The following is a 71,194-nucleotide window of genomic DNA, read 5'->3' on the forward strand; positions in this document are numbered from 1 at the left end:
TGAGAGACTCGTGCAGGTTCATTTGAGCAAGAGATGTGCAACTGCCCTTAAGAAATAATTGTTAAGAGGAAGAAAGAAGGGAATGGGAAGACTTAAAGAACCTGAAGTAATTTAAGATGCTAAAATTAATGACTATTAGCTTCTGCTTTGGTGCTCATCCTAGCACCCTGAAGAACAATCAAGTATCTCAATTTTCTACTCAACTAGTACACTCTCTCCATGCAAATAATGGAAAACTATTGATGCAGGAGCAGCACAAGATGCCCCTTCCATCCACCTCCTTTGGAGAAGAAGACAGGAATGTGTGGGTTCTTCCAAGCTGGGAATGGACCAGATAATTCCATTGCTGAGCTCAACTCTGTGGGATGCTGCAGCAGGATTGGGGTTTCAGGTACTGGGGTCCACGTTGTGCTGTCCACTGCCCCCAGTATCAAGGTTTTGGAGTAAGGAATAGGATATTGAAAGAGATTCTCTGTCTTTGGCACAGGGATAAGAACTATGTTTTATTAAGTAATGGTAGTACAGTACAAAAATATGATTGTATACAACCTTTGAAAAATATGGCACCACTGAAAGCAGCCTTTTCTCCTTTCATATGTTCCTTTCTTTTCATAAATATACATTGTAAATGCTTCTAACTGTTTTTCTACCAGCACTGGGAAATGAAGTCTTTAAATCACAGTCAAGATAAAGGGCAGCCAACAGCGTAATTTGAATTATCTTTGCTTTGCAAAATGAAAGATCTTCAGAAGAATAAGAAAAAGCTTCCAGACAAGTCTGAGGAAAACAAAGCCCAAAAAAAATTTCCTGTTTGGAGCATATAAGATTACTCAGCATTTGAAATTATTTGATAGTTTTAGAAGCAAAGTCTCCTAGGCCTGACAAGCAAAGTCTTCTAGACAGGAGAATTAGGGCACCACCAGAGCCATGGAGGGAATGACCTGAGTGTTCCCAGGCAGCTGGTGCTTGGCCAAGGCCAAGGCTGAGCTCTGCAGATTGCAGCAGCCCACGTGCTCGCTGCTCTCTCCTGGACCCTCTTCAGCACCTCTCTGGCTTCCATGGCACTGGGATCCCAGATGGATCAAGTATTAAAGTGGGAGGAACTCTTCTACCTGATCAATGTAGTAAGTTGGTGGGTTTTTACTCCGGACAAGTATATTTATGTGTAAGGAAAAAGAATTCCTTCTCACAAAGCATTACGTCTCCAGCAACATCTGGAAATAATATTTGGGATAAAGCTCTCTTTTTCCGAAGAAGCCAACTGAATTAGGACCCAATTTTCTCTCTTTACTGCCAGACAACTGCTGTTTTATTCAGAGGTTTTATTTCTGAGACTCATTCTTAAGGAAAGATAACAATTATGGAGTTAAATTCCATCAATATGCTGGGAAGTTCCCCTGCAATATCAAACCCTGTGTGTTCTTACTAATGAGCATAATTGCTGGCACCATTAAAGCAGACTACTTTAAAGACAAGATAAGTTATCAAAACGAGTTCTTTTGCAATACAGAGACTAAACACAACCTGGCACAGATGGAGGAAAACCTTTGACTTTGAAAACTACCCAGACCTGCCAGGGATCATAGGACAGTCTAAAGTCTTGTCTAGGTGGTGAAACTCTCTGGCAGGACATCCCTGGGCCAGTTATCTCAGCACTGTCACACCTTCACCAAGATTCCCATGTGTTTCCTGGTGAGGTTTGACCTGCTCACTGTCACCTGGTGGCCCAAATGGAAACTGGCTGCTTGAGGAAGAGAAAAAACACTGCTTATGGTGAGCATCAGATGTGCCCAGAGCTTGGCAAAGCTGAACTGGAAGCCAAGGCAGGCTGGTAAGAGTATGATTCTTATTTCAGTCCCTAAACTTCCACGGGCTCCACTAGCAGCTGAAGTATGGGCAAGAAACAGCATCTATCTGATTATTTTTAGTCCCTACATGCCTTATTCTGTACCAGGAAGTGGCACTGGAGCTCCAGGGAAGCAGTAGCTGTCACATAACTGCATCTGCACCCAGGAGGTCCAGGATGAACGCAGGATTCTCCCTTGTACAGCTGGAGCAGAATGAAGTGGGGTGGAAATGTCTTCCTCCTCCTTGCTCTGCTCCTGCCCTCGGTGTTTGGGTTTGATGTAGGACCAAAGCTCAGCTAGGTGGGAAGATGGGGCATGGGATTTGTTCGCCTACAGGCAGCTCCTTTAGGAAGGAGCCCTGCTGTGCCCTGGAGAGCCAGCCCAGGTAGCCTGGGTGGACAGAAGGTGTGTGAGCCATGGCCAGATTGCCCCACTCCTAAGTGCAAGGTCCAGGCAGTGAGGAAGCAGGACATTTTTACCCAAATGACAGCAATTTGAGGCCATTCACCTGCATGAGGAAGGAGCTGTGGTATGTGGGTTGCCAAGCCTCTGCTGTGCTGCCTGGCAGGGAAGGAAATTCCCTGGATTTGCCTTTCATCTCAGACAAGGACACGGCAGGCGTTTGAAGCAATCACAAACCGCAGCTGGCACAGCCGGCCCTGCGCACGCGGGGAGAGTTCAATAATTCAGCAAAAAACCCAGAGCCAGCAGCAGACTTGGGCTCCAGCCAAGGCTCGGGACATTGCCCCAGCATCAAACAACGCCTCTGCTTGAGATCTCCCTGCCTGGGAAAGCACCGTCTGCCAGGGGAAGGAGAAATCCTCAGCCCACAGGATTTCTGTGCTCCAGTGCCAGGAAAGGGCTGATGTGCTGGTGGCTCATGCTCGCACTGTGTGACCTGGTGACCTGTCCTGTCTCAGCAGTACAAAGGGACTCAGAAAACTGGGTGGCCTTTGCCAAAACATTTGCCCTAGTCCACACAGCAACTGCTGTGGTTTTTATCTTTTTTCTCCCTTTTTTCCTCTTTCTATTTTTGTCCTTTCTTTCTCTTTCTTTTCTTCCTTCTTTCCTTCCTTCCTTCCTTTTTTTTCTTTTTAATTTTTTCCTCTTAAACTAAAGTGGTTTTAGTGCTGGTGAAAGGTGCTGAATGGCAGCCTTGGAGATGGATGTCCCTCTACTCAGCCCCAGCAAGCCTTGGTGTTTTCTCTGGTGTTTCTCCTCCTGGCATCATCCCTGTGCAGGACAGATCCCAGGTTCCCTTGTCCTCTCACCTGCTTCTTTCTGTGCTGGTTGGGACACTCATGGCTAAGCATGACTTCAACCTCCCATCCCAGGCTCGGGTGCTGCTGACCTGGGCCAGGCTGGACCTGGCAGTGCCCCAGGGCACTTTGCTGTGAGCTATTCCAGCCTCTGCTCCCACAACAAGCAGCAGATCCCCAACCCAGCTCAGCCCTGCTCCCATCCTGAGCCAGGAGAGGGAGGAGAGTGGATGTACCCCGTGGGTGCCACTTTTCTCTCTGCCTTCTTTTGGTGCCTAACCCAGAGCTGACCCCAAGTGCTTCAGTGCAGACTGATTGTCTCTTCCTTGGTGCTCTCTTTCACCTCACTCCCTAAAGTGCAAACGAACACAACAGAGTCACCCTGGGTGCTGCAGCCAGCTCACACCCAGGGGCCCAGAGGGACAAGTGGGACATCAAGCCCTTGGCTTGCCCACAGGCCCCAAGCCAGGCTTTCAAGTAACGCCCTAGAGGTGCTTGGCACATTTCTCCCCACCCCAAACACCAATGCCAACCTGTGCTACCTCTTGGGCAAAGAGAAAGCCCTTTGCCCACCCCTTCCCACCTCCCTCCCCCCTCTCCCCATCCCCACCAAGCTGTGCCAGCCTCCCCCCTCTCTCTGCCAGGCAGCAGAGAGGGGCAAAGCAGCCTGCTCCATCTTCCCATCCGTGTTCAAGGTAAATGCAGCACCAAAATAGATACAAAAATAGAATTTTGGGTCCATTGGCCCAGCTTCACTATTAATATAACTGCTATGAAATGTCAGAAAATAAAAGCTGCTCTCTCTGTACACACCTGCCCCCCACCCCCCTCACTGACAGTATTGCCACACGCCCGGTCCTGTCAAAACAAGGCATCAAGATGCCTGTTTTCTCTATATTTTAAATACAATTGCTTCCATCCCCCCATTGTAAACAAACATGGCAGAAAGGGGTTTGGAAAAAAAAAAAGAACAAACAAATAAACAAAAAACTATTTTAAAAATCCTTCATCGTTTCTAGTGTTCTGAATAATATTTCTGCCTCCTGGGACTTGAATCCTGCCAGGCTGTTTAAAAGGACAGAAGGTACCTGTGATTTCTGATGAAGGCCCTGATGTCCTTCTTGGGTTTCCTTTGGATGCTCTCTGGTGGGGATGAGAGAGATAATGTATTTGCTTTCCTCTATGCAAAAGTCACAAAGTGTTTGATCGGCAAACCCGTGACTAAAAAAAGTAAATATATAAAATAAACAGCAATCCACAGCCTCTTTCTTAAGTTTCCCCATCTATCCAGTTTTCAAAGTGCAAAACCTAGAGAAGCACAGAATGATTTTCTTGAGGTGTTTTTCCCCTTTTTTTAGGGCTTCTTCCCCCCACGTGCTTGACTGGAATGGCCTTTCTATAGCAAAAGTCAGATAAAGCATAATTGCAGTAGTTTCTGCACAAGGAATCATGAATCATTCCAGTGACTTGAGAATCTAAGCTGTTAATAGGCTAAAAAAGGATTTTTGTTTGTCTTTTTTTTTGTTTTGTTTTCTTTTTGCATTATAATTAAGCATGAATATATATTACTATATTACACTGCTTGGATTGCTGGAGCAATCCACACCTTCCTATGCTGTAAAACTAACTCCCACCCTGCACTCCCTAGATCAAGAGCTTCTTTTCTCCTCCCTGTGCCAGATACCCTCAATTCACATGATTAAAAGTCCCTCCCAGCCCCCCTCCCATTTTTTTTTTTTTTAGTAGATATTGCCGCATTCTTAAATTCATGCATTGCTGCATTGCTATTGCACATATATAAAGGATTGCTCACTCCCTCCCAGCTGCTCCCCTCCCCTCACTGGTTGTGCACGTCCTCCCTGCGGACTATCTTGTAGATGATCCAGTAGAAGATGTTGAAGATGAGGAAGGCCATGGGGAAGCCGATGCGGGAGATCTTGTCGATTTTCTTGGCTCTCTGGATGAAGAGCTTCCTCATCTCCTCGGGCGAGCGGGACGGCGGCGGCACCGGGTTGGCCGTGTTGTTGTTGTTGGCTCCCTTGACAGAGATGCCATCCTTGGCTTGCAGGCAAGCTGGCCCCATCCCGTAGGCGGTGAAGTTGAACCTGCCTTCACCAGCTTCGTCCTCCTGGAACAGATTGAGCATGGGACTCTACTTAAAATGAGATATAGACAGTGCACCCTCGCTATAAGGCTCTCCGCTGACACCACGTCCTGCTCTGCACGGGAAAGATGCTCCCACTGAGCCCCGGCACCCTTGGGCAAACCCCTGCTCTTGGGAGATCAGCCTTATAGAGGGGTGCCAGCTGTGTGATGCACAGATGCAAATCAGGGGATCCAGGCACCCCGTGGAGAACAGGACTGACTTCCACCCCGTGGAGGTCTTTGACCTATTGGAGGGTTTGTGGCACTGCTTTCATTTTTCCAATTGCATCCCCTGTTTTGCTTCTGCCTCTCCCTACCCCCTCCCACCTCCTATCAGCACCTTCTTTGCTTTGCCTGTGCAGTTTCAGCTTGCCCAGAAGGAGTGGGCTCCATGTAACTCACGTAGCCAAAGCTGCAGCGGCTTCCTACAGAGTTACATGGATGTGCAGGAGCCAGGAGCTGTCCAGGAAAAGAGCTCTGCAGGCAGCGTGCAACCAGCCCTCACTCGCCTGCCCACAGCGCCCCACAGCCATCTCCAGGAGCCAGCTTTTAGGTGAGGAACTGAAGTGCCCTTCTGTGGGTCAATGGTAAGACATGGCTGCTTGTGGTAATGCCAATTATTGAGAAAAAGTATAATTGCACTAAAGGCAAACGGTGTTGCTATTTGGGTTTTTTTGGTGAAAGCTTTGCTGGGATCCCAGAATGATTTAACCCTATTTTGTTGAGCACAGGGATGTAATGACAGGGAAAACTAAGTTTGGTCCAAGTGATTCAAGCAGTGATTTGCAGAGGCAGAGTCAGAATCCGAAGTCTCTTGACTTCAGGTCACCAAGGCTAATTGTAGAGCAGTGGTACTAATTAATCATTAACAGAGGCTGACCCATGCTGTGTCCCCCAACACTGCCCTTGCAGCCCCCTCCCTTGTAGCTGCCTGCCCACTGTGCCCTGGTGCCCCTTGCCCTGTCCTTTGAAGAGTGTCTTTTCTGGATGGCCCCTGCATCCCATGGGCAGCTGCATGGGATGAGGAGCAGGACACAGAGGATACTGCCATAGCTGAGCAAAACAAAACTACCCAAATGAAATCAACATCTGTTTTTTTGCCATAATCAGAGCTTATGGACCTTCTCATCATGTCTGTAATGCAGGGGTTCAGGTAAAACTGCCTCTGCTCTTTTCCCATTGCACCAAAAAACACTGGCCCATGTCTGGCTTAACCTAAACCACTCAATCCTTAATTTACTGAATTTTTTTATCTTTTCATTCCTGAAGGGCCACTGGCTGTGACTTTGTTTTGGCCACTGTGGCTTTCTTTTGGTGAGTGGTGTACTGGGGTTAGAGAAGACAATAGTGCCTTTTTCAAGGTGCCAATGCAAAGGAGAAAGGCAAAGATCACCAGCCACACTCGGAAATGTTTCCAAATGCACTCCATGTGGGTCTGATGATGGTGTCATGTTAACCAGACTGGCCCATACCACTGCAACATCTCACTTTTTTTTTTGCCTGGCGTGTCATGCCTAAACCAGTCGGAGCTACCCAGACAAGTCAGGACATCAGGACAGAGCAATTAGTGCCTTTGGCAGCTGCATTAGCTCATTTACATATTAGCAGTCAGCTTAGTTTTCTGATGAGCCTTGTTCATTTAGCTTTTGCAAGTGTTTTTGTTTATGCTTTGCTCCAATTAAATAGCTGTGAGATTGAGCAGGGACTGTGCTAACAGCCTTGTGTTGAGTGCAACAGCTCTCCAAATATCTCTTAAACTTGTCTATGCATTAGTAGCTTTCTTTTCCTTCTTACTGTTTTATCAACAGACTGATCTGCATACAACAGCACAGATCCAGAGACAGGATGCCTGAATACAGATGAAGAGATAAATGCACTATGGAGGCATCCATGTGAGTGGGTTTAGCTCTGCCTCTGTTCAGCTGCATCTTCTGAACCAAAGCTTTGTTGATTTTGGGATGGCAGAGCCCTGTTCTGGTTAAGCAAAATCAGTGGGTGCTGAGGGTCTCATCTGTTATTTCTTTTCTCTTGCATTTGTCCAACACTTTTCATCCCTGGTCCTGAGTGGGTTGAGGACAAATGAACAATTATCTTCTGTTTTGCAGATAGGACGACTGAAGCAGAGCGAGACAAATCTAGAAAAATGCACGTATTCCTGCTCCTCAGCCCCCACTTCCTCCTGGAATGGTAGTAGTTCTGCAAGCATACACTGTGAACTGCTGCAGGACAGGTTGGACCCTGGGAAAGACTTTTAATGGCTGGGACAGTGAAACAATGGAATGGGAGAAGGTTTCTGGATGGGATGGATCATGGAAAGTAGACAAATAGCTATAAGGAGTACTTAAGGCAGACCTTGGTAGTCACCTATGGGCTTGCTTGAGATTTGCATCAGCAAAATGGTCTGTTTTTTCTCTCCTAGAAAATGTACTGGATTTTAATGCTGTCCTGAGGGCAGCCTCTCAGGCCTGGTGCTGAAATTTTGCTAACCCCTTTCCTTATTCTACCAGTTATATAGGGACAATTCTTAAGTGCCTTTGGCCTTGTGATCACAGCCACCTTTATGTTTCTTTCTAATGTGAGGTGAAGTATTTGCTGTTGGAGCCCAGGCTGGGGAGCTGTCGGAGCTGCGTGCATGCTCAGATTGGGATTGGGATCAGCCACGGCAGGTAAGCATGGAGCAGGCTAAGGCTCAGAGTAAAGCTCTTTCCTTCCAGGAGGAATTTGCAGTCAGTCTGGGAAGCAGATGCTTTTGAACATGGAGATGGCAGAGACAAAAGAGGTGTCACTTACCTCTGGGCTACTGCAGGCTGTTGTGTTGGGGATGCTGCTCTCTGACAGACACCCCTCACACCTCCCTGCCTGCCTCCCCCAGCCCTGGCTGCAGCTTCTGGGGAGGAGAACTCACCCCAGAACACTGCTGTGTGACACTTGTCCTGTTGAGAACAACCCTTCTGGCTGAGCTAGCAAAACCCAGCTTGCTGGCCTCCTGGGGTCAGCAGGCTGTTAGAACAGGCACAATCCATTGAGGCAGCTCTGCTTTTTGGTGTGTGAGCCTCCTTAACATCTGACTAGACACTGGGGACCTCCCTGGGGGCTCGTGGCTTGGCTCAGTTGACCATGGTGTTCTGCTGGGACAGATTTCACTGTGTCCTTCATGCTTTATGTATTACCTTGTGATGCCTCCTCTTCCTTCTGAACCTGAGCAGCTCTTTGTGCTGCCGGGACACGAAGTTGACGGCGGCGTATTCCAGAAGGGCAGAGAACACAAACAGCAAGCACACAGCCATCCAGATGTCTATGGCCTTCACATAGGACACCTAGGAGTCAGAAAAAGAGACAGAAATGGGGTGGCTTCCTTACCCAAATGCATTTTTATTTGGTGTTTTACATGGCTAACATCTGTTCTTGGATACCAGAATCTCACTCATTTAACGTGAATGTGTAATCACGTCACTGAAACTCCTCACAGTCACTTAAGTAGCAATAATTCCACAGATTTTAATTTATTCAGGCCTTGATTGTGATTGTTTATATGCAAGGAAAACAGTAATCCACCATACCAGAAGCCCTTCATAAAGGTAAATTCACTACTGTTATAAAAGTAGGACGGTCAAGTGACTAAAAAGATAAAATGTAGAGTGCACATCCATGTGTGGTTGTTGCAGGGGTTTGTAAAGTGCACAGCTCCTGGTTACTGGGATTTATGGTGAGTGCTGAATCTTAGGGGAGGTTTTGCTGCAAGTCATAGAGAATTAAAAATTTTTCAGGATGGGGCTGGAATTTGCTCTGTTTGTCCTTACACAGGAATTGTGCAAAGGCAGCAGCAGGATCTGTGTAGGGATTTCCTTAGGTGCTGTCCCCAAAAGGGGCATGAATTCCCTGGCGTTCCAAGGGCGTTCCCTACCTTGGGCAGTGATGCTCGGGAGCCAGAGCTCTGCGTGGTCATGGTGAGCACGGTGGTGATCCCCAGGCCCACGCGAGCAGGTGCAGCATCCATGTTGATCCAGAAGGAGATCCAGGACAGAATGACAATGAGAAGGCTGGGGATGTACATCTGGATCAAGTAATATCCCATCTGCCTCTCCAGGTGGAAACGAGCTTCTATACAGGTGAACTTGCCTGAGGAGAATGGGAGATACAGGGGAGGTTATTGGGAAGGCACAGTGAGCCTCCTGCTCTCAGCCACTATCTGGGGATTTTCCTTTTCCTTGTGTTGCCTTAGCCAGGGTCTTGTTCGGGGAGGAAATGAACAGCTGTTGCCCAAGGAATGGGCAAAGGGATAGGACAAAGGGGAATGGCTTCAAACTGAAAGAGAGAAGGTTTAGATTAGATATTAGGATGAAATCCTTCCCTGTGAGGGTGGGGAGGCCCTGGCAGAAGTTGCTCAGAGAAGCTGTGGCTGCCCCATCTCTGGAAATGTTCAAGGCCTTGTTGGACAGGGCTTGGAGTCACCTGGGATAGTGAAAAGTGTCCCCATGGCAGGGGGTTGGAGCAATATGGTCTTTAAGGTCCCTTCCAAGCCAAACCATTCTAGGATTCTATGAACATTAACATAGCAATGAAAGCCCTTTGGCAGTATGTCCTATGTCACTTAAATGTCAAAGACAAAAGAAGGTTCTAGGAGGGAAGATCCCAACCAAACACCCTGGAATTGATGCAATTGTTACCAGGGACAAGAGAGTTTTGCACATTTATGTTCATTAGCTTTTCATTTGCTGTATGTGTTTCCACATGTCTATTATCTCTGGAAGTGTAGGACAAGGTCAGAGTGCCATCAGACAGAGCAAGAGTCTCTGGCAAATGCACAGTCCTGAATTCCTGTCCACTGAACCCCTCAGTTATGGTTAACAGCACTGACCTGTGTTGTAGTGCTTCGTGCAGTATCTCAAGTCTTTTTCTTCTTTGAGGATAAACTGAGGCAGTGTCAGCCCATCAGCAACTTGCACTGCTCCTTTTTCTTGCCACTCAAATATGAGATCATTCATTGTGTAGCCAACTGTTGAGAGGAAGGGACAAATGCCACATGAATCACATTAAATACTGATCTGGAAAGGGGCAGTGTTGCAGAAGAGAGCTTGGAAGCAGGGGGGCATCCTGGCCTTCCTTGACAGTGCTGTCATGAATGGGATTTGGGTTGAGGCAAAACTGCTTGTCCATGTGGGAAGAACCAGAGCAACCACCTCCACTGGAGCTGCAATGGATTTTCTGCAATAAATAACATTTTTTTCTTGAATTTGGCTTGGTGAACTGTTTTCTACTGTTTCCAAGTTGACTGCTTTCTCTGGAAGGAGCTCATCATCTTTCCCTCCTTTGGGATAAGCAACATGTACAAGTGGCAGATGTTCATCCAGAGAGAAAAAATCCCACTTGCAGCTGAAAGCACTTTCACCTCTCCTGCAAAGTGAAAGGCCAGTGTAGACACAAGCAAGCCAGGGCTCCTCACATGGGATCTTTTGAGGTTTGGCTTCTCTAGCAAGTGTCACATGGGCTGAATGAATGGAAAATCCTAAGCAGGAGGTTCTCCAGTGAAGGCTGGGCTGGGGAGGGGCTGCAGCTGGGAAAGGAGAGGGCAGGGAGAGCAGCAGGGGAAGGAGGTTGTCTCCTCTCTGAAATGTGCACAGGACTCACAGCTTTCCAGCTGCATGATGCACGTCTGGACGTCCATGGGGAAGTTCTTCAGGTCCATGGGGCAGGCCAGAGTCAGCGTGATCCTGAGGAGATAGGAGAGCACAGGGCATGGCAAACAGTGGCTCTGCTGAGGGCTGGGGGGAAATGACTGATCATCCATCTCTTCCCTGCCTGTGCTCTCACTCTGGTACTGGACAGCATCAGAAATGCTGAACATTTGGGTCTGTGACCCCATTCCCAGCAGAGCCTGCTGCTCGTTTCATTGCAGAGCTCCCTCACAAACAGCTCTGCTGCCTTTCCTGTCCTGCCTCAGGCTGGGTTAGCAAAAAGTCCAAGCCCACTCTCTGGAACCACCAGAGGCATTTCTAGAGACTGGCACTGTTTGTAAATCTCTGAACAGAACATTTGTGTGTGATAAAAAAATACCAAAAAGAAGTTTAATCAGGATCATATGGTTGTGTGTGGGGAAAGAAATACTTCAGTGGGATTTTCTGCAGGGAAAATGCCTTGCACTAAGCCAATATGAACTCCTGTATCTTCCTGAATTCCTGCAGAGCCCTTGAGACCTCTATATCTGTCTCCATTTTCCACTAGGTGCAGGCTGCATTTTCTGTGTTATATTGCTGTGCTGCTCTGCACCATGATCTATGCTTTAAATGTTTGGTTGGTTCAACAAGCTGATACTAAATGATTTGCTCCAGATAGTTAGACTTGAGTTATTTGGTTTGATAATGTTGAAAATGCTGTTCCCTGAAGTGTTTAGGTTTTTCAGCTTTTTGCCTTGATGTAGAAATAGCAGAATTACCCAGGGGACAGAAATTGAATTTTTCTATCATCAGACCTACAAGAAACTTATCAGGATGGAAAGATACTTTAATTTAAAATCTTATGTTGTTAGAAATTCTCAGCTTGAGTTTGGAGGCATGTTGGGACAGAAGATGTGACAAAGTCCACCTTCTTGTAAATGCCTTGCCTGGAGTTTGATTATTGCTAGTAGTAGCAAAGAACCAGTTAGAAAATGGCACAGCACCTCATAGAGATTTTTCTTTTTAAAGGGAAAGACTATTTCTCCTTCTAGAAACTCTTTGAATTTACAGTGTGCTCTTGTTTCTTTTTAATTTTCACAGGAAAATGTACTTATAAAGAAACCTATATTTTTATCTAGGGATGAGTGAGATAGGAAAGTTGTTCTTTTAAACAAGAACTGAAATAATTTCAGGTTTTTGCCTTGAAAATGGTGATTTTTTTTCCATGTTCCCTGCTGAGTCATTGCTCTGTTTGGCAGAGCAGCCCCAGGGCTGGGGCATCCTGTGCCCCTCTGTGCCCCTGCAGACCCCCTGGCACAGGACTCTGTGCCATGCTCGCTGCCAAGCTGCTGCTGTTGCTTTTGCTACCTGCACATGAAGAACTGTGAGGTTTCCCCATTCAGCCAACTCACGTGGCAATTCTGTTGTTGTTTTGGCCATCAGGGATCTGGTCTTTGGGCTGGAAGCACCTTGGTGCTTGATGGAGGCCATCAACAGCATTAAGCTGTTTATTTCCCATTTTACAGCTCCACACTGCTTTTCCTTCCCATTGCTGCCACTGGGAGCTGCAGTATGAGATGGGGTGTGTAGGCAAATTTACATTATACATGAGGTGGAAGAGTCTTCAGTATAGAGTTAAACCTTCCCAGTCTAAGCCTGTGAATTTTGAACTTAATTTCATTGGTTTAAAATAAAGTGTGAATGGGATTGGAAGTGAAGGTGAGGGCTAAGGTTGATTTCCTGTGGGAAATTCAGTGAAATTAGTTCAATTTTGCTGATGGATTCTTGGATCTAGCAATAAAAAGATAACTGGGAACAACTAGGCTGAGACAAAGCCATGGGGCTCTACTTAGCATTTTCCATGATTTTTACTTTTTTTTTTTTTTGGTCAGGAAATGCTGCAGCTTTGAAAACAGAGTGTTCATGAGCTTCTACTGGTTTTCACACAGCACAGCTGGTTTTAGGCTTGCACCAACATAAGATATCTGAAGTAATTTTACATTAGGGATGTTAAGGAATCTACTCCAAGCAGAAGTCCTTGAACTGAAAGAGGTGAAGATGAGTTAAATTCTATCCCAGACCAATCCTCTGTCTCAATATGCTTTAGCAGAAGTCCCTTCTAACCACATTGCTTCATCACTGCTAATTGAATGATCTCACACCTTAAAAACCCCTTAAATGTCCAAAGGCTTGCATGACCTTGGTGGAGTCGCCTCACCTGATGCTGTAGAGGACGTTGCCGTTCCGGGAGATCCTCAGCAGCTTGTTGTCCGTGGTGATCTCGTGGAAATGGGCCCCTTTCTCGTTAGCAAAGAACAGGTCAGGCTTCCAGATGGAGTCCAGCATGGAGGGGTCCAGGTCCAGGGAGTCGTCGGGGTACTCGTTGTAGGCCAGCCGGGGGTCGTTCCACTGCTGCCGCAGGAAGATGTTCACCCTGTAATCCTGCACACAGACACACAGCAGAGCTCAGAGCAGCCTCAAGGTGCTGGCAGATGGGGAGCACACTCTAAAATCATCCTAAAACGAGCTAGACTATGTCCAGGCCTTTGTTTCCCAAGCTATGCCAAGTGGTTTTGGTATTATTCCTCAAGGAACAGTAATTAATTTTTAGCTTTGTAGCTTACAGCTATGGAATAGCATGAGCAGCTGCCTGTCCCTGCATCCCTCTGTTACAGCAATTGTCAGCTGTGTGGGAAGGGCCAGGACCTCTCTGTCTGGACCCTGGGGCTGCAGAGAATAGGAGCAGTTGTGGAGAGCAGAATGGTCACTGTCAGCAGGAGGATGTTCCAGGGGAGTAAGTGGGGAAAGAAACTGAAACCAGCTTCCTTTCAGTGCTGAACTGTCCCATATTGTGGCTATTTGTCGTTCCCCCAGCACTGGAAAAGGAAAAGGCACAGGGAGACAATTTGTCCATGAAAGAGAAATTCCCTGTGTGTCTGCTAATGCAAGGATAACTCAGATGAGCTGATGGGAGCAGCTGCCCTTGGTTAGAGTTTCTGAGCAGGAGAGGGATATGCATGAAGTCTGCTCTCCTAATCCTGAGTGCTCTGGTTTCCCCTCTCTAATGTCAAACTGCCATAAAGGCAACAGATTTTATAGGGTGACCATCTTCCTGAATTGAAGGTAGTCCCTCAGCATTATGCAAAATTATATTTGCTTCATAACCACAAGTCTTACAGCTCCCCTAAGTTCCCCAGATCAAGGCTGGCTGCTGAGGCTGAGTTCAGACACAACTGGAAAATCAGGGGCAGTTTCTCTTCTCCCTGTCTGGCCAACAGCTTCCCATGCTCCTTTTCTTCTGATTTTCACATAAGAAAGTGAGCCAATAAATTGAAATGGGGAGAGGATGTGCCAGCTACCAGGAGAGGGATGAAAGCTCCACAAGCATAAATTAATTGTCATTTTCTAAGTATAGAGGCAGACTGTGTCTGAAGAGCAGCACATAATAAACCAATTCCACTGCCCAGGCCCAAATGAATAGTCCTTCTCATGATTAAGGGTTTATTTGCTGCCTTTCTAATATAAATGTACTTTGAAGACTTTTATTAGGACACAGTTAATGGAGGGTGTCTGATGTGCTTACAGGTGTCTGATACCTGCTGCAGGCACCTGGTGAGAGGCTCCCCTCACTCTGCCACCAGCTCTGTTCTTTCCATCTGGAGAACACAGAGCTCTGCAGCTGAAGGAGAGTTGCCTGTATAGGAGAGACTTTCTGATGCTGCTGCCTCAAGAGCTCACTTGCCTGTGAACCAACAGCCTCTTGTCAACAAGGACACAACTCTCGTGGTGTCCAGTGGCACTGGAGGGTTGGGAGAGGATGTTGCAGTAAGGTAGAAAAATCATAAAGAAAGGCTTCATAAAATCAAGCCTGCTCTCCTGGAATCAGTGGCTGGCCTTGTCAAAGCCAGCACTTTGCAAGTTCTCATGTGAAAGCAATCCTGGTGGGAGCAGTTTGTTAACATAATCTATTCCTGGGTAAAAACAACTTGCACCTTTATAAACTGTTTGTACACCTTTAGACAGAAAAATGAAAACTGTCTCTCACAAAAAACTGTCCCTGCATGTAGACACTAAGAGTTTGAGTGACCAGTCAATACAGGATTACAACTTGTTACTAATGAATAAGAGTAATTGGCAAGAAAATTACTGACCAATTGGAGTCCCACACAAGGTCTGTAAAACTGGAGTTATTTGAGTAAAGAATAGCCTTTTTCCACATGATGAAAATGGAGTCCCATGTGGTATATTCCCATAAGAGGATTGTGTTGGGTGCTCTGTGTTTTGGACGAGGCACTTCTAGCCAAGCACATGGCCTGGAGTCTGTTTCAGGCCACTTGGTGCCATCTGCACCCTCAGAGCACAGGAGCTGCTAATGACATTAATGATTGTGACAACAGCAAATGAACCACGGACTTGACGCTAAAAGGAGCAGACCTCTGAACACAAAAAAGAGCTGCAACACTCTTTCCTTCTGCTGATATTTCAAGTGTCACCTTCACGAGTCCTAGTGCATCCCTCTGACTTAATTATTCATCTCTGTCGACCCTGGATAATGTGTCTGGAGGAAATGTGAATGGCTGGGGACAGCTGGGGACCAGGGTCTCAGCACAGGGCCAGCCCATCACACGAGCCTGGAAAAGGAAAGGAACCATGAATTCCCACTGTCCACAGCAGGCAGCAGCTCCCAGAGCTGCCTGTATATTTTCAATTCTCCCTTTTCTGTGCATCAAGATCTGCAGCCATTACAGTCAGGGGAAATCAATGTCACTGACCTAATAGGTAGAAAGCAAAAGGTTGTTTTGCTTATTCAGCTACAAAAAAGCTGGATGCTAGCAGGTCAGCTCCAGTTTGGGACTTCTGTCATGTACAACACAAATTAAACTCATGTTTGGAAGAAACTTCAGTGGTAGCTGCCCAGAAGTGTGCTCAGCCTGATGGAGCAGTAGAAGGGGGGAGGGAATGGAGCCAAATTCCCTCCAACGGCCTGAGTTACTGTGGGTAAGCTTTCTTGATGGAGTAAATTCACTGCTTCAGCTCCAAAACTCGCTAAAAGAATAGGAAAGGGCGAGACAGAAAGGGCTGAATGGTTTAGGCTGCCACCACAGCAACAGACCCTAAGCAGAATGATATCCATAGTCTTTGTAACCACGAGGAGGCATCTTAATTAAACACTTGTGGGCCAAATGAAAATTAACTCTCACAGTGGGTGGCTGTGAGAAGGCCCCTCCTAACTCACCTCCAGAGTGACAGCGTCCTGTCCTCATGTCCTGCTGAGAACAGTCCAGGGGCACATTGGGAACGTGTGGTGGGAGAAACTGCGCCACCTCCACCCCAGGGATGTGCAGCAGTGTGGGGAGTAACTCTGGTTTGTTTTACTGTGTTCCTCCTTTAGAGACAAGTGTTTGCTGTGGGTATTTTTTGTTTTGGAATACAGAAAACAAGGCTTTTATGTTGCGATATAAAAGGGGCAAGGACGAAGAAATACGAAACATGCACTGAATGCAATTCTCTGGCTTTGCCATTTCAGGGCATTAATATTTTACCTCTGTGTGTGCATTTATGCAGATCTTCCTACTGAGGGAGTTTACTGCACAGTCCTGGCCTGCTCACTGAGAACGTGGTTTTCTCCCTTTGCCCTTATGTCATTGCACTGCAGTGTTGAAGGCTCTGAGCAGCCTTTTAGGTTCCTTGTGTCGAGCCTCATTTGAACATCCATGTAAAACCAAGCACTGTGACTGCAAACTGGACATGGCACTGCCTGAGGAGCCAGCGGGAGGCATGGAGAGCAGTCAGGGTATGTCTGTGCTGTGACACAGGCTCAGAGAAGGGTTACAGTGCTCTGTACCAGCTGAGCATCCCCTGTGCTGGAAGCTTTGTCTGTCCTCAGCATTGCAGTCAGGCTGAGGGGTGATGAGCCAAGCGACACTCATTCCTTGGCTACCTGGAGATCTGCAGCATTTCTCCTGGATGCTGTATAGAAGATCTTAATTAGCATCCCCAAGAAGTTCACAGTTATTCCTAAATGATGGACAGCATTGGCCAATTTCTGATGTGAACTTTCAAGCAAAGAAAGATGTTTGACTGGAGCTGCAAACTTGGCAAAAAAAAAAAAAAAAAAAGTAAAAATCTCTTTCTCCATATCCTCCTTATCCCTCACATTGCTCATTTGTGTGCCCATCACATCCAGGCATTGATTATCTTGTGCAGCCTGCTCCTCTGGCTGGCTTGGGAGAGGGGAGCAGCAGCTCTGTGCAGTGAAGGCATTCAGGAGCTTTGCAATTTCGCACAAAGGCATTTTACTCCCAAGAGGGAAATGACACAGGGCAGGAAGAGAATAACTGGAGTGATCAAAGTAGTTCAATTTGATAATGCTGAAATGAAATTCTGCTTAGTGACCTCGCAAGGAGACGAGGAAACAGAAGATCATTTGAGACCTTCCCTTGCCAGGATCCCAGAGCCTTGACATCTCTGCTGAAAGCACAGGAGGCTGGAGGCAGTGCTGAGCAGAAGGGATGGAGCCCCTAAGGACACTCCTTAGGTTTTCCCTCCTGACTCAGGGGCCCTGTCAGAGCAGCCTCTGCACTTTTGGGGAGAGATTTCCCCTTTGATAAATTGATATTTTGCTGGTGGAAAAAACAGGGTAGAGACTGATCTCCTTCAGAAGGGGATCCTGGGACCCCACCAGAGCATGAGGGGCTTTGTTGGCATCGAGTTAGTTCTCCAGAATGGGAATGAACAAACACTTTGAAGGCAAACTGCTTCGTTAAGGAGCACTACAATAGACAGCAAAAACACCAAGGAGCAGCCCTAGGTAGGTTTAATAGCCAAGTAGCCAATTTGAAGCCTGTGTGAAGCCACACCTGGGCTAGGGGAGGAGGAGTCTGTATCAGGGAAGGGCAGGGACCCGGTGAGGGGTCGGAGCAGTACCCTGGTGCTTAGTAAGTGCGGGGATTTTTATGCTGGAACCCGTACAAGGAAGGTTTTTCTGTATCTTCCTCCAAAAAGTGGGGATTATATATATATATATATATCTCTGAGCCAGTGGAGCTGCTGGGGTATGAGCTGCAGCCAGCACCCAGAATTGCTAATGTAGGTATTTAGTACTGAGGTCTTGTTTTTCAGCCTGAGGGGGTTTTGTGTCCTTGTATTTCAGTTGCACATTCCTATTTCATGGCTTCTTTTTGTTTTTTCTTTTCCCCCTCCTTTCTCCATTAGTGTAAAGATAAACTCCAGTCATGGACAGCTGGAACACTGCAGGTCTAACACTGAGATGGCAGCAGACTGTGAGTAGCTGTGAAAACCTTTTCATTTTGTGTTTTGTGGCTTGTTAGGTGCTTATCATCTCTGTGGGACTGATGGCTGGGTTTAAGAATGACTGACTGCAGGGAATTTTGCTCAAAACCTAACTTCTGCTATGGGCTTTGTGCATTGAAACTCATATCTTTTACTGATTTTGGAGTGAGTGGGACCAGTATTAAATGTGGGACCCAAGTTCTTCATCAGAATCTCTGCTGTCCTGGGGTTTGTGAGTCTTGGTTGAATTTCTTTGTCTGATTTGCAGGATGCTTTGTTTTCTTGTTGGGAATCTTATGTGCAGATGTCTCTGAACAAGCATTTAACATTTGGACAGTTGCAGCCCTCCAGCTTCTCCTGTCCCCAGGAGACGCTGGGAGCTCAGTTGTGGCTGTGCTGCAGCTGGCTGGAAGGTCACATTTGCTTTGCTCTTTTCAGATGAGATAACTATGGCATGAAAGCAGCAAAAATGAATTTGCATATTTACACTAAGGGAGGCTGTGCTGTCTCTTCTGTGATTTTTCTTTCTTGTTCAGTTTCTTTGCTGTGTGTGGGTCCTTTTTAAAAGAAGAGTCTAGAAAAGCTCTTCCTGAGTCCAGCTGCTAGCATTGCTAGGTGATGTTGTAAAAATGTATAAAAAGCCATTGGAAGGCCACAAAACTGCAGCTTCCACTGGAAGAGTGAGCAAGGGCATCACTTAATTTCAAGTTTGCTGTTATAGCAGGGAATTTGTTAATGAAATGCTCAGATAATCCTATCAGTTGCTCATGCCTCAAAGAAAAGCCAAAGCTGGTGCAGTTTATTCATTTAAAACCCAAGACCTGTTCCCAAGGTGCTTCAGTTCTGTTTGTTTGGAATGAGGAATTTCTACATTTGCTATAGGTTTCATAGTCTGGTATGGCTGGGGAGTTTTTTATGCTTTTGAACAGCAAAAAGGGATTTAAGAGCTTGTGTTTGTCATTATAATAATTGCAGAGAGTGGCTGCACCTTGCCCTTGTCCTTGGGAATCCCCTGCTGTTGGATGCCCTGTTGCAGTGATGCTTTGGGACAGGAGGTTCTGGCTCTTGGGGTTGGTCCTCTCCCTCCCTTTGGAGCACAACCAGGGATGTGTTCCCAGTCTCAGCCTCCCTTGTCCTCAGAGCCCCAGGCAAGTGGGGCTGGATACAAGCTCTGAGCTGCAATCCAACATAAATGTCCCATCAATTATGTGCACCACTGGAGGCTTTTAGGTTGGGTCTCCAGCTCTGCAGGATGCTTAAAGGCGTTACTCCACTTCCCTTGCTCTAAATCAGCTCTGCCTTAGAAATTCAATTTGGTGGATGACTTTGCCTTTAATTTTTGTTAAAGTCCCCCTAACCTTGCAGCAGTTTTCAAATCTCCATTTCTTGCCTTGTTCAGTTTGCACCTTTGTGGGGCAGGTAGCAGCTTTCTGCCCACTCTGGGCAGTTTGTGCCTTCTCTTGGCTGCAACTCATTTTCTTTCCTTCTGAGGTTTATAGACCCAGCTGTCTACATCAAATACCAGGGTTTTTTTCTATTTTTCTGCATTTTTCCTCTTCCTCTACCCTCCATGAGGCCTCAAGCCATAAGTGTGCACTCTATAATTTCTCTACTCCTCTGCATGGTGAGCTCATGGTTTCCACTGATTTGTGATACTCAGGCAGTGTAAACTTAGAAGGGAGCAGTGGTATTTTCTGTAGGAAGTATCAGCCCACTATGGAGATATTTTAAAGCATTCTCTAAGTGCATGTGGGGTACCCATAAAACCCTGTGACTTCTCCTGCAGGTAATAGTGTAATAGTAATGAAATAGAAGGTGGTGTAGTACTCAGACCTGAACCTGACCAGGCTTAGAGTGCCTAATGATGGGGGTTTAAAACATAATTTTCTGTCTCCTTTTGGCCAGTGAAGCAGCTGGGGGAGTTTTGCCATCATCAGTCCCAGGGGTCAGTGATAGGCTATGGCTTTCTTTCTGGTAAAACACTGATTTGCCCCTCTCCATTTTCAAGCTGCCACCCCTTCCTCTGATGTTTGACCACTTGTTTGAACTCAGAATGGTCAGGTCTGTCTCAAAAACCCTTCAAGACAGGACAGTCTGTTCTTCTCAGATATGTTGGGGAGCTGACACTGCCTGTTTGTCCTGCTGCATCCTCAAACAGCAGGGAGGGACTGGCTGCTCTGCAGAGCAAATCCCAGGCTCCAAATCCCCAGGACCTCTCCAGCTTGCTGAGATCTCCTTTTCAGCTGTTCCAGTACCTGTGTTTCTTGTGTTGCTGTTGATGTTTACAAGCAGAGCTGCTGCTCCCACACGAGAACGTTAGCTCAGGCTGTGCTGCTGTGTCAGCCTGACATCTGGGCTGCCTTGTCAGAGCTGCCTTGGATATTTCCAGACAAAGCAATGTGCCCACGGGGTGTTCTCGGGCTCCCGTGGGGATTTTTTTTCCATGGAAGATTGCCTATGAAATGAGTGGCATCTGGAGATGATAGCAAGTCCCTGCAGCGTGTCTTGGAGGTGAACTGCATCTCTGTTGTGCTAGTCTGTGCTAATTTCATGGAGCATCCTGCTCACAGGGATCATGTGGCATCTTTGGCTGCTCCAGTGCATCTCTCAGTGTGGGACAGATGCACTGAAAAACGCTTCAGTGGAATGTGCTCTGTGCATTGCACAGATCCTTTGTGGGCTTGTCCTGCTCCCTTGCACTCTGGGTTGGTGTGCAGGAACAGCAATTATTGCCTGTAAGGCCAAAGGAGGTAACCAGTAAGCAGTAAATTAGGAACAGATGTGCATTTCAGTGGCAGTTCTTCCTCTTTTCATTTCTATACAAATGAATCCACGCTACACTCCCCACCTGTGAGCTCTGACAAATTCTGCAGGCCAGGTAGGAAATCTGTTTCCTTGTGCTTGGACAGAGTAACAGCTTTTGTTTTCTCCTCCACTACCAGAACTGAACTGTCCCAACCCAAATATTTCCAGCAGAGTGATGTAGTGTCAGAAGACTTATAACCTGAGCGATGGCTGCCCTCTGACAGTCTGTGCATGCCAAGTAATTTGTTCAAGTCAAGGGGTGTGATCTCTATGCAAAGCCTAAAACTTCCTGCCTGAATGCACAGAATGCCTGAAGCTGGAGCTTGGCATTCTTCATTCAGCATTTTTCTAGAAAAAGAATTACTAGAGGGTAATTAAACACCGTATTTCTGGATTATCTTTAATTAGCACAGCAGTAAGGCACAGTACCTCCAGAGTTTTCCTTTGCTGTTCACTGGTTATGTCACAACCAATCTTTAATAGTTTTCAGATGGAGCAATTATCTCCTGTTCTAGTGATCCTCTGCTCCTAGTGCCTTGCCAATTAGATACAGCCTTTAGCCATGCTCACTAATTTTGTATGAAGTGAGCCTTAACTCAGAAATATTGGTTTTGATTTTCTACTAAAGATCATTGTCTACCAGAAATGTCTCCAAGAAAACAATCATTGTAATCTTTAATAGTTCTTTTAGTCTTTGGGAATCTGAAATCCTGGTGCAAGCTGAATTTGAGTTCAGCTGATTTCCCTTCTCTTTGAATCCAGATTAATTTTGGATTTATGCCCGCTTAAACACAAAGTATCTGTAACTGTGGCTGAGCTTGCAGCCTCAGGCAAATCTTCAGAAAAAAGATTATTTGTTTTCCTTCCTGACCCTTGTCCTTTGCTCATGGAGTGTTTTTATAAAATGCAGATGGAGACTCTGTGATCTTCAACTACATTAAATAAGTCTCGTTGACCATTAATTTACTCAACTTTGAGCAAGCTCGGGAGCACTGAGTGTTTTCCCCTGGTCCCTCTGAGGAGGAGGGTGATGCTGCATTTTCTGGGAGTGCAGTGAGGCAGAGGCAGTAGCTGAGCAGCTGTGCTGTGATTTTTACTTACCATCGTTGTTTCTGCAATTGAACCAAAGCTGTTGATGAAAATGTTGCAGCTGACGTTCACTGGAGGGCCTGCATGACAAACACAGATTGAACAGCAGCTCAGTGTGTGCTTGTGGAACAAAGGATTTCCACTCTGGAGTTAAAACCTGCTGTGGGAATGGGGTGACCCAGCCAGGTCCAGTCTGGGTGCCAGTTTGACAGCAGACAGTACTCATGCTCTGCCTCTGTTCTCCTCTTTGCCAGTGTTTACAGATCTCTGCTCAAATGAACAGGAATGGATCAGAACCAGACAGGACAGTTTCTAGGTGTCTTGACCTGGCTATATGAGTTGTAATTTCACCTTGAATGTGATATCAAAGTATCCCAGAAACAACTGACTTTTATTTAGAGCTGTTCTTATGAAATAGTCGCTGTTCCTGAGCTAGGATGATGTGCTCCCCTCAAAGCCAGTGCAGCAGGGTGAGCTGTAGCAGCAAACACCCCACATGATGATGGTGGTGTTGGGTTGACACTGCCTGCTTGACCTTCTGCATCCTCAAACAGCAGGGAGGGACTGGCTGCTCAGCAGGGTAAATCCCAGGTAGCACATCCCAAAGACCCTTCTAGTGTCCTGAAATCTCCTTTTCAGCTGTTCCAGTACCTTTTTCTTGTGTTGGTGTTTCCAAGCAGAGCTGCCTGTAAACCCCAACGCCAGGTGGTGATCCTGATCCAGGGCTCGCAGCTGGGTAGGAGAATTCAGGGCTCTGCCAGCAGGAATTCTCTGGCTGTCCTGTTTGGGCAGAAGGTGATCCTGGTCTCTGGGCCATGCCTCTCCTGAGCTTGATTTGCTTTCAGACCAAGGCTTTGCTTACCCTGCTCATACTGGAGAAGTTAAGGGGTCACCAAAGGAAAGGAGTGTGAGTAAAGGGATGGCAAGATTGTGGTTTGAGGTCGTGGGGGTCAGTCTGTTTGTGTGGTACTGATGCCCAAAGGTGTGACTGGAAGTGTTTCATAACATTGCCTGGAAAATCTGAGGTGGAAGTGCTGCATTTCCACTGAGGGAGATGCCAAGAGCTGCAGTTCAACACAAAGCAAAATGCTGGGGAATATTTTGGAGCCAGGGCATACCTGGTGCCTGGCAAACCTGTGGCTTGCTCACACATAATGAGATGATTTTATTTTTTTTTTTGTTAAAGGTTGAAGCAAAAGGGGCCTCTGCTCTGGGGGCTGCCAAAGGCTGCTGTGGGCACTGCCCAGGATGTGGTGGGGAAAGGCAGAGAGCAGAGACAGCCCCAGGGACCAAGATCCCCTTTTACACCGGAGTTAATCCCATATCATCCCTGCCACAGATGCTTCTGGGAAGATAAGATCTGTGACAGTAGAGAGTGTGGATTTTCAGATTATTCCCCCATTTTTTATGGAATCAGGGATGGTGTCTGAATTTCAAACACTGCCTGGTGGCTCAGCCTGCCGGGGGAGTGATGTTCCTGTTAAGGTCACATCTGCAGTCTGGCAATTGCTGCAGCATGAAATTCTGGGAGGAGGAATGGCTTTAACGAGAGCCTGGTGCCTCTAATCAGTGCAAACTTCCTCCTGTGTGGAAATTAATGGATTTTCCTGATTGCTGAGGAACATTTGGAGCTTTGTTTTCTCCTCCTCATTTCTTTCCTCCTCTCCTGCTTTGGCCTCCTCTGGAAGTTTGTGCCTGTCCCCTGCAGTGATGCTCTCTGCTGGGGTTTTCTTGGTGTGAGTCCCAGGCAATCTGAGCAGGCTGTGCCCAACCAGCCCCCAGACAAGCACTGCCAGCTCAGCAGCATCTCACACTGCTCAGCCTGTGCAGCTTTCTCCAGACTGTTAAACACTGGCATGGCTTGAGCAATCAGACACAAAAATTAAATGTTTTTTTTCTCCCCCTGCCTTCACCAACCCCTCTTTTCCAGAAATTTATCCATAAGCTGAAAGCACACAATTATCAGGCTTTAGTGTTGGTTTCATCCCATCTGGTGAGCTCAGGGGCGTTGTTTTGCTGTTCTTGATCCATTAATAAACCACATAAAAGGTCCTTGAACAGGTGATTCCCCTCCCAAAGGGCACAGTACAAGGAAAACACTGAGCTGATCCCCTGGATGACTGCACATGCTCATGACTCTGGCAGGTGTGGGATGTTTTGTTCCCCCTGCTCCTGATCCAGTGCTGACATGAAGCTGAGTGTGGGGTGGGTTTGGCCCTGTGCTTGTCAAGGCTTTTTGGGGCAGCCCAGCTCTTGTTGAGGCACTGAGCTCTTCTCAGGGTGTCCAAGGTGAGCCATGAGCTCCCTGCAGGATTTGGTGATTTCTTGGTATTTTTTACCTTGTAAGAGGCTCTAGAAAATTCCCTGCCTGCCGCTGAACTATTCCTCCTCCATGCAGGGATGCAGCTGTGGAGGAATGGAGCTTTCCAGCAGCAGGGATGAGGGCACAGCCTGGGTGAGAGGTCCCCTGCCAGGCTCCTCTGTCCCTGCTGGAGCTCCTGACTCCATCCTCCAACTGAAAACCCAAATACTACTTATTTGTTCTCAGAATGTGAATCCACAGCTAAGTCCAGACTTTACAGCATTTACAGAAAAGCTGCAATCTTCTCTTTGTTAATCTTCCCCTCCCCAAAAATCAATCTGATATGGATCTTCAGCATTATTTTCATTTAGATCTAAGCAATTAAAATGTCCTTATGAGTTACTGCAGTTAATTTAAATGATGTGCTTTGAGAGCTACAACCCCAAGCTCTGTAAAACACCTTCTATGCCTCCCATATAAATTGGAGCCTGATTTATGTGTGGGAGGCTAAGCCAGCAAAACTGCCCTGAGGGGAAGGTGTAGTTCATTGAAATAAAACTGAAATTAAATTATCTCAAATAAAAATGCAATACAGCTGCCTTCAGCAGGAAGTGAATGTATACATTTCATTAAATATTAAAGTTTAATTTGTGTGTGTGCATAATTTAGAGGTAGGCAGGTTTACAGGGCGGTATTTTAGCTCCTTGTCATTTGGATAAGAACAGCAGTGTCCTCTGTTGCCTGGTTGGTTACTGGAACACAGGGTTCCCACCTTTCTTTGGGCTTAAAAGCCCAGCACAGATTTTATTGTTCAAAGCTGGGTGCCAGGTGCTGTCACCAGTGATTAATGGGTCCTGGGAATCCTGTCAGCCCTGCCAGTGGCTCCAGGGGAGAGGGAACTGGTTGCAGTAAACAAAAGAAGTAAACAAAATGAGCTTTTGGGATGGCTGGGCAGTGGCTGAGAGGAGCAGGTCCTGCTTTATCTCTGCCTGTGATCTGGGGCCAAAGAGCCCCTGGGAAAGTGAGCTCAGTTAAAACCAAAAAATCATAGAATGGTTTGAATTGGAAGAGCCCTTGAAGCCTCCAGTCCATCCTCTCTGCCATGTGCAGGGGACATCTTCCATTAGACCAGGTTGAAAAAGCCATCCAGACACCCCACACTTGCTAGAAGAGGGGTTTTGAGGAGAAAAGAAGTTTTGTTGCCTCTGCCAGGGCCTGATTCAGTGCTGCTTGGCTGCCATGGAATATGGGATAGACTGGAAATGTGGGTGGGGAGCACAGAGCAGTACTGGGCTCAAGAGCCCCTTTACTGTGGGGACAGGGATGGGTCTTTGGGCTGCCCTGGCATCTTGTGGGGTTTCTCTGGAGCTGATGGGAGAGGCTGCAGTGGCTGTAAGGGGGGAGCATTGCCTGCCGTTGGTGGGTGCTGTGGGCAGTGACTCCAGGGGAAAGCAAGGCTGGGGATTTTATCTTTACCTCTGAAGAAGTTCAGCTCCCTGCCAGTCACTGCTTGGTTTGATAGGATCCTTGATCGCTATATTGAGATTGATATATTGAGATTCCCTGATCCAAGCAGGGATTGGGGGGCCCTAAGTTTACAATATGTGAAGTTCTTACAAGGTTGTTTCTACTCTGAGCAGACATTTGTTGATGTCTTTCCAGAAATCTATAGGGATCCATGTACCAAATAGCCTTATAATACATACTTGGTAAGAACATAAATATTCATATTTCATACAGCATTAGGAAGATATTAATGAGGACTGGATGCAGTTTTCAGTCCCAAAATGAGAAAAAGCTGGGGTTTTTGCATACCTTTAAAATTTGGTCTGATCCTGGCATCGTATCCTGAAGTTCTCCCCATCAGCTTGTCCAAGAAGTCAGAAGGAGACATGGGTTTGGGGGCAGATCGAGCTGCTGCTTCAGCTTCCTTGGAGGCTGCCAGGCTGTGCAAGTAGAAATAAAGAGGAGGTTTCACTGTGTATCCCATGCTGGGGAGGGCTTGGGGTCCAGAAACAGAGCAGTCAGCATCTTATTCCTGCTGAGGCAGGATGGGTACCCATGTGAATTCCTAATGAGGCTGGTCTCAGCTAATTTGTTTGCCCAGCCCAAACATCTCCAAATACAGAATCCCAGCTGCCACCAAAGTAGAAGAGAGATGATGAGCAGTGAAAATCCTTTTGTGAGTTTAGGTACAGCTCCTTGGTGTGCCACTAAATTACAAATGTGAACTCTGGCGCTGAGCTCCACAGGTAAAATACACTCTGAGATTAGCCTTGGGCAGCAATTACTGCTTAATTACAGGGCAAATAGCAAGGAGCATATTCAGTACTCTGACAGTATGGTTTTCCAGAAGGCAAGTAGGATCAGAGAAATCTGGAGTTTGAGGCTTAAATGAGCATCACGTGGTGCTCGAGCTCGTGCAGAGCCTGTGGGGCTGGGGGGGAGAGAGGTGGTTCTGCTGATCAGCCCAGGCTTTGCTACTGGTACCTGCAATGCAGGGTCTGAGTTCAACACAGAACTGGAGGGTCTGGATGGTGATCCTGAAATTTTACTCATGTTGGGTTGAAGATGAAAGGAAATGGAATCTTTCTGGGAGCTGTGTGGACTCTGGGGCAGATAAATTTGTGATTTCACTCTTTCTGTAGAACATGAAAACCAGTGGCTGGCAATGTGCCTTCTGACTCCATGGGAGTCTGCAAGATCTGCAAGGTGATGATCTGGGCTTAGGAAATCTGTTGTTGCCATCTACAGAGGAGCAAGTAACGCTTGGTATTAGGTGCTCATTCTCACTTTGCAGGAAGGTTTGACTTCCTAGACAGGAGCAGACACCATTCAGTACCCTCCCTCTGGTTTTATGGTTTCTGCTTGAACACCAGTCTCTCCCCAGGCTGAACGTGTTGAGTAAAACTGCCTAGATGATCCAAAAAAAATCCCACAAATCACCTATGCAGTGTGGTTAGGATGAGCCTCTGGGTTCAGGTGCCTGGTGCTGAGTAAAGCCTGCAGGCAGCATTGCAATGCAAATGTACAGTGAGCCGAAGGAAGCTGCTCAGGAGGAAGTGAGTGCTTCACACTCTGCAAAACTGAATTTTTTTAGGTATGAAGGCTCTGGGAATGCTGAGGAGCCCCTGACAGAGCAGCTGGAAGGTCTAAGGGAGTTTACAGCAGGCACGAGTTCTTTGGCCACACATGTCCTCACAAGTGACACCAGGGTCCTCTCCTTGGGAAGTTTTTCAGCACTCAGACCTGCAGGAATAGTGCAAAGTACTGACACAAGATATTTTGGGAAGAATTTGGGACTATAACTATGCATGGTATTAATGTGATGCTGCTCCCAAAGATGGGCTATTCCAATCCAAATTTGAGCTGAAACCCCAAAGAGAGGCGTTATCTTGACAAAGCCTTGATAAGAGCATTTTGAACCATTTGATTCCTCAGAACTTTAAAAACTCAGATGGGATTCAACAGTGCTTGGGTGCCTAATTTCAAAATCAGGAATTTGGTAACTGCATTGCATTGACTTTCTTTTCTGGTGTCAGCAGCAATGGTTTGCCAAGCCTTGGTTTTCAGCCCTGCAAACTCACAGCTGCAGTCTGGCTCCTTTTGCAAGCTGCAACAGAGTTCTCTGATTGCTGGATTTTTTAACTGTTAAAACCAGTTTAATTTGCAGAGTGAAGATTAATTCCAGATCACTTCCAGTGAGAGCCTAAAACTGGGATTTTATTCACTCCTTTGTGTAGTCCCAATCCACTCCCCCACTGGACCATTCCTGAACAGGCTGCTGCACCTCCTTCTCTCTGACAAGGTGTGCATCTTGCTCTTGCTACAACCGTGTCCCCTTCTTGTCTCGTCCCCATCTCTGCCCCAAGAAAATACTGCAAAGCAGCGCCAATGTGTTTCAGGGGTAAATGGGGTTGTGGAATGGGTGATGGTTTTTAATTTAATTTGTTTTTAGAAGGAAAGCAACAGGGTGCAATTGATTTGCAAACGCAGAAGAAAGCTGGGAGTGGGAGGACAATCAATACTGGGCTTGACTGCTGCATTCCAATGGAGTGTCTGCATGGCAATGAGTCCAGAGAAAAGATTTCAATTAAGCAGCAAATGACTTGGTAACCAAAGACTTCTGCCACTTCAGCAAGATGCCAGACAGTGCAATACACTGATTTCTTCTCATTAACTGTAGACTGGATGAAGTATATGGAAATGGAAAATGTGTGTGGGAGGGGAGAGGCAATACAAACCTAATAAGCATCTAATAATCTTTAAGTGGAAAAAGATAATTAGAAACTGCAATTCCCCTGGCATTTGTTTTAAAAAATGAGGTGGAAAAAAAGAAAAGAAATCAGTGCTCATCTTTCCCCTAAATTCAGTGTGAAAGCCTCTACTCAATATATTCACCCCACTTCCAATGAGTGAATCTGTATTTCTTGGGTGCCATTTTCTGATCCTTTCTGCATCAAAGCAGCAAATAAATTAATTTCATGGGCTCACTTCCCACATGGAAATAAATATTTGGATAACTGAAGCTCAGAAAGCTCTGGGAGAGGACCATCCTCTCACAGCCCCAACTGCCTTCTGCAGCTTCCTGCCCATCCCTGTGACCAGTCCCTGGGAGCACCTCTGGGGATGTGCTGAAACTGTCACACGAGGCTTCAGTGGCTTGATGCATGTTTTAAAATCTGTCTGGCTGCTCTCATCTTTCCCTGGGAATGATGAGCTCTGAGTTCCCTCCAGTTTGTTTGGTTACTAGATGCTTTCCTGAAGTTAGACTCCCCCTGGATTTACAAGAAAGAAGTGCATAGGGAGCAGCCTTTCTAGAAGCAGGCAGCTGAGTCTACTCTCTATCTTAGAAATAATGGCAGAAAACACCACTGGGAGCTACAGAGAGGTTGGATTCTGTTTAACAGAATCTGTTAGACAGAATCCATCCGCCTGGGGTGGATCAGCCTCTCTGTACCTCCCAAAATCTTCTGGTTGTGACAGCTGAGCTTTGCAATGGCAGCTTAGCTCAGACAGCACCCAAAAATTCTGCCTGCTTCCTCTGTCTTCCAGGTCTGTCTGGACTAGTGCTTTATGTGCTGTCTTGGGAGCTTTCTGTGGTTTTCCTCCATCCCTCAGTCCTTCCAGAGCACCCTTGAAAGTCCCACAGGACTTTTTGTCTCCTGGCTTACAGAGACAAAGAGAGGGGAATTGCAGAGTGATTCCAAAACTATTGGCACTGGAGAGAATTGGAAATTTAGTGGGGGTTGTTGTGTTGCTCAGAGAGAAGATTTATTCTGTGAATAAACAAAGGGAGGCAAAGGCTGTAACAAACCCACCGAGGATGGAGTTTGCAGTGGTCTAAGAGTTGTCTGAGCTGAGCATTTTAATAGCAGTCAGACAGAGGCTTATCTTATTTATGCTGCTGTAATCCCTAGTGGATCTGGCTGAGAAAGTGCCATCAGGCAATCATCACAGCAGCTACAATGGGAAGGATCTCTTCAAAGGGTCGATGAACTAGCATAATCTTTTGTGATATTAATGCTGGTGTGTAAGCAGACACCAGCAAGCCCCCGGGAGGTCCAGCCACGAGCAGGATCTGAGTGGTGGAGATGAGCAGCCCAGAATTGCATCCCTTAAAACACAGCTTTGCAGGACACTATTGCTGTTTTTTCCCAGCCTATACAGGCACTGTTTACTCTGTCTGCATCATTTTGTTTCAGCTGAACAGATGATATATTCTTATAAACAATTATTGGGTTTAGAAAGTGGCTGTTCTGCAGTCTGGATGTGTCTGTTCACTTGATTCCTGGCTCTCCAGTTGGCTGTTTCCTTCTCTTCCTCCTTCCATTTGCATGATCCTTTAGCAATATTTTTGTACTTTTTTTTTTTTTTTGGCTGTGGCCATGGTTGTCCATCTAATTAAGTCCAACATCACAAAATGCCCTGTTCTGGCTGAATGCTGATACTGAGAAATACATTTTTCTTTTTTTTTTTTTTCTTTTCAAAGAGGAGTAATGAAGGAATTTAATTAGCACAGGGCCTCTATTCCCTTGTCAAATAATTTAATTGTTAATCATTAATTCTGAGTGTAAAAAAATCATGTCTGGCAGCAGAAACAAACTGTTGCCAAATAAGTGTTTGCAAAGGAAATATCTCTCTGCAAAGTGTGGAAGGCTCAGGTCCCTGTGAAGGTAAAGTGCTGCCACATGAGTGGCTCCAGAGAAGGCTGGGGAGATACAGGAGATGCTTCACCCCTATCCTGGTTCTGTGCTGCTCAGCAAAGGTTTCTGAAGTGGTTGGTTTGGGGTCTTTATTATTTTTGAAACACAGCAAGCCAGAAGCCTTGGCAGGGATGTGTTGGGAATAGCGTTCAGGTGAGCTGCCTCACATGTTTGTCCTTCAGATGTGATGTGTTCTTTAAGAAATATCCCAGGGGAGGGAAATACCCACCAGGTCTGAGGTAGGCTGAGGTGTGCAGAATGACTGCTTCCCCCATTGCCTCCAAAGCCAGGCTGGGGCAGTGCTGGGGGATGTGGGAGAATTCATCAGCTTTGTCTTATTGACTTCAGTGGGCTCTGAGAGGGGCAGCTGCACATCAGAGAGCTGGGCACAGAAAGGCACTGTGGTGTCCATGATTAACAGTGCAGCCTCTTCTTCCTCCTCCTGAACCCTCTCCCTGGGCACAGAGCAGACCCTGGAGCTCAGCAGAGCCCAGCCTGGACTCAGAGGATGCTGGGGCTGCCTGTCTCTCTCTTCTCTGCAGCAGGAAGGACAGATTGTCCTGAAAAGAAAGAGGGGCAGCCCTAAACTCTGCACCCAGACATTTATTTCTGACTGCACACCAACATGTTATCTAGAGGGGAATGCTGCCAGACCCTTGCTGGGAAGGCTTGGCAGAGACTGCAAGCAGACTTTTTATTTTAATGATTAGATTTACTATCAAAATTAATAGCACAATCAGTATTGATATGCAATTCAATTAAATAGGATGAAACTCATTGCCTGCCTGTTTTTCTCCATCACCTTGTCTGAATTTCTGGCCTGCAGCATAAGAGGTGGAAAGGAGATGGAATAGTGGAGGTGAGTGGGAGAAGAGAGCCCCAGTACTGAATTTTTGGCTTATCCTGGTGCTGAGTAGAAGGAGCTGTGAGTGTTACAATGTGCTGGTTGCACAGTGGTGATCTCAATCCCTTGGTCGTGCTCAGCTGCTGGTGTTTTAGAGCCCCTGGTGCGTGGGGTGTTCTCAGGGGGCAATTTTAAAATTAATTCTCACAGGTGGGAAGGGAATTTGGACGTTGTTGTTTTCTTAATTCAGTTGAGTGTTCATGCAGGAGAGTCAGGAGCAGGCCTGAATACAGGAACAGGATGGGAAAGTGGACGTGTACAGTGAGACTGGAGAAATATGGAAATTGAGAACCTGGGGAGAGATTTCACTCTGAGAAAGCTCATTGCCCATTCTAATATTTGTCTCCATTAGTGGCAGGAGGATGAGGACAGGAAAGAAAGAGTAGGCTTGTTAAATGTTTCTGTCCTGGATGGCTGTGCTCTGCTGCTGAGAGCTCTTTAAACCAGTTCTAGCTCTTGCACCAGAAGTAACTGCATTGCAGTAGTCACAGGATGTAATCAGTTAAAGTTTTAACCCAGAGGATCCCAAAACACTCTCAAAGGTCCTTCACCACCCCTGTTGTCACTGATCCCTGTGGCTGTACCTGAGGAGAGGAGCTGGGAGGCACTTTTATATGAACCTCAGGAAATTAACCCTCTGTGGTCATTCCCATCCAGGGAAAGCTGTAACAACTTCACTGGAGTGAGATAAATCTCTTCAGACTGCAGCATTCTGGTGTCTGTGCTCCACTGCCACGTTCCTGCAGCCCATGGCTCCTATGCCATATGGCAAAACACTCTGTCCAGAACTATAAACCATCCCAATTACACTGATTAACTCTATGGAAAGACACCAGCACTTGGAACATTTGCTGACGCTGCCTGGACAGAGCAGTAAGAAAATAATAAATGACTAGACAATTGGCTGGGGGGAGGAGAAATCTGCATGTTGTATATAGTTGGGAATAGCACAGGGAGACCAATAAATTGTATGGGAATAATGCTCCGTTTGTGCTGGGTCTGCTCCTCACAAGGATTGTTGTTGTGTGGTTACTCTTGCTTATTGCATACTAAAAAGTGTTTGTTAAATTAATTTTTGAGCCACAGGCATTATTTCTAGTGACTTTCTCAACTATTCCCTCTTCTAGAAGCATCTATAGCTCTTGGAGCCCATGCAGTGACTTTCTGGGGATGTATGATCCTAAGCCTCTGAGGCAGGTCTGAAAACAGTTCAAACAGCAGAGAAGCACAAGTCAAAGCTCAGGTTTTAAGCACTTGTGAGATAAATCCAGCAAATTGACTCTCACCTGTGCCTATACTGAGAGGCTTACAAAAAAACCCAAAGTTATAATTGCTTTTTGTTTTTTGTGGAAAAACAAAGGGAAAAACATCCTTGCAAAGACAAAAGCATGTGTCTGTAGCTTCACACACACACACACACTGCATATTCCTTTTAAAGTCAGGAGGGCTAAGTCAGATATTCAAAGTTGTGCATAAACAGCCCTCCTGAAGGCAGTAAATAAAGGGGGAAAATGTCTTAACAAGATGAAACTTCATCATCTAGGTAAGAATATTCTCTTTGCTGATGTGCTTCTGATTTGGTGTTTGGATGGAGAGCTGCAATGGGAACCTCAATTGACGTCAGAGGGTTTTAGATCACAGACCAGACAAGTGTCAGAGAATTCCGAGAAGTCGTGGGTGCTCTTCTATCTATAGCTCTGCAGTCACTCCCATCAGTTCAAATAGCTCCCTACAGCAGCTTTTTAAAAATTAGTTTTACTTTAAGGATTTATGCTGCTTGTGAAGGTGGGGTAAGGATATTGTAACTTTTTTTGCTAAATCAGAAGTGGTATGAATAGAATTCTTTTTAGGGATATGACATGTAGTTCAGAGGGGATTTTATCTTCTGAATGTGAACTTTTTGCTACAGATCCTTTGAAGAGGTCTCCTGAGCTAACCTGTGTAACCTACCTACAAAACTGTGGGTCCTGTGGTAAAACTGGGGCTCTCTGATGAAATTTGTGCTGTGTAAAGTGAGTTGTGTGATGAGAGCACTCACGTTGATATATTCTGATGGAATTGATCGTTGTAATTGCAACACAAATACCCTGCTGGGCTTGAGTGTTCCCTCTGTGCCATTTGTGATTCCTAGTGTAATTCATGAGTTTATTCATGAGTAACAATAAAGTGTAACTTCTGGACAGAATGGCTAAGCCCTGGGTCCCCTGCCCAGGAGGGATTTTCTCCTCCTCACTCTGACTTTGTTTTGTCAGGGAACTGAAGAAACCAAACTCAATTTTTTCAGCCCTGGTGCAGGAGAGCAAGTTGTGCTTGTTGCTTTGTCAGCCACACTGCTGGGAGAGGATTTCAAAGTCCACAGCTCTGTGTCAGGGTGTGATGGATGGGCTGGAAGCTGGACAATGCTTACAGTTCCCAGGCCCATGGGGTGGCAGGAGAGGTGGGATACACGCATTTTGGGTTGTATATGAGATCTTGGGAGAGCTGGTGCAGGAAAGAATTCTGTGTTGTTGTGTGGGTGTGCCAGCAGTTATTTGCCCTGGTCAGCATTGCTTCCAGAGGGTGAAAGCACTGGGAGGAAACAGACAGGATTGTAGACATACCCCTCAGAAAGTCACTTCTTGAAGACAGGCTGGGGACAAAATTCTTGAAAGGTTCCCTCACCCAGCAAGCCAGAGGTTCTCCACTCCTCACTGAGGTAATAATACACGTTTGAACATTTCCTGCTGTAATGGGGGACTGAACCAACATTGCACAGGCACTGTTGGCACCAACAGGGACATTTGGAGCTAAGGCTTTTTTAAAGGGTGCTGATAACAGCTGGCCCTTGCAAGCTTTCAGGTTTTGTAACTCCCCCATAAGAGAGAGGAGGAGGGGTCTCTGCTCGAGGCTTCATACAATGCATCTTTTTACGGGCATCAGCCCAAACAAAAGAATAAACCCAACAAAATTGGAAGAAATCAAGTAAAGGTGAGAAAACCATGATTTTGTTTGGATTTCCTGCAGGATTCCTGGCTCAGCTGAGTTTTGCTGCTGAGCCTGACTGATCCAGCCCTGATCCCCCTTGCGCTGCTGTTTAATTGATTTGTGTTTGCTCCGGCCCTGCCGGGGCTGGGCACGGGATTTGCATTCTGGGCGAGTGGTGGCAGGCAGGGCTGGGGAGCTGCTGGCGGCAGCTCTGCTCTGAAGGCAGCCCGAGGTGATTGATGGCACTGCAAGCCCTGCTGTTCCAGCCATGCGACACTCCTGGGCTGGCAGCCCCCTGGTGCTCTGTTCCCTCCTCACCCACCCACAGCGAGGCACTGATAAACACAAGAGGCTTCCCTGGCTGGCTGCTAAGGCACTTGGGTGTTTTGTCCTTTTTTTTCCCCCCTTTATTTTATTTCTAGCAGTCTGTGAGCCTCAATGGAAGAGTGAAGAGGGAGAAATCAAAAGGAAAGCAGGGGCGCTAAAGTATTTCCTTATGTTTTGCCCTCCCTCTCAAAATCTAAATTTTGTGATGCTTGGTAAATGAAGATTTCTGCTGCTCTTTTTGCTGGCACTTATACCCAGCAGAGATCTATTTGCAGAATGCCAATGTTGCCCATGCACCAGCCAGATGTGGTGCAGTCCCCAAATCAGCAGCTCACCGTGGTGCTCTGTATGGATGAACTAATTGTCTGCGCAATGGGCAAAGCTCAGCCCCTGTGAACAATGGGTGCATCTGCCTCCATCTATTTCTGTTCTCTGCAGGCCCCCTCTGGGCTTTGGCCTTGCTGAGGGGAGGACAAATATTGTATTTCTGGATTTTTTCAGTTTTTGTGCATTAGTCCCTTGAAGCATCAGAGAGATTTAAGAGCAGCTTGGAGGTGTGTATGGGATCGATAGCGCCAGATCAGCTGGACTGTATCAGCACTTTCGCCAGAGGGGAAAGGAACTGTAATATTTTGCACCAATCTTGGCTAAGAAATCCCAATGCAAACCACCTCCTTTGGAGGGAAATGGTTTCTGTTCTGTCTGCCTTTGTAAACACAAATGTAAATTATTTTGATACTTTGGGGAAAGGGTGAGAGAAAAGAAATCGGTGAATATTTTGTCTCTCTAAAGGGTACTGACCTGTTGAATTAGCAATAGTCTATTGTGCTGATACAATGCAAAAATTGCTCTTTTCCTAGGCAGTGCAAGTAGGTCTGGAAGGCAGCAGTCAGACAGTCTGGTGTTGAGTTTTCTAGGCATGGCTGCTGCTGATCCTTCCAGTGCCTTGCAGGAAGAATCACTGCTTTTCTCACTCTTTCCTTTTTGCTTCACGTATCCCAAGCTGATGTTGGGTTTTGGTGTGTTGTTGGTTTGGGTTGTTGTCATTTTGTTGGATTTTTTTTTTCCAAACTAAAGTTATCAAAAGTTCTTGGAATTACTTAAAAAATTGATTCCAGCTGTGGTGGGAAGGGTGTGCTGGAATGACATTTTTAGCTTTTGAAAGCTTACGATGAAACCTTTCTCTTGGAATGTGTGAGATGCACAGGTGTAACCAGAGTTCATGAAAAAGCCAGGAATTTGTGCTCTTGCTGATAGATGAAGGTCAGTAGAAACATGCCAGGTAATGAGAGCAAAAGGGTAATTTACTGGAAATGGTGAAACCCTAATTTAATGTGCCACAACAGTGAGAGCTGATACAAATAAACCAGACGGAAGTCATAATTTGTAGTGAAGCCTATCTGTTGTCTTAACATTGATCACTTTGGGATCTCAGAAAAGCTCCAGGTTATAGAAAATAAGCAAGTGAGAATAGGTGATGTGATTTGACATAATTAAATGTTGTGAGTTAATGTGATTTTTAAAGCATGATTTATTTTATAAGACCCTTGTCTTTCATCAGTACCTAAATAGAAATTCTATTCATTAGGTGGTCTGACACCTTGTTTTGACACTGGAATTTGGAGAGTCCTTTTAAGCTGCATGCTGAGATGAAATGAGAACAGGCCAATCTGCTGCTTTCCTATTGCAGATGAATGATTGCTGCTCAGTGCTGGGATAATAAAGTAATTTAATTTTGGACATTGATTAACTTCTTAATTCAGATGTTGAGATCCTTTTCTATCCAGGTCAGCTCATGAGGGTTTGGTGAGATGAATTTCTTCAGCCCACAAGGGATGTGTTTGCCCAGGACCAAGGGAGCTGCCCTGTGCTGTTGCTTATGAGAACTTTCCTTTCTGGCTGGAATGACTTGGTCAGCAGCAGAGTGAACTTCCTGAGCCTTTTCCTGTGCTGTTAAATCTGGGACACTCAGAGTCAGAAGGCTGCTGACCTGCTTCATACCTAAGGGTCTCCAACACCTCTTATGGGAGAAGGAGAATAAGACTTTCCATGCCTAAATTGTTGTTTTTGAAGGAAGTCTCTGTAGTACCCTTGCATGTAAGGGCAGGGTCTGACCATTCCCTCCAATCTCCATCTCTTCTCAGAAGCAGCAACTCTCAGGTGTTTGAACAGTAAATCTGTGTTCTGCCAGTGGGACTTGCTGCAGTGTGGGGTAATGTTCAGAGCGAGCCAAGATGGACAGCCAGGCTGCATTACCTAAAATCTGCACAGCACCACTGCCTCAGATACCAAGGGTATTTTATTAGCCCATGTGAGAAACTGCAACATTCCTTGTAATGGTTTTGATGAGCAAGTTGGTTATTTAGGGTTTTCCTGCTCTTTGTACCCAACCTAAGGCAAGGGAGGGAAAGAGGTTTTTTTTTCACAGGCAATTGTGGAGCCTGTCTTCTGCTCTGAACCATCCACAGAGCAGGTCTGGAGTTGTTTCAGACAGCTGTTTGGCTAAGAAGAAGGTTAAGACTAGGCTGTCAGAAAATGTAGTTTACGTTGATTTGTCTCAAATGCAAGAGTCAGGATGGATGGATCAAAGTCCCTGCAGAAGGCAGGGTCCCAGACATTTTGTGCTTTTACTGCAATGACATCAAATTAATCTTTCTTTACAGAATGATTTATAAAGATTTCTAGAATTGTCTACATGGCCACGTTTTTCAACCTTGGCTCTGTAACCCTTTTAGCAGGGTCTCTAATGGGGCTATTTAAGGTTGCAGACCAAAGCAGCTAAAGAATATCCTTAGAACCATCTGGTCCAAGACTTGCTAAATCACTTTTATTTCATGGAGATGAGGGACTCTGCAGAGGCACAACAGGTCATAGGGCACAACTTCTAGTGGATTTTAGTTAGAATGGAAATATTCTGTGACTATTGACAACATCTGCTACATCATTTATCTTGTGGCTCTGGAAGTCTCAGGCTGGAGCTTCACTCTGTGATGTTACCTCTCCCTGCAGAGCTATAGCAGGAGCCTTAGAGAATAGGGCAGGTTATTCTTCTCATTCTTGGTATTTTCAAGGAGATGAAACCAGCAGCTCTCCAATCATCCCTTTACTTGCCAAGACTGTTTTAGGAGATGGTTTGTTCGTGTTTTTTTTTTCCTCCCTGCAAAGCTGAGGCTTCATGTTTGCAGTGGCACCTTCTTATTGTTTATGAACTGGCAATGAAGAGCTCTATTACTGACAGGAGGGAATATAAACAGGCCAATTGGAGCAATCCAATAGGGACTGAGGCTGGCAGCCACTTTTAGCCTGTGACTCACTTGGAGCAGTTGCCTGGAATCACTCCTGCTAGCTGACAGATTGTTCAGAAGGGGCCGACCCTGATCTTGAGATACGAAGGTCATGCTGCTGATTCCTGATATTAGGACCAAATTCACACCCAGAGGTTTTCAAAGCCTCACAGGACAGTGTCCATTTGGGTAGGGGGTCAGTCCTAGGGCATCTTTTCTCTTCTAATTAGACAAGGTGCATTCCTACCTCCAGCTTATGCAGCGGTGTTTCTGGACCATTGCAGCTATTAAAATTCAGTGGTACCACAGAAATTCCAGGATAAGGGAGCATTTTGTTCTGCATGAAGGAATTCACAGCTGAGCACTCAGGATGTGTAGTTGGACTTTGGGAGAATGATTGATTGTAAATGTCTCCACAGATATAAGCAGGACATCTGGAAATCCTTGTGTCCAATTTTGCCCCAAACTGCCCAATCTATTTTAAACAACTAGCACTTAGCTTTATCTAGATACCTGTAAGGAAAGCTTGGCCAAACAAGCTGTCTTCATCTCCCATCCCAGCCCAGTTCCCATCCCTGCCCAGGTTCCCAGGAAAAGCCTGAGTCACAGCTAAGTGACTGCAGTCTGAGGAGGCAGGTAGCAGGATGGGAAGTGATCTTCCATAAAGAAAGGCATGTCAGAATAAGCCACATATCACAAATCCTTCTAAAACACCCCAGCTGGAACAGAAACAAATATTATATTGGCAGTACCATAATGTTTGCATTCACACACCAGCTGTTACTGTTTCCCATGGGGTCTTGTTTTTTAAATGGCTGGTGGAGGACATTTCTGTTAAGCAACAAATCAAGCCTTACTTTCTATATTGGCTTATTTTCCTATATTGGCTGTATATAATTTTCCTTGGAGTGTTAGGTTTTCTTTTTCTTTTCTTATTTTTTTGATATATATATTTGTGTGGTATATATACTAGCATACAATGGATCCTCTTTGACAGGCTGACAATAAAGCATGGTGCACTTTGTAATTTAAATTAATGCACACTTCTCTTATGGATTATTGGATTATCAGCTTTGGGTTTGTTAAACATCATGTATGACTGAGTTTGAGTAGGAGTAATTGGCACACATAATTTATGAATGACTGTTAATTAATAAACTTCTCTTACTGAAACTGAAATAGCAAAGCTATTCCTGGACCAGAAAGGCTGGTAGATTTTTGGCCTGTGATAAATTGAATGCATAACAAAGAGTGGGAGAGAAAAAAAGAAAAACATTGCGTAGAGTCAGTTCTGAGCAAGAATTACTGATTGGTTTTCTGTTTGGTTGGTTTTTTTTTTTAATGTATTTAAAACATCATTGCAGTATATAAATCAATTTGATTTCATCCTTTCCCTGTAATTGTGTTAAAGCATTTTCAAATATTTTTAAATGTTGATTTTGAGGAAATAAAAATTCCAGAAATAACTTTTGGATGCAATATGATGTAGTACCACATTTTTTGTGTATAATCTATAACATTATGAACCTTTGCATTAGAATCTGAAGTGACTGGTTTACCAGGGGTTTGAATTGCCCATGACTGTGATGGGTGTGCTGGGAACCTGTCAGTGCTCACACGTGTGGGGTGATGGAGCACAAGTGTGAGCAGGATCTGCAGGACGAGTGTGCATCAATTTCACTGTGAGTGTGAATCAGTTTCACTGTTCTGGCACTTCAGAGGCTTCAGTGCCAGGGACATAGCAAAAACCTGGAAATACTATTTTTTTTTCAGTTATGTGATTTTCCTTTTGCTTTCTGGTGTTTCTATTGTTTAGTCTTGTTTGTTTTGTTTGTTTTTTAACTCACTCTTTCCCACTGTTGAACTAAGAGTTTATTGCACATCCATTTGCTCCCTGTCATCCCATCCCACTGTGTCATGCAGGGCTGCAATACACTTGTGACTAAGATGAGAAAGGAAGGCTCTGAAGTGTTGGTTGTTGGTCACTGCTTCTCAGAGATTGGTGATTTTAGTTATTTCTAGAACACTTGTTTTATCTAACATAAACAATTACTGGTTTGAGTTCATGAGACGAACTTGCTGTCTCTGAATTTCTGTGGAATTACAGGAACAAGTGGGGATGTTCCATTTTTTTATATCTAGAAAGACTTTTGTGTTCAAAAGGAAAGAGAATGTTAGCTCAAGGTCTGGCCAGTACTGGCAGGTCTGCTGCTGTGATTCATAAAATAATAAGTATAATAATAAGTATTATGCCAGCGATTTTAAGTAAATAATGCCTGTGTTTTCACATTAAACTATGAGATGAGACTTTGGCAAAACACAGAAGTAAGAGCCATGAAACTGAAAGGAAGGCTGAGACTGATGAGCAAGTTTAGATCATGAAACAGGGTTTGTTTTTTCTCCAATTGCCTATATCTGGTGTCTCTCACTTGCTACAGCAGGCTGCATTTTTCATTAAAATATAGAAGCTTCTACTGTCCATTATTTTTTCTATTTAGTAAAAGGCACTGCAAGGATAGATGGACAAGAAGCAATTCTTTAAGACTAAAGCTGTTCCTTCTATCTTAGCCTTAATGAGAAACTGAACACATCTAAACCAGAGTCAAAATACAGCTGGGGGATAACAGGCATATTTGGAAAGAGCTCCCCCCCACCCCCTTTGGCTTCCATTTAGATTCTGCAAAGAAAGATTATTCAAAACAGCATGAAAGAGAAAAAAATAAGTTAGGAAGGAAGCAGATTATTCTATGCTTTTGGTAATTTTAAACACAGCCAGCTAAGGACAGAGGGTGAGCCCTCAGAGGCAGGCAGTGGAAACATCCCACGGAACTCACCTGCAGTCTGAGCATGGGGAGGGGGCGAGGTGGGAATATTTACCCGGGCAAATTCAAGTGCAGCATTGCCAGCCGCCACTAGCTGTCACTTTGCAAGCAGCCGGGCTCGGTGTTTTCAGCACTGCGGTTAGCGAGATTGCGGTGCCAATTAAACGGAGTAACTCCCCGAGCCGCCGAACGTCCCGAGCCCGGGGCTGGGTGACAGCGAGCCCGGGGGGCACCGAGGGGAGGCAAAGGGCAGCTGGGGGCAGGGGCCATGCCCAGGGGCTGTGCCCCAAGCTGGGCTGGGCACGGCGCTCAGCCCGGCCGCGCTCCTCGCGTAAAGCCGAGCCTTACCTGAAGAAAACGATCGTCTCCCACACGTAGACTCCGAGCGCGTTGACGTTGCACATTTTTCCAGCTCTCGCTGTTGTGTTGTCTCTTTTTTTTGGTTTTTTTTTTTTTTTTTTTTTTTTGTACTCCGTGAGGGGTGGGCCTGTGGGGTTGGCCAATAAAGTAACCGGGCACTTGGGGAGAAGCGGTGGGGAGAGCGGCAGAGCCCCGGCACGGCCGCGCTCAGCACCGCGGACAGCGGCGGGCGGGCTCAGCACCGCGGACAGCGCCCGGTGCGCGCCCGCTCAGCACCGCGGACAGCGGCGCCGCTCCCGCCTGGGCTCGGCCCTCCTCCGCCGGAGCCCCCGCCACCGCCGCTGCAGCGCCGCTCGGGGCCGGGGCTGCCCGCACGGAACCCTCCCTTCAGCGGGATGTCGCTCCGGACATCAGGCTGGCGACAGGGGCGGCCTCAGCGGGTGTAGGTTTGCCATCAGGGTGCTGGCGGTGAGGTGGGAGATGGGGAGGGGGACACGACGACCCTCAGGAACCCAGGGTTTAATCTCCGCTGCTGGCCGGGGTGTCCTCCTAATTACATCCACAGGAATTTGTCAGTGTGGAGCCGTGCTGCAGTCCCGCTTGTGGCGCTTTCCTGCCCGCCGTTTGGCTGCTGTTGATTCCTGCTTCCTGGGCTGTTTTCCTCCCGAATAAGTTATTGCTGCTGTAGGGAAGGTGTCCCATCGCTCAGGGCTAGAGCGGAGGGGAGCGAAGGGGAAGTTTCTTGGGAAGCACTTCCATTGTGCTCGTAAAGAAAGTGGCTCAGTGTCCTCCTAATGCATCTCATCTCCCCTCTGCCCTCTCTCCCCTGCTAGGACTCGCCAGATCTTCGGAGTTTCTTGCTGCATTAATTTACTAAACTAAAAAAAAAAAAAAAGAAAAGAAGGAAAAAAAAAAGGAGGGGGAGGTGGAGAGAGGGAAGGCAGAGGGGAGGGGGTAACTCAGCCTCTCCACCATCCCAAGGCCCTCCTCTTAGCTGTGCTCATTGGTCTCGGGGCTGAAAAAACTACTCTAGGACGTGGTTGGATAAACGCATGTTGTTCAGCAGAGGCCGTTAACCTTTAAAGCGCTGATACGTTTTGGTTTATTTCCATTTTTTTAACCCGAATTGCTGTCTTTTTAAGAAGTCTCTGAAATCATCTCCCTTGACAGGACAAGTGAAACGTGCCTTAAATCTGCATGTCGTGGAAGATCTGCTTGGCTGGCAGCTGATATGTGTTGCTGTTGGCTTTTAAGGAACATCTGTGTTGTGCTTTTTTTGTCGTTTAGCTTTGATTTAGTATTTTTTTTTTACTTTTTCTCTTTGTTTTGTTTGATTGGTTGTTTTTGGTCTTTTGCATTTGGTTTTTCAAAGAGCTTTGGCAAACACCAGAGCCATCAAGGCCAGGGCAGGTAAGGAGCTTTCAGTAGTTTCTGATCACAGCTCTAGCTGTGCTCACAGGGTGCTGAGCTGCTGGTCGGGGCGGGGAGGATTGGGCTCCTTGGTCACTTTGTCAGCCTGCTCGGCTTCTCATCAACTTCTGAGAATTGAAACTTAGCTCTCTTAAATAATCCAGGATTAATTTCCTTTTCTTCTCTATTGTCCCGCTGTATTGGGATTATTCTTCTTTAAGTTCTGTTTTGTTTACTTGTCCTGTGCTTTGCAAAACTCCCCATGGCAAAGATTTGCTTTTAACCCCTGTTTAGCTGTCATTAATCTGTTCAAGGACTCTTCCTATCCCACATTGAAGGATGGAGGATGCTTTCTCCACCACTATTGCAGCCCCTCCAGGCTGAGAAATAACGTTTTTCTTCTCCTTTTGAGTTGCATCTCAAAGGACCTTACTGCCATACTAGAATTCACCTGATGTTTTTGATCTTCTGATTTTTTTTTTTTGTTTTGTTTTGTTTTAATTTTGTTTTGTTTTAAAGCAGTGTGTTTATGTAGTGAAGCAGACAGAAATATCCTTTGGGTCACCATTCAAAAGAAAAGAAAGACCTGCTTGGCTTCTCGCCACTGGTACAGTGGGAATTTAATCGGATTTACTCCAGCTCCTGGGTCTCAGTGTCTGGATAGATTAATAACAGGCTCTGATTTCACCTCATGGAGATTCCTGGGGACGTGATTCCATGCAGCACTCCCTGCCTGCTGCTTGCTGGCTCCTCGCTGTCCCTTCTCTCCTGACATTTGTCCCCACATGGATGAGCCTCTGTCGCTGTGCTTTTCCAGCCCCCTGTGTGCTGAGAGACCAGAGCAGGAGCTCCACACCGAGAGTGTGGAGGACCCACACAGCAGCAAAGAAATTGTCTTTCTGTTTTGTTTTTTTTACTGAGAAGCAGTACAAAGAGCAGGAAGCAGAATCATCTCTTGGTATCTGTGGGTTAATTGTGGAGGCTGTCAGCCTTCTTGTTCCCTTAGAAATGGAAATGGGCTCTGTAGGAGATAGGAATGTCTCATGTGATATTTCCCTTGCTTGCAAGTTTGATCTTTATACCAAAGGAATCTGGGCTTGTCTCCTCTTGTCCCCACTTGCTGCCCTTGCACTCTCTTGGGCCAGGGGAGCAGGGGAGCTGTGCTTAAGATCAAAAAAGCAGATAAATCTGTATTTATATAGAATAAAGAGTCTTCTTGGCTGTTAGTGTTGAAGGGTCTCAAAACTGCTTTTCCCAGGGAAAGAACTTCTCTGCTTTGCTGTCATCTCTCCTGGTGGTGATGGTGACCAAGGGGGCCCAAGGACTCTTCAGCTGATATTAAAATATTTTTTCCTACTGGAGAGAAACTGGAACATTATTTGCTTTGACATTTGGAGAAATGGAGGGGAAAAAAAAGGTGCAACAGAGATTTGGAGCAGGTCTAGGCATTTTTACTCCCTGGTCTAAATCAGGGAGTAAAAGATAAATGAGAATTTAGGGATATCAGTTTTGCATGTCTTATTGGGATGGCACCAAAAGTACCCACACATTCTGCTTTACATTTTTGCCTATGCTATCTAAGAGTACTATCTCACTCTTACCTGCTTGCCTTGGCACAGTGCCCTGTACTGTGCTATGCAAACATTTCAGGCCTTGGCCAGGATGATTTCAGGTCCTTGTAATTCACATCCTCTGATTTAACCCGATGATTCCAGAAAAAAACTGACTGACACCCATCTGTACTTTCTGTGCTCTGTAGTTCCTGATGTTCTTTCATCTGTAGATATCTCTGATGGAGTTTCCAACATTTGTTCTGTACCCTGTCAGATATTTAGATTTCCTTCTGTTCTCCAAGAAGTTAAGGGCAGATAAACTGGAAATAGGCCTGGAGATCGAATAATGTCTGCAATCAATTTATCACTGTTACTTTAAGTCACCCTTGTCATCGGGTACTTCTCTCCCTGGGTCTGTCCTGGCTTCCTCTTAGACCAGGTTTCAGCTTTCTGCTTGGTTTTGCTGCAGTGGTTTGTGATTTGTTTTTTTAGGGGAAAGGTTCACTTGCCAGGTCTGCTGCTTTTCAAGCAGAGTCCAAATGGTTTTGAAAGGCATTAGTGTTTCTCTGGTGGCACTTGCACAAATTCAGAGTTGAAGATAACTTACCATTATGTCAAATGAGGTGCTAAAAATTAGAATTACCTGCTGCATGTTCATCTTGTTTTTAGTTTCAAAGTAGATAAGTCTTGTGAAACTCTCTTGTAGGTGCAATTGTCTGGGAAGATCCTTTGTCATCTTCTCTCTGGGCTGTGAGTGATGGATTCTCTTCAATGTAAGATACCACAAAGATAATGGTTTTAATTTGTTTTTTCAGCACTGAACTAAAACTTGGGGACATCTGCTGGGAAGGGTGTGCAGGAGGACTGATAAAAGCCAGGGAATATCAGTTTTTACTTTATGTGGCTCCTCCCTGATCCTTTCCCTTTGAGAATTCTTTTCTGTGAAGAAAACTATTCTTCCTGGTAGGCTGTGGCTTCATTTTGATAGTTGATAGAATTGCTTAAAGACAAGGAGAACACAGAAGGCCCCTGGAAATCACTCTGTAATGAGGTGACCGTGCACTCTATGCTGAGAATTAACCCTAAAGATTCATTCACAACTGCAAATTGATTTCATTCCTGATCTGTTTTCCATCTCTGGATTTTATAGCGGGTAGAGTAATTTTCTTGCTTTTTAGAATTCAAAATCTGATAATAAATTCATCCTGGTGATAAACTCCTTCAAGCTGACCATGCACTGCCTTCTTTCCCCAGATAAATGACAGAATTTTTGGTGAAGAGGTGGCCAGCACAGCAGTAAAGTACACTCAGCATTATCTTGGGAATACAAAATCCATTATTGTCAGTTTGTTCTTTGGAGAATGGCTAATGAGGAAACAGTGCCCCAAGAACTTGGATTCTGCATCCCAAGGCAGAGATTCAAATTGCTACAGCAGCACTACTTGCCTTTTTGACACTGAGCAAATGAAAAACAAATTTTAAATTAGAGTTAAGTTCACAGAATTTTACAAGGTTCTATAAAGTAATTTCCTATTCAGCTAATTTCCATGTCGAGTAAGCTATTTCTATGCAAGATGGTTCAAGTAAATACAATTTTCTTAGAAACTTGAGAACCTGGAATCCTTTTTTTTTTAAGAAAGTAATTGCTGGTAAAATAACACCATAAAGTGTTTCTGCAATAAAGTGCAGAAAAATATTCTTTACTTAAAAGATGTACAGATGAAAGAATTAACTGGAACTAATGTAAAGGTCCATCTTCCACTACTTTTGGAAGTATCCATCATCTAAAAATATTTTTAAATTTGAACACTGATGAAAAGTTTGATAAATTCTCTTTTGATATGCATTGGCTCTTTGGAAAACAATCACTGGTGTCTTGTAAGGGAAATTCAGCAGCCCAAGACTGGAAGGCTACAAGGGATTGAGGTGATGGGTTTGTGGTGTTGGTGATTGATGTTTTTGACTGAAATTCAGAACAAATATCACTGTTTGACAGCCTATTACCCCACGTGTTTTTAAAACTACAAGTCTAACTGTATTTGAGTTCAGCCCTACGATTTCCCCTGCAGGCAGAGCAGTTCCATGGATTGTCCTTGACCTTCCCTCTCCTGGGCACTTTATTTCTTGACAAGCAGAGTAGGAACTGATTTCTCATCATGGGAAACATGGGCCCCACAAGCCTGGTGACATCCAACCTGTGATCACAGACTCTGGAAGGGCAGCAGAGCCCTGGCCTGGGATGACTTCATGACACTTTGCAGTGTGGTGCAAGAGGCCAAGCGAAGATCTCACTTTGTGTAACATGATTTGAGTGTGTGTTTGTCCTCCCATGTCCAGGTTAAGGCAGTAATCCTCGAGGAAGAGGAAATAAAAAAGAATGGATGGTTGTTTCCCCCTAGGAGTGCTAAGTTATTAATAAATTTCCATGTCTCATATGTCACAAAATGACATTTGAGCTGTGAGTAGTCTTGCTGAGTATCACAGGCTTGTCATGGTTACAATTTATGTAGTGTCTTACAGTAAAAAATCAGCAAGGACCTTATAGACCTACAAAAATCACACTGCTAGAATTAAAGTGCAATCCTAAAAGAAAATTACACTCCCACTAGAATCCTGCAGTATTTCGGTTGATTGTTTCTGACCTGTACAGAACAATTACCAGGCCATTCCCAAAAATCCAGAAGTATAATTTCTTTCAAAAATCTTGACCAAATCTTTTTTTGGTTACATTACTATGTGAATGAAAAGAAGCCAAAGCTACTTTTGTAGCCAGTCTTGTCAGAACTTGTTGAAAGTTGTTGGAAATATTCTTCTGTTGTAGGAAATAGTCTCTTACCTTTTAGTGTTGTGAAGCCCATTGCTCCTGCCCTAGATGCCCTCAAGTGCTGTGAGAAATTGAACTTTTCTACTCTTTATCTCACTTTTAAATGAAAGAAACCCTCTATTTATTTTGTTGTTGTTCTATACCTGCTGCAGGCACCAGGTTTTGCAGAGGTGTAAAAGGATTCAGGGCAGACCTAGAGTTATTCACATTACCCTCTTCATTCCTGTTGTCCTGGAATAAAAACAAGCAAAACAAGAATCACTCAATTAAAAAAACCCCACACCTCTCAAAAAAAAAAAAAAGCCCCAAAGCAATGAGATATAGGAGGATAAAGAGGGAAATAAATGGAAACAAATACATTGAACACTTTCATTGCTTCACTTGTCTTGTGAATTCAATAGAGTGTGTGTTCACTCACAGGACCAAGCAGCAAAATTTATCTTCTGGAGTGAAAGAAATAAGCTGCATTTTTTAGTTATTATTATTATTTTTTAAGCTTTTGGCAAGAGAAATATTTGCATGTCAGACATCTTAAAGGATAAAAAAAAAATCCTCGTAGGATCCCTCCTCTTTTAAGAATTGCACAGGGGTCCATCCATTTTAATGAAGCCTTTTGGCTTTGAGAAGTATGGAGCTGATCTTGTTGATGATCTCAGTTGCTGCAAGTGTTGATGATAGTCTGGGATTCACATTGCATTAGCAAAAAAAGGACTTTTCACCCATCTGAGCTGCCTCCAGCCTTGATAGCACTGCTGAGGTATCACTTTCAGCAGGGACTTCCCTCTGGTAGAATGTGAATCCTCCTTCAGTGTCACAGTCCTCTTGACCTGTCCCAGTTTGTTATTTTACCCACGTGGGAGTGGCAGCTTTGGCTGTTCCATTGCCATGCAAAGCAATCCTGCCATCCCTAGTGGGCTAAGCAGGGATTTTGAGAGGTCATTTGGCAAAGGATTTATTACCCAGCTTTATTTTATTGTTTAAAACCGTGGACTTGCAGGAATTTCCCTGAACATCACTGACTCGGGTGACTTGTTTGGTGTTCACAAAAGCCTCTTGTTTCTGCCCCTGTGTTCCAGGCAGAGAGAGCTGATGTAGGGCTGGGTTATAAGGACACCTCTGCACCAGATTTACTGATAACTGTTTCTGGAAGTCCCAGAGGGAGGTGAAAGGCGCCATTTGAAAATCTCAGCTGGGCTGGGTGAGTTGAGATGCTTACTTCACCTAAAATCCTTGCCTCAGGTGTGCTATCTGTGCCTCAGGTGAAAGTCAGAGAACAGAGAATTTACCACATTTGCTAAGTTGCTTTTTATTGCCTTGGGCTATGTATTTCTTTGCAGCTTGCTGAGCTAAACCCTGTGACAGGTACAAGGCCTTTTTCATGCCCTCCCTCAGCTCAGTGTTCGCCCAGGGCTTGGACAAAATTCCCCTCCTGCCACCCCCAGGGTGTGCAAAGTTTGTTCAGTGAGCTCTGATTCCAGCATTTGGTGTGACACAACTGATTGTTCACCAGCTGGAGAAGGGGATTAGCATGGGCCACTCCTTGGGCTCAGCAAAGGGAATTTGGCAGCTCTCAACAGTTACTTACCCTCTGCCAAATATGATTGGTGGGAATGTTCCTCTGTGGTCAAGCTCTGCTTGATCATAGCATGTGATAAAGCTCCTCCTCTAAATGACTGCCACCATTAATGAATGGAATTCCTTGATTCTTTGGACAAATCAGAGAAAAGAAACTCCAGCCTGTTCATAATGTTGCACCACATTGGCCTTTTTGTCTTCTATAGCTTTCCCTTCCCATGAAAATAGTTCTCTGCCAAGGCAATTGAACTGAACAGAAGTGATTTATGTAGTCTGTGCAAAGAGAAAAGGCTTTGTTAGATTTCAGGGAAGACATGGAAACACTGGGGGGAAACAGCTTGGCTGAGAGATGGGAATCACAATGCTCTCATTAAATCTCCAGCCCATGGCCAGGCTGGCCTCACTTTGCATTTGCTGCCTGATTACCGAGTCATGAGCTGCTGTCTGGAAACAAAAAGCAGTAAATCAAAGCAATGGGCAGCTTTCAGAGGGGGCTGGAGGATGCCATGTTCTCCTTTGGCTGCTTGTCTGACACCAAAACCTGTCCCTGCACATTTCTGCTTACACATGGAAGTGCAAATACACCTCAGCTTTTTAACTCTTCATGTCATGTCATCGTGGTCTAGGAGAAACTTCTCCTCATAAAAACAGATCTTCCATTCTCCTTCCAGATGACTTACCCGTGGGAAAATCAACTGGTAGGGAATTTTGTTTGACATTGTGGGCTGTGATTGGGAGAGAAAAGAACGAGTAGCCTTGGTTTGAAGCAGTTTAATTCGATATTAGGTGGAACTTTGGAGACAATCACCTGACTACAGGTTAGTGTCTGTATAAATTATACACAAAATGCTTTTTTAACTTTGCTCTTTAATTGGTAAAATACCATCTTTTCCTCAAAAAGTCTGCACTGTTTTGGTGGAAGGCTGAGGAGGAATCCAGTATGAAATTGCCATAACAGAAGGTGGACAAAGTTCTAAATGAAATGGGGGTTCCAGTGGATTTGGGGCAGTCTGACACTGCTCCTGGCACTGGGTGATGTGATGTATTTATTGTCTGATAAATTCCACTTAGCATTGCACCAGCTGTCCATAGAGGGTGTGCCTATACTGGATAAAACCTGGGACCTCTTGGGACCTTGTCTGTTAAAGTTTGTTGGCCCAATAAACTGGCTCACATGGCAGTGCTGGATGCTAGAAATCAATACAGCTGCTCTTGCCTTGTCCTAGCACAGGAAGGGAAAGCTCCAGGGACTGATTAAGTTCTCTTTGCTGAAAAAAGCTACTGCATCCTGAAACATTTTAAATAAATCCCATGCGTCTACAGGTAGTACTGCATTTAATTCAGGTTTTATAAGAGGTTTGCTGTACACTAAATAAATGCAACTTGATTATAAATAGCTACTCACTGTAAACACACATCTTATTTAATAGATTGTACATCTCATTATGCTACTGTTTCTTAATTAGTACGGTGAGCTGTCACAGTGAATTGTCATTGGCCAGGCTTTCTTGCTGCTGTTGTGACTAAATTCAGTTATCCATTTACCATCACAGCCCCAGAAACAGTAATTTATTTATGAAATGTTTTAATAAGCCAGATAACATTTGTGCTCCTTTTCACTTGGCTCAAAGATGTTTTATTTCATGTTCAAACCCCTCAGTGGCATCAGCTGGTCAGACTGTCCCATGGGGCTCTGAGGGGGAGGAATCTCTGGGAAAGGCACGAGAGCTGTGGGTGTGGAGTGGATTTGTCAGATTACCAAATTTGTAGGTGCCCAAAGATTTTGAAGACCTCTTCCTCTCTTGGACTGGTGTTAATGAGGAGTCAGAGTGAGAGTTTGGGGAATTTTGGCTGTGGTGGTGGCTGGGTTTGTGTGTGGGGCTGTGAGTGTGGTACCTCCGCCAGCCCTGGTGATGGCGAGTGCAGGTGACACATATCTGATGAGTCAGGCCTGTCCCTACATGCCCCTCAAGGATTCAGGACTAAAATATCACTGGGGACCCATTTGGGAAGGGAGCTAGAGCTGCCTGAGGGCCAACATGTGTGTTTCTTTCCTGTTCTAAGCACCAAACTGGAAGGGTCATGCAGCTGGGAATGTGCCAACACCTCACACTTGCATGTCTATGTAAGTCTACATGTCCATGTCTATTTTATGTGCTTGTATTTATCACTGAGCAACAAAAAAACCCTTTTCCCAAAGAAATTAAGAGAGAGTTGGTTTATGCTGCCCTGTAAATTATTTAGGTGAAACTTCATGCACATGACTTGTGTGGTTACCAATTACCATTCCCAGAGGAGGAGCAGAAGGAGGGAGAAAAGGGGAACTTGGTATGATGGGAGTTAATAATCAGTGTAATTCACAATCTTCAGCTCTTCAAAGGAGCTGCTAATAAGTGTTTGTCTTCTCTTTCCCTCCCACTCCTTTCCCCTTAGGAGCCTTGTGAGAGACATAGACAGCACTGATCAGAGAAGGCAAATTGTAAAGGAGGGAAGAAATCCCCAGTGGAAACTCTTTAATCTGCTTCTGGAAAGGCCAATTTATGTCAATAGGACAAAACTGTAACGTTTAATATCAATTATAGGGACTGGGGGAGGAGCACATGAAGGATGGAGGCAGAGAATAGACTGGAGGGAAGGAGAGATCCCATTGCAAGAGCTTTTTGCTTTACCAGGAAACAGAGCAGCCAGATGAACTCTGTTTTTCCTATCAGTGAAGGAAGGTTTATCTGCAGCAAGTACCAGTTGGATTCTGCTCCCAGCAAAGAAGTTTCAGGTGTTGCAGACAGACCCTGCTCCTCTGTGTGCCCCAGTGGACATTGCTGAGCTCAGGCAGGGTGTGTGGAAGATGAGGAAAAGTGCGTGGAGTGGATTTCATTGCACAGAAATCCCTCCTCACCTGGGCTCTGGAGCACCTAAACCTGGCCAAGGAAAGGGACCTTCCCCTCCCTGAGGAATCCACCTCCAAAATTTCTAACTGGGCATTGTGGGCAGAGAGCAGAGGGGGAGGAATGTCCTGAGGGCAGCAGGGACTTGCCTTGCATGCCTGAATTAACGCAGCCCTATCAGTGTCAGCTCCTGCTTCTGCTGCTCATCTCAGCCCTGCATTTGGCACCCATTTCTTCCCTCCAAAGTGTGATAAAAAGATGATAGGAGATTTAATTTCCAGAAAGGGACACCCAGGCAGGCAGCAGGATGCCAGCTGTTGGTTAGATTAATGTGGGAAGTTTTCTTATCAGATGTTCGGAATCTCTGTTACGGATAAGCAGTGTCTCAAAAAAAAATACATAAAAATGCCCCTTTGCTGATGAAGCATCTTGGTGATGTTCCATTACAAGCAGGATGAACATGAGCTGGATTTCATCTGACCTTTAAATTACCTCCATTTTATCAGTTCAATTTCATCAGCAGCTCCTTTGAGAATGAGCTCCCACTTGGAATTAATAGATTCCTTCAATGCAGGAAGCTGACAGGGGCCTGTGAATAGCCCAGCCAGAGAGTGCTGTTCCAGAAGAGATCACATCTGGAGAGAGGAGCACACTGACACATGGGAAGGTGCCTGGCAGGGCTGCCTCTGCCTTGATAAGGCCATGTTCCTTATAGGAGAAAGTTCATTACAAATGGTGACAGTGGCATAAAATCCTAATTTCATCTTCTCTCATCTGCCAGACCTGTGGGGGCAGGAGACAGGTTATCTCCTTAGCATCCAAGAATAAAAGAAAAGAACTTCTGTAGTTCTGGAGATAGAAATCAAATTACTAGGTGTGTGAAGGGGTTGGATCTGGGGATTGTTAGGGATGATACTGGATTTATTATATTGTTTTCTGTGGTGCCTAGTAGTGACTGACCTTTGTTACACCTTCCCAAGGCTGACTTTAGCAGCAAAAGCCGCCAGCCAAGGGCAGCTCTTGCAGTGAAGTGGTTTCCTGGAGGGTGTTCTGGGCCTCCATCCCTCTCATATCTTGGTCTGCCCCTTTCTGGCACCACTTGTGGGACAGAAAGAGACCTCAGAAAACACCCAGGCCTTGCCACTCCCCTCACACAGCTGTTCATACCAAAGCACCCCAGTGGATGGAGTTTAAATCTCACAGATAGATGTGTCCAGGGGCTGAAATGAAGCAGAGAAGCTCAGAAGGCTGAAACCTGCTTTCCTGGCTCCAGGGGAGCTGGGGGTCCTTCTGTGTTTGTGATGGTGCTGAACTTCAGCAGTTTGGGGAGGGACAGCTCCCAGGACCTGCATGGTACAAAGAGGATGTGGGGGGCAGGCATGGGTTCCCAGCAGAAGGTTCCTTCTTATTTAGCTGAATTCTTCTCTGAGTGACCTTTTGGGGTGTGATTAATCCCTGGGCTATGCATGCACAGATGGGTTTTGTTGTCTAGACTGTGCTTTGTCATATCAGTTCCTGGCAGTCTCATCTACGTACAAGTTAAACATTTTTTTTCATAGTTTTCATTTTTTTCATAGTGCTGTTAGAAAACTCCAGAGTGAATAATAGTCATAATGTCATGTATTGTCTTCTACAGCCTTTTTTAGTTGATCCATATATTTATATTGCAGGATGGCACCTCTCTGATTAAACCTCCCTCCTTGCATCACCTTTAGGGCTGCTTCAAAGAAAGATATTCCTGCATTTGTTGGGGAAGATGGAGTTTTATAATGGAGAAATAGCCTGTTGATAGTAGTTAATCTCCTTGTTTAAAGAAAAAAAGACCCATTTCATCTTCTAATTTAATGATAAATTGCAGTGATTCATCAGGGAAGGAGGGTTTATTAATAGAGAGGATAATAAATGGGCTGCAGAGAGATATGAGAAAATAGTTTTGTCAAATAAGGGACTTGGGGGGAAAAATGCAGAGCTTGAAATCAGACCTGGAATCTTCAGAATCATTGGTACCCCTCACATCAAATCAAGGACCTTCTCTCCTTGTGTCAGACTTGCTGCTTTAGGTTAAATTCAGACTGTAAATGATCCAAGAACAGAAACACCTACAGACCTATGACACGTCTCCAGATCCAGAAGAGGCATGAAAATACTTTAGGAATGTTCTGTGTTGAGGGGAACTGGAACTGTCTATGAATTTGGGTTGAACTAAGGGAATTGTTTCTGACAAGGCTTCCAACTGTAAGATGAAAAATACAAAATATTTTTTTTTTTTTTTTGTATAGAAAATGGGTTTTGGAATTCCAGGGTCTGGTATTGACTTTGCAGAGATGCTGTGGGCAAATCCACCCATGCAGTCATCTCCCTTCAGTACCATGAAATGGGATTCTTAGGTTTGGGTTGATAGGAACTGAACTTTGACATCTGTCCCTGCAAATGCTGTTTAAATTTGCTGGGGACAAAAACTGGAGGTGAGATTTTCCAAAAAGTCACTGGCAAAGTCCTTGTTGTTAGGAAATGTTTGCTTAGGAGTGAAGATAAACTCTCTTTTTCTCCAGATAGAGGGGAAAGTAAATCTGCATTTCCCTTTTCTAACAGGGCTTTTATTGAACAAGGACAGGCAGAAGCTGTTGATCTTTTGAGAACATCTACCCCTTCCTGTCCTTTGCTTCTCTCAGGGGAGACTGAGGTAGAATATATTTCCTGTAGGGCACTTCAGAGGTTCCATTCGGACGCATAAATGAGATGCTTTAAAGTGAACAAAAGAAAAGTGACATTTTGGTCAGATTTTTGTGTGTTTTTTCCCCATTTCGGCCAGCAGCTAAACTGATTCTCCAGCTCCCAGCTGCTTTCCAGGCCCCAGTGCTGCTTCTGACCAGGCAGGCTGGAACAGCCCAGCATGGTGAAATGGGTGATCCTCCTGATGCTCGTTAACAAACAGTTATTAATTGTGCTTGCTTTGTGCCTCCTTTGAAAGAGGAAAAAGGTTGGGAGGTGCCACACTCGGCTCCTCTTTGCCTTGGAGGAGAGGAGAATATGGGTCAGGCAGAGGCATCACCTGCTGTGCCAGGGGATGGCTCCCGAGTCCGTGGTGCTATTTAAGGAAACAGATTGGAAGAGGGGAGGGAGAGGGAAAATCCCTCTATTAACAAACTCATTAGTGCTGGGACAAGGCAGACCAAATTGCTCTTCAGAAAAGCACTGTCTAGCTGGATTTATTATTCTCTGTAATTAGGGCCAAAACAGGATGGAGTGTGGTACAAGCAGGGGCTGAGAGAGGAAATGTGGCCTGTTCAAAGCCAATTATTTGTAATTACTCAAGTCGAGATGTGACATTTACACCAAGGAGAGAATAAGATCACAATGGTATTTCCTCACATAAGGAGGCTGTGCTGTGCTTGCAGGCTGTCTGCAGACCAGAAACACTGTGAGGGAGATGGTTTAAAGAGATTTATGTGTGACAGATGAGAGGTGGCATGCCTGGACACATTTGTATGCTGGCATTTAGGTTGTACGTGGGGAAGTGGATATTTGTCTTGGATTGTATGGACCCAGCAGCTTTGGGCACCATTCACAGGCTGGCAGAGGTCAGAGCTGGGCATCCTCAGAGAAAAAGGGCCTTGTGTGGAAAGGACCCCAAGCCTCAGCCACAGCTGCTGCTGGATCCCACAAGGCTTTCCAGGGAGGATTTTCTCTGCTGGATTTGAGTTCTCAGTGCCCTGCAGTGACTGCCCTGGCAGCAAAGAGAGGGGCAGAGCCTCCTGTGGCAGGGAACAGGAGCTCCAGCTTCACCTGCCCCAGCTGGGGAGCCCTGGCTGAGCTGCCAGCAAAGCTGTCCTTGGCAGAAGCTGGTGCAGAAGGGAATAAAAAAGGGTTCCCCAGGGAAATCTGCCGCTTAGTGCCTGCCCAGGAGAGGCTCTGCAGGCGCTAGTTGCAAAAGCTTTTGTCTCTGCCTCTTCAAACACAGCAGCCTGAGGGGTTTCTTTGAAAGAGGCTTTTTGGTGCGCTGCTTTCAAGTGGCAGGAGATGTGTGCTTGAGCTGCAGGTGGTCAGCTCCACTCAGGAGCAGTGTGTTTGCAGGGGCTGGCAATTCCAAACTCCCTGAGCAGAGAGGAAACATCAGAGGGATTTGAGGCTTCTCCGTGCCTGGATGTGGCCTGGACTTTGGAAACAGCACAAACTCAAAATGCTTTCATGAAAAAAGTGTAAGCATCTCTGTGAAGATTCACAGCTGGCTTTAAAAGTGACCTTTTTATTATTTTTTTAATAAGTTATTGATCAGAATATAATCATCTTTAGTTTAAGTCTTCTTGAGTTTAGCAGTGTATGCCTAAAATGTATTTAAAGCAAATATAATAAAAAATTAATCTGGTGGTGTTCCCCTACTCCTACACCTCCCTCAGTGGCAGTTTGGTGCTGCCTCTGGCACTCTGCCACCCCTGGTTTCTCCTGTTGACTTCCTTTCTCTGTCCCAGTTGCACATGTTCAAACCTGACTTTGCCTCCTCCTTGCTCCTTCGTCCTCCTCCATCTGGAGGAAGGAGAGGTTCTGTTTGAGCCTGCACCATTTGATGGAAGATGGGGTTCATGTGTAGCCTGCAGAAAAATCAACAACATCAATGCTTTTTTGCCTCAAATATTTGAGTGTGTGGATTCTGAGACAGCTCCTTCACCTTTCCCTGCCCTGGGTGATGCTGTTTCTCTGGGTGTGTCCCTGCTGCAGCACAGTCAGCCTTAAATCAACTTGCTTGGAGCTTTGGAGCTGTCAGGCACTCTGCAGCAGTTGGCTGCTGCATTCCCAGGGCTGCTCTGGGCCAGCCTCTGTGTTATGGTGCCTTCCTAAGTGACCACGAGCCTTGTGGCAGGCAGGACTGTGTGACAAAGTCACGCAGGCATCATCTGAGTTCCCATGGCTCTACAAGCACAGGTAATGATAACAAAAGACATCTCAGGCAGCACAAAGAGGTGTCCCATGTCCTCACAGACTTCCCTTGCACATGTTTGAAGCTCTCTTCATTGTTTTCAGTATTGAATCCTCTGGTGTGTAGGAGGGGAAAGGCTGTACCTGCAGTGTGGCACTTGGCAGGGATGAGCTTGTCATGCCCAAGGATCCTTCTGTGGAACAGTCTCTGTGCTGCCCAGGGGGTGCTGGGGCAGAGAAAATGCCATTCTTTGCACATCCCTGGTGCTGCCAGGTTGGAGAGATGGGCACCTGGGGTGGTGTTCACAGGGATCCCAGGATGAGGGAAGAGATCAGAATCTTGACTCCGTGTTTCAGAAAGGCTGATTAAATCAGAAAGGCTGATAAATCATAATAAGGTTGATAATTATAAATTAATTATATGTTACTATATATTATATTGTATATAATATATAATATATAATATAAATTATATATAATATAAATTATATAAATTATATATTATATATCATATACATCATATAAATTATATACAATATAAATTATACATTACATTAATTATATATTATATTAATTATCTATTATAAATAAATGCTAAATTATCATAAGGCTGATAAATCATAAATCAGAAGGCTGATTTATTATTTTATTGTACATATTAATTAAAAGAAAATTATATACTAAAACTATACCAAAAGAATAGAAGAAAGGATTTCATCAGAAGGCTAGCAAGGAATAGGAAGGAAAGGAATGATAATAAAATCTTGTGACTGACCAGAGAGTCCGAGACAGCCGGACTCTGATTGGCCATTAATTAAAAACAACCAGATGAGACCAATCAAAGATGCACCTGTTGCATTCCACAGCAGCAGTTAATTATTGTTTTTCTTTTCCTCTGAGGCTTCTGAGCTTCTCAGGAGAAAAAATCCTAGCAAAAGGAATTTTTCAGAAAATGTGTCTGTGACAGGCCCCCGTTCCATAGTGCATTGCTGGACTCTGGTGTTAGTCCAGCACCTTGGGCTGGCAGTTCAGTCCTTTCTCAGCATGTCTCGCAGCTCAGCAAATGTAAAAGCAAACCAAAGCTTTCTGTCTCTGCCTCTCAGCCCCTTAACGTTGGAAGGACTTGCTGGGAGCCTCCTTGTGTGTGGTGGGCCCATCTTTGTGTCTGGGGCCATCTGTGCCTCAGGGAGCTGCTGCTGGGCTTGGCAGGGTGGATTGCTGCATGCTGGAGCTCACCTGGCGCTCTGCAGAGCCACAGCTGCAGGCCTGGGTGCAGCACTAGCTCAGGTGTGCCTCTGTGTGCTCCCAGGAGAATCCCACAGGCTGCCTCCACCCTTTCCCTCCTCTCCAGCCCTGATTTAACACAAAACTCCTTTTGCTTCGAATCAGTTTACTCTCAGTCATGTCTCTCTGCAGCACTGAGCTGTTTCCAGATATGCTCTGAGAGTACAGTGAGGGGGAAGGGAGGCAAGTTTCTTATTGATAATAGCTATCTTTAACTCTACAAATAGCCCAACCTCTGGGGATGGCCCTGAGCTGATGAAAGAATCGTTTATGTTGGTCCAGCTCCTGTGCAAAGCTTGAAAACTGACAGGAGAATAATGCAGAAAATGTCTTTCTCTAGGAAAGCACAGCATGACTCGGTGCTTTCTCACATTTCCTTCAGGGAAAACAGGGTTAAGAGCTGATTTATACAGAAAGAAAGGAAAAGCAAGAAAAAAAACTCAGTGCAAAACAAGCAAGGATGAAACTCTCATGTTATGAGATGGTTTCACAAACTAGAAGAGAAACTGGGAGCTGAACTTCAGTAGAAATGAATGTTATCAGACAACTTTCATTTTTGTTCTTGCACCTACTGGGCCCAGCATCCAGAGAGGATATGTCACATAGCAAATGGGCTTGTCAGCCTCTGGAAAACACAGGTTTTGTAGCTCAGGACAGGAATCCATAAATGAGAGAGGGTGATCCAACACCAGGAGCCTTGAGTGGCACAGGCAGGGCTGCCATGGGTCACCATGCAGAGGAATCAGGGACGGGGGGGAAGACAGGAAATCTGCACTGGTGATCTGATTGTAGAGGAGGAGAAGGTGGCTGAGTTCTAAACATCTTGATTTTCTGTAGAATTAGATACATCTTGTCTGCTTTGGCTGCTAGAGACATGACCCTGAGCTAGAAACTTCTGCCAAATGCTGTGTCAGTTGTAATTTTCTAATCAAGTTCCTACTGCAGCCCATCAGAGACGGATAAACAGATTCTCTTCAGTCTCCATCCATGTATGAGCCATCACTGTGTGCTTTGGGGCATTCACAGCTACAAAAGTACTTTTTTTGGGTGTGTGGGGGGTGGCATTTGTGTATCTAATAAAAATAGGGATAAAATGAGTGTGGAGGATTAAATCATGACAACCAAAATAATAAATTTGGTTCTTAATGTTTGCAGAGGTGTTTGGTTTTGTTTGTGTTTGGTTACACTTGTGTGATTTTTTTTAAATTTAGCAAATCATCAAGATTATTAAAAACATGCCCTTAAATTTGACACAGTTTTCAAACTGTTCCTTTTGACTTGGTCTCGTGCTATCCATTATTCTTGGTGTTTGAGGGGGTCATTTCAAGTCCATGGTGTCATTTATGAATCTGAACTGGAAGAAGTCCAGCCTAAATTATGTCTGGACTATTGTGAAGATGGTGAAAGAAATTACACATTTTTGATGCCTTCATTCCAGCTATGCTTCTGAATCTATCTTCCTGTTTGTCCATTTGTGAGCTCTTTGGTGTCTGTGACTGCATCTTTGGTGGGACAAAAGTAATTTCTGTGCATGCTTGTGGATGCTGTTCATTAGCACAATATATTTGGGTGAGTCTCTCCTCTTACTCTGATTTTTGTGAAAGTTCCTTTCCTTTTTCTTTTTATTTTTTTTTTTTTTTTTTGCTTGAGAATTTAATGTCAAGTGTTACTTGCTAAAAGCTCTCTCCCCATCCTGTTGCAGTGGAAACAGGCTCATTAATGGACTTATTCACAATCTCCAGCCAGACCAACCCAGGGAGATCTGTGGGCTCTGGGCTGACGTGTCTGTGGCTACCTCTGCCAAGTGGACATCTATTATTTTCTCACCTCAGCCCCAGAAATGGCTCCCCTGACAGAGGCACTTTGCTATACCACAATAGCCAGAGATTGCTGAATATTCATTATATCTGACTGCCCAAAGTGCTTTGCCAGCACATGGTGCTGGAGCCAGGGTGTTTTATTGCCTTCTTGCCCTTTGCTTTCCTCAGAGAACGTGGTGTGGCTGCTGTGGCAGCTCAGTCAACTTCCTCATCTGCGCTCCTTCATTCCTGCTCTGCTTGGGGAAGGGGGAACAAAGGGGAAAAACTGATTCAGCCCGGGTGCTTTAGTTCCATGAAAGTGAAATTTGCAGCCCTGTTATTCTGCTGGAAGATTGATTAAAGAAGACAAGCCTTTGAACTTTGTTTCAAACAAGAGGCAGTTGTAATAACTGCAATTTTCTGCTTTATATTTCCCTGTGTGAGGGAGGGAGGAACTGCATTTCCCTCTCTGTCACGGTGAAAATGAGGGGTGTAGGTACCTTGCATTCAAACAGAGTGCCCACAGATGCTCTTTGTACCTCTCAAAATCCCATTTTGTGTTGCTTACTGAGACCTAAAACTGGCTCAGATTCCTTTGTGGGCTTCCAGCCCGAGGAAGGGTGAGCAGCAGAAAGGACCTGGCCACCGTGTGCAGGATCGTGGGCTGTGATCCCCATCTTCCAGCTGGAGTGAATCTCACTCCCCTGGCATTTCCAGCCTGTCCTGTTTGCTGCTGGCGTGCAAACACCCAAATGGTCATGGAGAGACATCTGCAGGTCCAGCCGTGGGGGGATTGCCTTTGAGCAGCAGCAAACAATGAAAATAAAGTGTATGGAAGTGAATATAGACATTATAGAAAGAATAGCTTTCATCTGTTCTGTAGGAGCAAATGCCAAATCCTTGTGGTCAAGAGCTGTGTACTCTTCAGGCTTAAGCAAATTTACAAAATTCCACTTTTGACAAAAATCCTTTTTTATTCATTGTCTTTGTAAGCAAAGGGCAAAAAATAAAGTGCACCTTTGATCATTATGTAATTACTTGAGGATTTATCTTCATGATTGTAGGAGATGACTTTAAAAAGCAGTTTTTTCGTTAATTCTCTCCTCCCAATGTTTTGAGTGACTTAATTTTAATCCTTTCCTCTGTCTGACTGGGTTCATACCTGCTTTAATTGTTTCACAGAACATTTGTCTGGCAATGAAGTTGTAGGCAGGGGTTTGTGTGTGTGCATGAAGGCAGAACTCCTGCTTCAGTAGTTGTACTTTATGTTTAATTCGATGTTCAGCAAGGGAAAGAGCATCTCCTCACCCCAGTGTCGAGCAGTCCTGCACATTCTGAGCAGCCAAAATACCACATCTGGTGGGCAAGAGCCCTGGAGAATTGTGGCTTATTTGGTGGCTTGAGAGGTCTCTAGAAACGTAGATTCAAATTGTAAATGGAAATGGAAATTCTATCATTAGGTGGAAGGGGGAATTGAATCCCAATGCAGCACAGGGCATGAAAGAAAACGTTGTTATTGTCTGATGTTTGTGGGTTTCAGTGCCTGCCTAAAGGATGTGGCTCAAACCACTGACAACCTGCTAAGCCATGCCTAACTTGTGTTAGTTCTTGTCTTTCATTAATTCTTTTAAATTAAAGGGCTCATCCAAGGAATTCAGTGCTTGCACTTGCTGAGATGCTGAGCAGTATTTAACTCTCTGCAATTGTTAGGGCTCTGCTGCATTGACCCAGCCTTTTTTACTGATTGTGTGATGAGATTTCTACTTTTCCTTCCTCTAAAGGAATTTAGTTATCAAAAAAACAGGGAATGGAAGGACAAATATGCCTTATATCTTGGATACTCTGCAGAGATCCCTTCATACAAGATTTTATGTGCAAGGAGTACAGGCAGGAAGATGTACATGGAAAATAGTGTCTGTGATGGCAGTGATGTGGAACTACTCTATTTGATACCAGCTTAGTTTGAGGGTCTCTGTTCAAACTCTCTTGACATTACTGTTGTAAGTTAATTCAGAATAATTATGCTACAATTTACTCTCTGTAGATCCTACAGTCAAATCTCTTCCCATTGATGTCACCTAGTTCTCAGCTCAGTAGATGTGCCTTCACTGCTGGAAATGAAATCATCTAGGTTTAAAAGACATTTTCCCTATACTTAAAAAAACCTGTTAGGCAGTTTTAATACCAAATCCGTTCCAGCTATAGAGGCAGAATGGAATAAACTATCTGTGTGTCTGGCTACAGGCAACAGAAAATCCACTTAAAGAACTGGATTTTTTCATTTCTTATTCAATGTTTGCCTTCACTATATCCAGCCACACTTGGCAAAATAATACGTTCATGTACTCCCTCTGCCAACAATATTAATATTTCAACACTACATAGCTGAACCAGACTTTGTTTGTTTCAGTATTAATTCTTTTTGTGCAAGTAAACACTGCCCTTAGCTTTGTGGGCTCTGTGGAGAGCCTGCATTTTGATTTGCTTTGGGGTTCAGCTGAGTTGGTCAGCACAGGAGATTTATGGTTTTGGTTTCCAATTGTAACACATCACAAACACACCCTGGTTTACAAGCAAGCTGCAGATTTGTCAAATGGACAGCATGACAGATCTCCTGAACTTGGATGGAGGAATCATAACTTGGAAAGTTAGTGCCAATGTCTTCATGCAAATTTGCATGCTATTTATATATCCATGATGGTTAAAAAATACACTAAATTTTGTAGTAAGTTTCCTTCCCTTGTCTAGAGTTCAGCTGGGCATTTTGCTGTGCAGTCTTGAGGTGTGTAGAAGTGCTGAGTAGCTCTTTCAATAACCTTTGGCATCATGAAACTTTCTTAGGAGATCCCAGAGCTGCTCTTGGAACAGCTGAAAGTTCATGCTGAGCCCCACAGGCATGCACAAAGCAGGGCTGTGGAAGGGTTGTGTCAGGGCCAGATAATTCTCTTTCTTTGGCACCTGTGAAACATCATTTTCACCATTCTGCTTGCTTTATCCTAGCTGATTGTACTGCCAACCTCTGAGCTCCTTGCCTGAATTTTCCCAGCTTAGTGGTGTTCCCTTTCCCTCCCAATAAATTCAGGCTCATCTGATGTTTCTGCAGCCTTGTCCTTGCCAGGGCTCTGGCACTCAGGTGCGCCAAGCCCAGCCCCTGTGACTCAGACTGATGGAACTGAAGGCTCAGAGTGGTGCAGCAGCCCTGACAAACAGCTCAGGGAATGGAGGAGTTCTGCCTCACTCAAAGATGTGAGCGAGGGGAAGTTAAAGGAAGTGTGGACAGATAAAACAGAATCTGCCTTTTAGCCATCACTGGGGGCATGGAAGGTGGAGCTTACAGAGCAGATTCTGTTGGTGGCTGATTTCATTTGGACATCAGGAGATGGATGCTGGAGATCTCCCTTTGTTGCCGTCTTACAGAAAGAATTCAGATTACCTTGTTAATTTAATTTTTAATAAAAATTTTCCATTTCCTTTGATTCAAGAGGATACCAGTTTTACACAGAAATCCCTTTTTTACACAGGGATTTCTGTGTAAAAAAAGGCTATTTTTGTTTACCTGAGCATCCTGCCCAAGTTCATTTGGACATCAGGAGATGGATGCTGGAGATCTCCCTTTGTTGCCACCTTACACAAAGAATTCAGATTATTTACCTTGCTAATTTTAATAAAAAAATCCATCAATTTAATTTGTTTCAAGAGGATATCAGTGAGGGGATTTCTGTGTAAAAAAGGCTGTTTTTGTTTACCTGACCATCCTGCCCAAGTTCAGTGCACCTCACTAAAGGTCAGCCCTAAAATCAGGCAGGTTTGGCTACAACAATCACCACATGGGTCTCCTGCAAGAAGTGAGGTGCAGGGAAACAGCATCACCGTGTGAGGGTGGCTGTGTGTTCTTCGTGCCTGGACCAGAACTGGACAGTCTGATGGAGAAGCCACAATGTCAAAAAGAGGCTGGACTACCCAGGTGATGGGAAATTTAGTCATATTTCAAGTTTCCATTTTAGATGCTTTACAGCCTTGGAAATTTATTGCCATTATATGGCTTAAATTTCAAACTGCTTTAGAACTAACCTTGGGATCAAAATGTTCTTAGATTTTAATTTTTTTTCCTCCCTGGGACAAAAATATTTAACTTTTGAAGGAGCAATGCCAAGCTTGTACCTTTTATGAGCCAGTATATTTTTAGCTAAATCACAGTATCTATGCTATGCTCTTTTTTTAAATTTCTCATACCAAATACAGGATTTTTTTCCTTCAAAAAGAATTTTTGAATAAAAGCAATTTTCCTTTATCAGTAAGGAATTAGCCCCTGTTGGGATCCTTTGATTTCTTCAGTGTACAAAAGGTAGGGCACAGGGGATTTTTAATTTCATGGTTTGTTTGGTATTTCAGAGGCAGTGAACATGAGTGGTTAGATCAGCTGATAGTGGATCAGAAATCACAACATTTTGTGTAGCTTTTATCAAGTCTTTTGAATATTCTTTTGCCTTATTAACCCCTTCTGATAGGGTGTTACTTATACTCGACTTTAAAATGGGAATAAATCCTCACAATGACAAATTCACCAAAAGGCAGTAAAAGATAATAAGTAATTTAAAGCACAAAAACGAAAGGGGATGAATGGGATTTCTGCATGAACTGGTGCTGTTAAACCTCTACTCCGACTCCATCTTGTTCCAACCCACCCAAGGGTGGAGAGCTCTCTCTGGGGTGACCTGGGGACACCCAGACCAGACAAATTCCTCTTCTCAGGAGGAAAGGTGTCCTCTACCAAGCTGGACACGTGGATAAAGGGGCATTTTGGGACAATGTGTGTACTGGCATTTTCCACAGTGTGCTTGCTTGCAGATAGCTAGAAGAGGTCAATAACAGGCCAGTATTTTTTTTTCTCTGTTCTAAAAATCACTCAAAATGCCAATGTGCTGGTTGGTTGTTTGGGATTTTGGGGCTGGTTTTTGTTTGGGGCTTTTTTTTTTTGATTTAAAAATTATATGAATTGTCAGAATTAGATTCTGGTGAAATATTCTGCAAAATTTTGAGCAAAACAAATGCTACTGTAATAGGGATTGTTTTCAGAAATGAGATGTATGAAACACAGCATAATAGCAATAATAATTCAAATCCAGAACCTTGACAATTGTTCTGGCCCAAAGTCTATAGAAATCCTAATGAAAAGAAAAAACCCAGAAAAATATGAAGCAGGGGCAATTTCCCAGAAGAAAATTGTCACCTTTTAACAGCAAATACTTTACCTATTCTGCTACATGCATTTATGTTTATAATTCAGCAATTATTTAGGCTTCTGTTGCATTCTGTATTTTAATGGCCAATTGATATTTAACTACCTTGTGATTATTAATGCGTTTAATTAAGCTTGCTGTTCCTTCCTTACTGGAACAAAGGAATCCTGGACACAACAACAAAGCCATTTCATCTCCTTGTCCAGGACTGAGGCCATTTCTGCTGTATGTTGAAAATCAGGTTTATTCAGTGCTGCAGTGTGAAAGGAAATACAGAATAAAGCCCACTGAAAATTTGAGCCAGGCACTTTGAAAAGTGAAAAATCTCTGTCTCAGCTGGGAATGTGCTTCTGGTCCCCCTCAGCACCTCCCTTCTGTGCTGCTGGGAGGAATTCTGCTCTGTCTGCAGCCTCTGAGTTTAGGGAAGGAGGACTAAAGGGTCAGAATAAAACCCAAGGCACAGCAATACTTTCTCCACTTGACCTCTGGGTCTCTTTGCCTCATTCCTAAGGGAAACATTTATTGTAGGAAATTCAATAGAAATATAGCAAATGCAACAGAAACACAACAAGTAAGAGTGCTTTCCTCTCCCACACTGCTGCTCCTCACTAGAAAACTCTGTACCTCCACCTGATAGAAAATCTTATCTGACCTGACAGCAGCTGATTTATTTACCAGCTACAAAAGCAACATCAACAATTCTGTTGTTGAGGAGGAGAAGATGCTGCTCTAGGAAGGTGATAGCCTAGAAAGGGATATTTCTGCATAGAGAATTTTGATTGAGGTTTGATTTTTGGAAAGGAGCAGGAAGAAGTTGCTTTTGTAGGTGCAGAGGAAGGTCCTGTGAACAGGCTCTTGGATCTGTGTGACTCTTGAAACGTTTCAAATGTCACATTTTCTGCACAGTGGTGCTGGGGAATTGTCCCTACTCAAAGTTGTGTACCAGAAGCTCAGAGTGTTTGTTTTGGACAGGATGTTCTTATTTACTGCTGCTTGTAAAGCCTCTGGCCCAATGGGATTCCCTGCCTTGCTGACATGAAGATGTTATCACTGTAAATATTCCTGCTGTTCTGCATGCCTGCACCTGCAGGGTTGTTGGGCTGGTGGCAGAAATCAATCAGAGCACCAGTAAAACCCAAGGGTGGAGATCTTCAGAGCTGCCAGCTCCCCTGGGCACCCAGATCCCCCAGGCAGCTCTGGAATCTCAGCCTGTAATTATTACCAGCAAACATTCTGCTGTTGGGAGCAGGTGAGAGTGGCTGGAAGGAGCTGGCTTAAACCCAAGGAATTTATTTGCCACCTTATTATCATAGTAACTGTGTCAGGGAATAGATGGGGTGTTTTCTTGCTGCATTTCACCACTTTGGTGACTGAGACACAGAAAAGCCAACAGTCTGACCAGAAATTTCTGTCCATTTGGGAATTTGAATAGAAATGTTCTATATTCCAGGCCAGTGCCCTAACGTGCATCTTTCCTCCCTTGTTATCATGCATTAAGGGAGGCATGGATGATTTCAGTATGTCATTTTCATAGGGAATGTTGACATTTCTTTATTTTCTCCTGTATTCCTATGAAATAATTTCTGAAATTCTTTCTCATAGTAAATTAGGCATTTTGGAGTTTCAATTTTTTTTAAACAAGGTTTCCTTACTCTTTCTATATTAATCCATGCTATTTCCAATTCTGAATTTGTTTCATTGTAATTTTGATTTACAGTAAACTAATATTTTAATCCAACCTCATGATTTGTCCCAAATCATCATCTTCAACAAAAATTTTATTTGTGATTGATTTCACAATATGTCCATGTGAAAATAGAAAAGTGGAAGTAATATCAGAGAGCTGTCAGCATTCCAAGATAAAATAAAACATCTAGAAGTACAAGTTCCCAAAATATCCAGGTTTTTTTTCATTTAAATTGGTATAATATTACTGAAACTTAGAAATCAGTTTTGTGCCAGTAGCTTTCCCACAGTCAATCTGTTGAGATGAAAAGATTCCAGCCAATGTTGTCTGAGACTAACTAAACTCTCACAAAGTAGATACAGAAAAGTAGCAGGAACACTTTCACAGACAGAACCAGAAATTCTCCTGCAAAGCCACTGCTATACAGAAGTTTTGGAACAGAGCAAAGATGAACTTTAAATAACAAAACTGGTTTTTAGCACTTCTCTTTACCTTGTTCTGCCATCCTCTCTCACCTTGTAAACCACCTCCACGGAACCTCATCCCTCCTGTTTTTGCATCAGTGAGCCTGATAGGAAAACAGAGTGAAAATTAATTTAATGTGGGTGGATAATTGTGCCCCACCTCGATTGCTGTGCCTCTTGCAGCTCTGTGGTACCCAGTGCCTTCCAGGAGAGCAGTGAACAGTGCAGCTCACAGCTGGCACGTGTTTGTTCTCTGTCCCTCCTCAGGGGAAATCACTTTCAGCTGAGTGATTTGGGAGGAATTCTTTCTAAATATGTGCACACGGGATGCTAAATATTTGCTAGGAAAAGGCCAGCCAAATGAATTTCTCCTGGAGTGGAGGAAAATGGAGTTAGTGAGGATTATTTTGTCTCATGAGTGAACACTGTAGGAATTCCTTCTTACCTGCACAGAGGTGTGGTGTTGCTGCCACAGATGCAGCATTCCTTTTGGGAGGCTGTCAGGGAACCTGGAGGTGAGGAGAATATACAATAATTTAAATGAAAATATTTACTCCTTGCTCTGCTTAAGCAGAAGAACTCCAAAACAGAGCTTGGCTGGGAGGCAAATATCACCCATGGAGTCTCACTCAGAAAATCAGGATCCAGGTAATCGTGTTCTCAGAACTGCTCCCAAGTTATCCAACATGCAAAGCAGGAACAGGACACGTTCCTCCTGAGACACTGAGTCTCCAGGTTGTTCCAGGGCAGAGAATGCCTTGTATTTATTGCCCTGTGCAGAATTTCTGTGTGTGTACCATATGTAGAGCTCTGTCCCTGACAACTGCTGGCATCTGTGTCCCTTCCAGTGCTCCCCTGTGGGACTCCTGGCTGTGCTCAGTGCATCACATCTCTGCCTCACTGATTCTGCACTGGTCCAGAGGCATAGCTCCCCTGGGAAGGGCTTTCCTGTCCCCTCACCACGTTGTGTGGAGAGGAAGGAAGGGAGAGAACGCCAAGATGAGATAGTGAGCATTTCACTGCTCTGTGCCTCAGCACCCCTAGCAATAAAAATATGTAAAATATTCTCCTCCATTAAAATTTAAGGTTCATTTTGTGACTGTTCAGAAGGGCAGAAGCTAATATAGAAATGGATATTTTTTTGAGTGTTCAGTTAATCAGTAGCTTTAAGAATTATCCCAGCTCTGAGCTGGGTTTTGCTACACATCCAGGTTTGTCCCTCATTTCCTACAGCAATTTGTTTTTCCTGTGAATAAAACCTTTACAGGCACCTTAAGCATTGTTTTCTTACACCAGTGTTTTTGTTTAGGATACAAAACAGATTGGGGTGACAATTTTTACTGCCTTCTAAATAACCTCATATAGAGTTGAGCATCTTAACAGTACAAGTTCTTCTCCAGGAAGCTTGTGCCTGGACAGTGCACTCTGTAATGGAGCAAATAATTAAATTCAGCAAGCTTGGGTGAAAAATATAATCAAAATGCAGGTGATTGCTTCTTTATGTAGCTTTCCTGCCTTTCCTTGCTCAACACCTGCTCGTTGCTGTTGTACTGAGCCCCTGCCTGGCTCTTTGTGCTCTCCTGCCCCTGGTCCAGAGCATCACCCTGGGTTCCCAGGAGGGCTTCAGGCTCAGGAGAAACTGCTGTGCTGGGAGAGGACTGCCCAAACAAACCCTCTGGTGCCTCTGTGGAGGGGAATTAAAGGTCACAGGCAGCTCTTGGGAAGGGATGAGCAGCATGAAGGATTGGCACCTTCAACTTTCTGTGAATCGTTGGACACCCAATTCTAAAGTGAGCTTGACTTGTGAGGGTTTTGCCCTAAAACAGGCTCTGTTCCCATCCATGGAGGAGCCATGGCTGTGTGCAGGGTTCTGGCTGAGGCTGGTTTTGGGAAGGCTGAGTGGTTTCAAGACGTGGTGCAGGAGAGCTGCTGCTCCCTTCCCTTTGCTCTGTGACTTCCATGCATCCACACAGACAACTCTGTTCTCTAACCAGCTTCCCCAAAAATTGGAAATGAGCTAGAGGGGAAATTAAAGCTATCAGCTTACCCTCAAATGCCCTGTGAATATGATTTTTTTTTTTTTTAATAAAAGCTCTTCTAGATGTAACAAACAATAATCCATCTTTCTCCAGGCTATTGACTTTCCTGTAGAAAACAATGCAGAGCAGTGTCCTTCCTGCAGCAATCTCAGAGGCTGTTAAACACCACCTCCTGGGAGGACCTTGTTCTCATCTAAGCATGATGCTTTTCTGACTAATTTAAGTTTATCCTTATTCAGCTTCATTGCTGTCAGAGCTGCTCCTCAAAATAGAACCTTTTCCATAGGTGAAAGTCTCTAAATGCTGATCTGGAAGGAGGCAGACTTATGCCAGATTTTTAAAGTTATCTATTTAAAATTCTACTTTAAAAATTAACATAGGTTAGTTTTAAGATAATATTTTTATATGAAGTGGCTTTTAGGCAAGGAATTTCTTTTTTTTGCTTATGTTATTCCCCCTCCTTCTATATCATTTTGTGCAAGTATCCTTTGGAATCCAGTGTGGCAGGATAACATTAACTTTGCTTTGAGGATATCTTCAGAGCTGATGTCATGGTAGCCTCTCTGTGAGGGATCTAAAAGTAATTTTTAATGTTTAATGTGATTAATTTTATTATTTTCAATATTTTTGTAAAGGATCGTTTCACAGTTTTCTGGTTTTTTCTTTGTAGAAACCCTTCATTTGATTTGTCCTCTGTGTTAGAAAACATAGGGTTTTGCAGCAGGGCCGGTTTGGTTTGATTCTAAACATTTCTCTGCTTTTATTGACACTGAAGTCAATAAAAACACTCAGTTTTAGGAGAAAAGATATTATTTTCCTTGTAAAACAATAATGGCATCATGAGAGAATTATGGTGTCCCCCCTTGAGCCCAGGGCTGTCCCAGCCCTGTCCTTCCAGTCTGCTGCCACCTCCCAGCCTCCCTCAAGGTGCCACCATCTGCAGCTCCTGGAGAGTGGGGTCAGGGGCGGAGAACACACCCTGACCCTGTGCCTTTCCTTCCTGGAGAAAGGGAGGAGTGACGAGAGAGAAGGAGCAGTGGTGGCTGCGAGGCTGAGTGGTTTTCCAAAGGGTTCTGTGAGAGATCGGATGCTCTGAAAAAGCAGCAGCTGAGAACAAGCCTGCTGTGAAACTGCCTTATTTCTGATCCCTACCATGAAGAATTGTGATGTGCTGTGATAAAAATTGTCCTGTTGGTTTCTGGGCAAGCTTGGTCAGTCATGCACCGCTGTCTGTCCAGTCTCTGTTGCTTTGGGATTTTTGCATCATCCTTCCCTTGTTAATAAATGAACTGTGACATCCATAAAACTTTTCTGAAACAAATCTGGGATTAGCCTAGTTCAGGGAGCATCTGGATCAGTGGTGCTGTGCCCTGTGCACTGAGATGCCAGGAGCTGTCTTTGTCATGCACTGGCTGTTGAAGAAGTGGTGGAGTCACCATCCTTGGAGGTGTTTGGAAGACATGGAGATGTTTTGGTGGCTGGCTTGGCAGTACTGGGTTAACAGTTGGACTTGAGGATATTTAAGATCTTTTCCAACCCAGACAATTCTACATTTCTAAACTGGTGTTCTAGGCTTGGTTTAAAACCCTGACTAAGCTTAATCTATGCGTCCAGTTCCTATCTGCTGTGGGGTTATTTAAATGAAAATGTCTTCCTCTGCTTTCCAGGCCCCCCCCTCCTTCTTCTCTTACTGATGCTCTTGACCTGAGTTCCTTGGGTGCTCCTCTGTGATCTACCAAGGTGAAAAATTTGCAGAATTATCTCCTGCCTCAAATCCCAGCCTTCTCCCATCCAGTTCTGTCTGGTGAGTCTCCTGCTTTTCACATTCAAATAGGTCTTTAAAAAGTCACAATACCTATGCAAGTAGATAGGCAGATCCCAGGGAAATCCACTTTGAGAGTAGTAAAACAAAATTTATTTTGTGCATTCAGCATTTTCTTCACTGAACTGAAGGGAAAGAAGTAAAATAAAAGAATTTTTAGCTTCTTGTCTGTAAAGTTTGGAACAAGCTGAGATGGCTAACTTCAGTGTGGACTAAAGTTCTAAAGAATTTGATAAAAATCGTTGGTGACATGACTTGGTTTGTGTGAAAGGCCAAAGAGAACTTGCCACATTGACACCTCAGCTGTCCTGGCAAGGCTGCAGTGGGCACTGCCCTGCCCAGCACCTGGAGGAGCCTGGGGGTCAGTGCTGGCTGAAACACTGATTCCTTCCCTACATTTTCTTTGTCACAAGGGTCACCCAGCAAAGAGAACACAG

At 44.8% G+C, this 71,194-nt stretch overlaps 1 protein-coding gene across 1 annotated transcript; it reads right to left on the reverse strand.

Annotated features, from left to right (window-relative positions):
- Window positions 1-4,926: 4,926 nt before the first annotated feature.
- On the reverse strand, window positions 4,927-41,354 carry GLRA1 (glycine receptor alpha 1). Its single transcript, XM_036391682.1, has 9 exons — window positions 41,250-41,354; window positions 26,210-26,340; window positions 22,105-22,172; window positions 13,124-13,347; window positions 10,880-10,962; window positions 10,110-10,247; window positions 9,156-9,370; window positions 8,422-8,568; window positions 4,927-5,234 (listed from the first exon to the last, which is right to left on the reverse strand). The coding sequence occupies exons 1-9, from the start codon at window positions 41,303-41,305 to the stop codon at window positions 4,944-4,946; spliced, it is 1,353 nt and encodes a 450-aa protein (XP_036247575.1). The 5' UTR covers window positions 41,306-41,354; the 3' UTR covers window positions 4,927-4,943.
- Between the last annotated feature and the right edge of the window lie 29,840 nt (window positions 41,355-71,194).

The sequence above is a fragment of the Molothrus ater genome, chromosome 15 (genome assembly GCF_012460135.2).
Source record: "Molothrus ater isolate BHLD 08-10-18 breed brown headed cowbird chromosome 15, BPBGC_Mater_1.1, whole genome shotgun sequence".
Taxonomy (NCBI): Eukaryota; Metazoa; Chordata; class Aves; order Passeriformes; family Icteridae; genus Molothrus; species Molothrus ater.

Bases quoted from the DNA above. Each gene is read 5' to 3' on its own strand.
- GLRA1 (XM_036391682.1), bottom strand. From the start codon at position 41,305: ATGTGCAACGTCAACGCGCTCGGAGTCTACGTGTGGGAGACGATCGTT. The intron at 22,173-26,209 runs GTATGCAAAAAC...TTTGTCATGCAG, and splicing joins GATCAGACCAAATTTTAAAG to GCCCTCCAGTGAACGTCAGC. The intron at 13,348-22,104 runs GTAAGTAAAAAT...GTCTGTGTGCAG, and splicing joins CAATTGCAGAAACAACGATG to GATTACAGGGTGAACATCTT.